Source organism: Lagenorhynchus albirostris, chromosome 7, assembly GCF_949774975.1.
Source record: "Lagenorhynchus albirostris chromosome 7, mLagAlb1.1, whole genome shotgun sequence".
In the NCBI taxonomy this organism is placed as follows: domain Eukaryota; kingdom Metazoa; phylum Chordata; class Mammalia; order Artiodactyla; family Delphinidae; genus Lagenorhynchus; species Lagenorhynchus albirostris.
Window position 1 is genome coordinate 70,773,822 of NC_083101.1, and position 72,089 is coordinate 70,845,910.

The following is a 72,089-nucleotide window of genomic DNA, read 5'->3' on the forward strand; positions in this document are numbered from 1 at the left end:
AGTGGCCCCCGCTTGCCACAACTAGAGAAAGCCCTCGCACAGAAACGAAGACCCAACACAGCAAAACTAAATAAATTAATTAATAAACTTCTACCCCCAACATCTTCTTAAAAAAAAAAATGCTCCACAGTCTATAACCATCAGGGAAATACAAATCAAATCAAAGCCGCAATGAAATATCACCTCACTCCTGTAAGGATGGTTATTATTTAAAAAAAAAAAAAAGGAAAAGACCACAAGTGTTGGTTAGGATGTGGAGAAATTGGAACCCTTGTGCACTGTTGGTGGGAAAGCAAAATAGTGTAGCCACTATGGTTAACAGTATAGAGGTTCCTCAAAAAATTAAAAACAGAACTACTGGGACTTCCCCGGTGGTCTGGTGGTTAAGAATCTGCACTTCCAATGCAGGGGGCATAGGTTTGATCCCTGGTCGAGGAACTAAGATCCCGCATGCTGTGTGGTGTAGCCAAAAAATAAAAATAAAAATAGAACTACCATATGACCAAGCAATCCCAGTTCTAGGTATTTATCCAAAAGAATTGAAACTAGGATCTCAAAGAAATCTCCCATGTTCATTACACTCCATTATAGCACCAGTCACAATAGCCAAGACGTGAAAAAGCATGAATGTCTATCAACAGATGAATAAAGTCATAGTGGTATACACATACAATGGATTATTATTTAGCCTTTAGAAAGAAGGAAACTCTGCAATATGTGACAACATGGATGAACCTTGAAGATATTATCCTAAGTAAAATAAACCAGTCACAGAAAGGCAAATATTGCATGATTTCACTTATACAAGGTACCTAAAATAGTCCAGTTCATAGAATCAAAATGTGTAATGGTGGTTTCCAGGAGCCAGAGAGAGGGGATGTGTGAATTATTAATCAATAGGCATAAAGTTTCAGTTAAGCAAGATGAATAAGTTCTAGAGATCTGCGCTACAACACTGTATCTATCCTATAGTCAACAATACTGTATTGTATACTTAAAAAACTACTAAGAGGATAAATCTCATGCTAAGTGTTCTTATTAAAATTAAACTCTGAAATGGGTTAAAATCAATGTGTTGACAGGACTGTGTTCCTTTCTGAGGCTCTGTAGGATAATTTGTTTCTTGCCTTTTCCACTCTCTAGAGGCCTTCCACATTCCTTGGCTTATTGCCCTCTTTTTTCGTCTTCATAGCCATCACCATCGGACTAAGTCTTTCTCACACTGCTAGCTCTCTGGTTCTTTGTTATGCCTCTCTCTTCAATTTATATAAATTATAATTACATTGGGACCATCTGGATAATCTAGGATAATCTCTCTACACATGGCAGAGTGAATAATGTCCTCCAAAGATATCCAAGCCTGAGTTCCTGGAACCTATGATTGCTACCATATATGGAAAAAGGGACTTTTGCATATGTAATTAAATTAAGGATTTTGAAATGGGGAGATTATCCTAGATTATCTGGGTGAACTCTAAATATACTTGCAAGTGTTCTTATAATAGGGAGATTGAGGGAGATTTCATGAAAGAGAGGTGAAGGAGATATGACAGAAGCAGAGATTAGAGAGATGTGCTTCAAAGATAAAGGGGCCCCAAACCAAGGAATACAAGTGGCCACTAGAAGATGAAAAAAACAAGAAAAGGGACTTTCCATTCAGAGACTCCAGAAAAAAATCAGCCCTGAAAACATTTTGACTTTAGCCCAGTAAAAACTGATGTTGGCTTTCTGACATCCAGAACTGTAAGAGAATAAATGTGTGTTGTTTTAAGCAACAGAACTTGTAGCAACAATAGGAAACTAATATACCATCATCTCAAGGTCTGTGGATTACCAACCTTAATTCCATCTGAAACCTTCATTCCATTTTTCCATTCCATTTTGAATTTAATATAGTCACAGTTTCCAGGAATTAGGACATGGACATCTTGGGGGTAAGGGCATTATACTGCCTACCACAACTTTAAACACAGTGAAAGTCCAGGTGAACAAAATATGTCAATGTCAAACATTAACAGAAAATGTAGGAGAATGTGTTCATAATCTTGGGTGTGTAAAAGGCCTTAAGACAACAAAGTTGTTAAGATATCTTTTTAAAAAAATGATACATTTGCTTCCATCAAAGTTTTAAAATTCTGTAAGCTAAATAATACGATATATAAAGTAATAATACAAGCGACAAGCTGGCAGAAAACATTTGTAACATATATAACCAAGCATTAATAGCCCATTTTATACTAGTAAAAAATAGAAAACGACTTAAGTTTCCATCATTAGGGGAATGATTAACTAAATTGTACATTTATCCATACAATAGGTTACCTACAGCAGTTTAAAAGAATGAGGGAGAATCTTTCTGATTCTTTGCAAAAATCTCCAAGACATATTGATATTTTAGACAGTTATAGAACAGCATGTACTGTGTGATGCTATTTTAAGGGGGGAAACAACATGCACCAAACAAAGTCATAAAGTATTTCCCCCAACTTTATGAGGATATCAGCAATTACCTCTGGGGAAAAGAGTAGCAGCAAAGGGAAACATTAATTCTGTTCTATAACATTTGAATGCAGACACATTCATGTATAAACTGCATAATATTTTTTAAAGCACAGTTTTGTCTTGCTCATCACTGTATCCAAGCAGCCTGCACAGTACTTGATATGTAATGTTTGTTTAGTGAATGAAATCCAAAGGGATGGGACTTATTGCTAATGCTAAATCCCGTGCTGGTGAGAAAATGCCCTGGTTATACCTAAATTCTTCCTGCTTCAAGCCCCGTTTGGTCTTCCTTTGGGAACTGCTTTGGGGAAACTGGAAGCCTGAGCCAGAAGTGTGTGCATGCGTGCACGTGCTAGCATGTATAATAATTTATATTCTTTATGTTTAATCCAGACAACAAGCCTGCAAAGTAGTCACCCTCATACCCATTTTACAAATGAGGAAATTAAGGCTTAGATAAGGGACTAACTGAATAACTTACCCTGGAGTTTTCTTTTTTCTCTTCCTGTAAATGCAATTTTGACAGTTGCAGAATTCTTACAAAACAGAATGTGGTCAGTTCAAGAAACAACTTCCTTCTACCAGTACTTGACTTGCTTTATTAGTTATTTGTTTTACTAGTATTAGATAGTTCATACATTTGCTTTTAAAACTGGCAGTAAACTGTATTCAGTACATCTACTTCCCTCCCTTGAGACAATAGTCAACAACTTTTTGTGTGTCTTTCCAGAAATATTCTATGTACATACAAGCACACATACAAATATTTCTAAGTTTAATTTGAAGCATTTTACATACATTATCCAGTACCTCTCTTATTTCACTCAACAGTGTATCTTGGAAATCATTACATATTTGCTAGATCTGCTACATTCTGGACCATAGCTGTACATGATTAATTTTAGAGAAACCTCATAATTTAATTAATCCCTCCTCATTTATGGCCACTGAAATTGTCTCATATCTTGTTATTACAAAGCTACAGTGGCTATTGTTATACATGGGCCATTTTGCACATGTGCAGATGTATCTGCAGAATAATTTCTAGAGGAGCAACTGCTGAATAAAATAGATGTCCCTTAAAATTTTTCATGGATATTGATAATTTTCCTCTGTAGATGTTATATAATTTCACTCTCCCCAAGTAATGTTTATTCGTACCCCACCTCCAACACTTGGTAACATTTTCTTATACAAGAGGGAAAAGACAGAAAAAAGAAAAGAAAAAATCTATTTCATTTGCATTTGACACCCAAAGGTAGTTTCTTCAACCTTGCCCAGGGGCAAGTTGCAGTTCCATCAACCCCCCATTTCCTGCAACTGTACTACTTTTCAACTGAAACTGTGAAAACTATTCCCCTCTCTTTTACTTTATACGTGATTGATCTACTTCATGTAGCACTCGGCATGGAAATTATTAATTCTGCTCTTCTATTTAAAAGATATCACTCCTTTCAAACTGATCGACCCCTCACAATCCTAGGTCACTTTCTGAGGGCACTTTCCAGAAATTTCCACCTTTGGTTCTGTGGTGTAGCTACTGCCTCCTCCTGAGAACTATTTACCTGAGGTACTTTTCCTGGCAAAAAAGAAACACACTGTCCCCATTTCTTTCTTCCCCCACCTTTCATCAATCTCAAGTGTTTTCCTTAGGAAAACACTTTATTTCATTATTATTTAGCTTTGTGCAAACTAGTTTCCCCAGTTCCCCAACTACAAAGATAGACTCCTTGATTTCTAAGGCCAAATCTATTTTTTCTTACTATTCCTATACAAAGCTCGAAAATATGGCAACTGATAAAAAAAACATTTTACATATTAAAATAGCTTTAAAATTATATAGCAACTAATAGTAACTTAGAGGTTAGCAGGTAGAGGATCCTGAGATGTACTTCCTGGTTTGCTAACTTCAAATTTCATCTGTGACAACAGTTTTCTCACCTGAGTTATTAACAACAACAACAACAACAATCATTTCATTATATGATTTATAGTAGGGAGCACTATTTCTCTCTCTCTCCTCACCTCCAATAAAGAAAAAAATACTATCACTAGCTTTTTCTGGGTAGAGTTAACATGTTGATTTGTTCTCTTATTCACTACAAAAATCTTTCTGGCAATCTTTACCAAATCAAAGCTATTTGGCTTGGTTGGAAAACAGATGTGATTTCAGTCCATTAAGAAATTTGTCTTTGTATGAGGGGAAAGATTTTCTCAGAAGGTAACTAGAACAGAACATTGGTAGATTCATGAACAGTACCAGTACTTTGTTTTGTTTTTATCTTTCCTTAGAGATGGTGAGTAGTCCTACTGCCTGGCACAGTGCCTGGCATACAAGAGGTGCTCAATAATTATCTCTTGAGTCAATTAATGAAAAAGATTACTTACAGAGAAAGAACTCCTCACATTCTTCCCCCTCAGCTCTCACATATCTTTTTCTAGTAAACTGGAGTGCAAACAGGGTCGGGAGGAGCTCCATTATCCACCTGAATGGAGACAGAGGTTAGGGAATGATTATTCTGTTTGCTCATAAATACCTTAAAGATATTAATAAACAGAGGAGATAACTTAAATAATTTCAGGTAGCAGTCCACAGGCAGAAAACGTAAATGCAGACTTGCTCCTTGGCTGCGATCCCTCAAGAGAAACAATTCTCTAAGAGCAAGCCGTCTACAGACAGAACTGGGGCAACACCCGATGATTTAGTCAGCTATTTAAAGAAAAGACTATTGAGATTTCAGAAAACAGACTAAATTACTGTAAGGCAGTTCACTCAAAGAAAAGTTCAAATAGAAAACAAATGGAATAATAATATTCACTTTAAAATATGTATGTTTGCTTATTGCGCGAACGTTATTGCTTAAATCCGGTACGTGAGTTCGGGGAGGAGGTGCTTCCTTTCCCGCCGGCCGCCCAGCCTACGCGGGCACCTGGGAGACGCGGCCGAATCCAGGGCTACTCTCTGGGGCCTCGGGCTCCCAGGTCGCTGCACCCGGCGCACTCCCCACTGAAGCTAGAAAAATGCCTCAGTCCGGCAGTACCTTTTTTTCTTTCCTCCACGGCTGATTGGCTCCGAAGTTTCGTCCGTTATTACGGGAAAGCCCCGGCCTCCGACCTCCTAGCCGAGCTGCGGTCCCGCAGCCTCCCCTCCGGCCTCAGGGCCCCAGCCGTCTAGCATAGAACCCCTCCCTCTTTCCTCTTCCTCGCTCCCTTTCTCTCACCCTCCTCGCTCTCTCTTTTCTTTCTTTCTTTGTTTTTTAAACCAGAGAAAGCCGCCGAGTTTCTCGGCCCGCTCTCCGGGGGCCCCGGCCCAGCCCCGCGCGTTTCACTTCCACGTCGCTCCGGCGGCGCAAGCGGCCGGCCGGGCCGGCGCTTTCCGTGCTCTGGAGAGGCGCACATGCACGCTCTGCTCTGCGAGCGCAGGTTCGAGCGGAGCTCTGGTTGGCCGGAGGCCCTTGGGGCTTACAAGTGAGCGTCCGTGCTGCCCCTGAGGCGCTCCAGCCTGCTGGCTCTAGCCTGATGACTGCGTGTGAGGAATCTCCAAAGGAGAAGAGCAGGGTGTGCGTGCGTGCGTGCGTGCGTGCGCGCGTGCGTCTAATAAAGTTGAGGAAAGAAGAGCCACCTCTTAACAGTGCAAAAAAGAGAAAGGGGGAGGTGGAGACAATTTGGAGGGGAGTAGCTGACTGTTAGAGGGGGCTTCAGAGAAGTAGTGGGGGACAGGTAACCCAGAAAGTGGGAAGGCGGGGCATGGAAGACTTGCGTCCCAGTCACAGAGGATGTATGGAGGAAGGAACTTGGCACATTAGAGGCATTTTGCCATTCTGCTCGAAAGCAAAACAAAACAAAGATTAGAAGGGACGTCAATGGAAATGGCAGAATAGGAAGCTGCACGGGCCCATCCCTACACAGAAACCCCAAAAAAATAAGTGTCAGAATTGACTTTGTGGGAACTCTGGGAAATAGCTGAGCGTTTGTAGCATCCAAGTGAATCCTCAATCAAGAAAAAGATGACTTAAACACAGCATAATGGGGACATTACTAGCGAATTTAAGGGAATAAAAAGGATTATGAGAGAAAACTCTGAACAGTGTACACTAACAAGTTAGGTAACCTAGATAAAATGGGCAAATTCCTAGAAACATACAGACCACCAAAACTGATTCAAGAAAAAAAAATAGGAAATCTGAACAGCCTTAAAACAAGAGATTGAATCAGTAGTTTAAAAAACAAAACAAACAAACAAAAAACCCTTCTGACAAAGAAAAGTCCAGGACCAGATAAGATGGCTTCACTAGTGAATTGCATCAAACTTTTAAGGAACAATTAACACTAATCCTTTTCAAACTCTTCTAAGAATAGAAAAGCAGTGAACACTTCTTAACTCATTTGATGGGGCCAGCATTACCTGATGCCAAAACCAGAGACATCACAAGAAAAGAAAATTTCAGACCAATATCCCCTATGAATATAGATGCAAAAAATCCTCAATAAAATCCTTGCAAACCAAATCCAGCAAAATGTTAAAAGAATTACACACCATGACTAAATGATATTTATCTCAGGAGGGATTCAACATACAAAAATCAATCAATGTAATATACAGTATTAATAGAATGAAGGAAAAACATAACCATCTCAACTGATGCAGAAGAATAATTTGACAAAATCCAACACTTTTTCAGGATAAAAACATTCAACAAACTAGGAATAAAGAGAACTTCCTCAATCTGATTAAGGGCATTTATGAAAAAAAAAAAAACTACAACTAACATCAATAGTGAAAGACTGAAAGATTTCCCCCTAAGATCAGGAACAACAACAACAAAAAGAATGCCTGCTTTTGCTTCTTCTATTCAAAATTGTATAAGCAGCATTGTCCTGAAAGTTCTAACATGAGCAATAAGGCAAGAAAAAAGAAATAAGAGGCACCCTGGTGGTCCAGTGGGTAAGACTCTGCACTCCCAATGCAGGGGGCCTGGGTTTGATCCCTGGTCAGGGAACTAGATCCCACATGCCACAACTAAGGAGCCCACGTGCCACAACTGGGACCTGGTGCAGCCTAAATACATAAATAAATAAATATTAAGAAAAAAAAGAAACAAGAGGCATCCAAACTAGAAAGAAACAAGTAAAACTACCCCTCTTTGCAGCTGACATGATCTTATATAGAAAATCATAAGGAATCCACAAAAAACTATTAGGGCTAATAAACAAATTCAGTGAAACTTCAGGATAAAAGATCAATACATGAAAATTAATTGTATTTCTAAACACTAGCAATGAACAATCCAGATAGGAATCTGAGAAAATTCAATTTTCAGTAGCATCAAAAAGAATAAAATACTTAGAAATAAATTTAACCAAATAGGTGCAATATACATGTACACTGAAAACTACAAAACATTGTTGAATTAAAGAAGACCTAAATGAATGGAAAGACATCCTGGGTTCATGAATTAGAAGACTTAATAGTGTCAAGATGGCAAAAGTACCTAAAGTAATCTACATATCCAGTGCAATCCTTATGAAAATCCCAATGGCCTTTTTTTTGGTAAATGAAAAAGCTGATCCTGAAACTTACATGGGATTGCAAGGGAACCCAGATATGAACTTGAAACAGGTCAACATTATTTTGAAAAGAAGAACAGAAATGGAATACTCACACCCCCCAATTTCAAAACATACTGCAAAGCTACAGTAATCAAAGCAGTGTGGAACAGACATTAAAAATACACATATACCTCAGTGGAATAGGATTGAGAATCCAGAAATAAACCAATACATCTATACTCAATCGATTTTTGACAAGAATCCCAACCCATTCAATTGACAAAGAACAGTCTCATTAATAAATGGTGATAGGACAACTGGAGGTCCACTTGCAAGGGAAGGTAGAACCCTACCTTACACCATATGCAAAAAAATACATCGAAATGCATCAAAGACTTAAGTGTGAGCTATAAAACTCTAAAAGTCATGGAAGAAAACATAGAGGTAAATCTTCAACAAGGACCTACTATATAGCAAAGGGAACTCTGCTCAATATTATGTAACAACCTAAACAGGAAAAGAATTTGAAAAAGAATAGATACATGTATATGTATAACTGAATCACTTTGCTGTACACCTGAAACTAACACAAAATTGTTAATCAACTCTACTCCAATATAAAATACAAAGTTAAAAATAAATAAAACATAGAGGTAAATCTTTGTGACCTTGGGTTTGGTAATGGAGTCTTGGATATGACACCAAAAGCATAAGCAACAAACAAAAAAACCAAAATTAATTAGGCTTCATCAAAACTAAAATCTTTTGTGCATAAAAGGACACTCTCGGGACTTCCCTGGTGGTGCAGTGGATAAGACTCTGCGCTCCCAATGCTGGGGGACCGGGGTTTGATCACTGGTCAGGGAACTAGATCCCACATGCATACCTCAACTAAGAGTTTGCATGACACAACTAAGGAGCCCATGTGCCGCAAGTAAGGAGCCCCCTTGCTGCAACTAAGGGGACTGCTACAACTAAGGAGCCCCCCTGCAGCAATTAAGACCTGGCACGACCAATAAATAAATATTTTTTAAATAAAAAGGACACTATCAGTAAAGTGAAATTACAGCAGATACAATGAAAGAAAAAATTATGAATCATATATTTGATAAGGATCTAATATCTATAATATACAAAGATTTCATACAACTTAACAGCAAAAAGAAAAGCAACCCAGTTTTTAAATGGACAAAGGACTTGGAGAGACATTTCTCCTAAGAAAATATACAAATTACCAATAAACACATGAAAAGATACTCAACATCTGTAGTCATTAAGGAAATGTAAATCAAACCCACAATGAGTTACCACTTCATACTCACTAGGATGGCTTCTAAAAAACAACAACAACAACAGAAAATAACAAGTGCTATTAAGGATGTGGAGATATTGCAATTCTTGTACATTGCTGGTAGGAATGTTTAATAGTGCAGCTGCTGTGGAAAACAGTTTGGCAGTTCCACAAAAAGTTTAACATATTATTATATGACCTAGCAATTCCACTCCTAGGTATATACCCCCGAAATTGAAAACAAGTATTCAAAAAAATACTGGTATACAAACATTCACAGCACTATTCACAAAAGCCAAAAGGTAGAAACAACCCAAACGTTCATTACCAGATGACAAGATAAACAATGGAATATTATTCGGCCATAAGAAGGAGTGCTACATGCTACAACATGGATAGACCTCAAAAAAAAGTATGCTAAGTGAAAGAAGACAGACACAAAAGGCAACATATTGTATGATTCCACTTACCATCAAGTGTCCAGAATAGGTAAATCCATAGAGACAATAGATTAGTGGTTGCCAGGGTCTGGGGACAGGAAGGATCTAATGAATATGCTTAATGGGTATGGGGTCGCCTTTGGGGATGATGAAAATGTTTTGGAACTAGATAAATGGCGATGGTTGCACAACATTGTGAGTGTACTAATGCCATTGAATTACACCCTTTAAAATTGTTAATCTTATGTGAATTTCACTTCAATAAGCAACGGAGACTGAGGCAGCCCCAGCTGAAGTTGGAGCTACGTTCCTGCAACATCCCTGCTCTGGCAAAGAAGCGCGGAGCTGCTTTTGTCTTGGGTGGCATTCAGAGCCACAATCTCACAGCCCGCCGCTGTCGAATTCCGGGGCGCTGGGCCGGCCTGGAGGACCAGCTCACGCAGGCCCCAGCGGGATGCAGAACTCTGCGCGTGGTTGTGGGTCACGTTCTGCAGGCTCCGCCACCTATTATTGGCTGTGACGCTTTGTGCAAAATACCCAAAACCTTACTTACGGGGCTCGGATTCTGGAGCCAGGTAAGTAAGGGAAGTCTCAATCTGAGGTCTCCCTGGAGTTTCCATTTATCACTTTTTACCCCTTTTCATGGATCTAAAGTCCCAGCTTTTGACATTTCATTATCTGAAATCCGAATGTGTCTTATCAACCTATGGTATGCACTCTTACCTGCAGCGTTTTTCTTTCTAAGAGGTATGTGAAACGATGGTGAGTCTCAGAAACAATGCTGTATCGGCGATTCAATGAAATAGGCCTTAAAATTTCTAGTTATGTGTTGTGTGCTTTTTAGTTGATGTCCCTAGCCCTGTCCAGGGACATCTGTTCCCCCCGCTCCCCCAACTATACCCCTGGTAAGGTGCCATAATAGGTGCTCAATAAATGTTGACTGAGTGAACGGAAAGAACCCTATTTGTTTTAAAATTTTTTGCGCCTTGGCTCCGCCCCTTGCGGGCAGTTTGACACAAGAAGCGTCACATAATCCATTTAAGCTTCGTTTTCCTAGTTCACAAAATGGCTGTAATATCCTCAGCGCCTGGCGGGTGCGAGGCTCGAAAGAGGAAGTGCCCGCTTAGATGTGTTCCCAGAGCCTGAGTACTGACTCCCGAAAACTCCAACACGATGAAAAGACAAGAACAGTGTCGGGTTTTGTTTTTTTTTTAATTTTATAGCAAAATTTAAGGGAAGGAAGGGGGAGGCAGTTCCAATTTTTAAAAAGCGTTATTTGATGAATTGGAACTACGCAGGGAAGACAGATACGGTGGGGGTAGTTCTTGTATTCAAACTTCGACGACTGAAGATCAAATACGTAGTCGAAGTGTCTCTAGATTTCAAGGATTCTTTAGGGCGGGACTGTCTGTAGACGGCAGAAAGAAAAAAGACATTAGAAACCAGAAGTCAAAGACGTGCGACCCCTCCCTCCTCTATCGCAGCCCCCCACTGGCTATGCAGACACAGCTTCTTAACATCCACCAACCCTCAGCCCAGCGTCTGTCTAGGGAGTCTGGACCCTCCCAGCCGCCGCCGCACTCTCGAGCCTTCCCGATCTCGCAGCGCGTCCGCTTGACCCGCCGGGCTGCTCCGGGCTCGCCAGGCCGCTCCCGCTCTCGGGACGCGCCCGACGAGGGCAGGAAGAGAGCAGCCGCGCAACTTGCGGGGTTGCGAGAACCAAGCAGGTCTATAACGAGTGTCAAGTTGTTTGCCACACATAATGCCAGGCGACTGGAGGTGAAGGGGTCGCTTTGCCCTTCGAACGTCCCCAGGTATCTCTTGCACCTGACGCACAGCGATTCGGCGAACTCGCATAACCAGAGAGAACCTCAGTCTCAGGGGCGCTCCGCAGTGTGAGAACCTTTCGTTCCAGTCGTATCTTCTTTCCCAGACCCTATCTCCCAAACCTGCTAATGGCTTCCTAACGTTTCTAGAACAAAATCCATGTTTTGACCTAACATCCTTTTTTTTTTTTTGACTTACAGGGCCACTACTACGTTATCTGGCCTCTGCCCTCCTCTTTGATCTCGTGTACTCGCTCCAGCTGGCCTTTGGGTCCTCTTAAACTGTCACGCTCTTTTTCATGTAAGTTTTTGCACTCGAGTTTCTCTGCCTCCCGTGGCTAATCTCTTCTCATGACTCAGGTTCTCTGACCACTCTTAAGATAGTCTCCCCACCTATTCACACTTCACTCTTATCCACCACATCGGTTTTACAAACTCACTCTTCGAAATACAGTTATATTGCTTAAAAATCTACTTCCCAGAATGTAAGCTCTATGAGGGCAGGATTCCCATTTTGTCCTATTCACTTTTGTGTCTGATCTAGAACGGGGCTGATCACGCAAGTAGGAACTTAAAAAATAGGAAGGAAGGAAGGGAGGGAGGAAGGGAAGGAGGGAGGGATGGTGTGTACCTGGGTTAAATATCTTAGGTTTGATTATTCATTTGCCTGTGGCCCAACTCGATCATCTAACTCCTTCTCTTCAGCTCTTCCCAGTTCTTGCTCCGCCCAACAGCCCTGTGATTGGCCCCTAGTCCTATGCCGCATTCCATACGGAAGCTTCAGCTGGAGGAGAGAGAGGGTGGCAGGCTAAAGGAGATATGGGTGCCTCTCACACCCAAGGCCTAGCACTCAAGACATCTCCCAAAGGTCCAGAGCAAGCCTTTCTACTCTGTCCTCCTAGGCTCGCCTAAGGCACAGGGAGCCTAGTGCCCCAGTTCTGAGCCAAAATACGATAGATTTCAGTCTCTTCGAAGTCAGGGTTTACCTTAAATTTTCGCGTAATTTCGTATATTGCTATAAATAGATAGGTAGGTAGGTAGGTAGGTAGATAGATAGATAGGTAGATAAAATGATTCTCCCTTCAGAAAAAAGTCAGAGTAAAGTTGGTACTTTAAGCAGGTAGGAGTGAGGTGGGGGAAATGGGCCAAGGGAAAAGAAGTCCTCGTGGTCGTAGGAAAAGGGAAGGAGGTCCACATATCCATCATAACAGAATGCTTAAGAGAGGGAAAAGCTTAAGAGAGTCTCTGTTTCTCAGAGAGTACAGCGAATCCCAGTGTGCAGACTGCGAGAGTTGGCGAGGTCTCCATCCCAGTCGCCCTCAGAACCCACTGGGGGAGCTCTGAAAAACTCCACCGCATAGAGCGGAAGGTCGGATTTAGCAGAGTTTTGCAATAGAGCCGGGAATGATAGATCTCTGCCAGATGATGCCACGCGCAGTTGGCTTTGGAAATTCCAGGGTTGGTTCAGCGACCTTGTTAAACTAGTGGGGAAACTGGGGGCCGTTGAAAGGATGCTGCTAGCCAGCTAATTTGCAGGAAGAGGGGCCACTAGACCTCTAGCCTCCGGAGTGCTCAATTTTCCACCGTCTGGTTCTCAAGTGTTTAGGGGATGGGAGGCACGGTTTATGGGATGGGCTTTAACGTGCGACAGTCCATCTTGGGCTATTTCCCGTCTGCAGTCCTAACGAGGCAGCGCGATCGGGAGACTGGAGTTGTCCCACGGGTTGGCAGGGTGAGCTGAGGTAGGACCAAATACCCTAGTCTCCTGGGCCCAACTTTCTCTTCCGAAAAGTGAGTGCGCTGGGCTGCGGAAGCTGAGTTCAAACTCGTGGATCAGCCACCTCACCTGCGGGACCTTCCGCGGAGTCTGCGCGGGCGTGGCTCCCGCCTTCGGTGCCCCCTGCAGCCGCGCGCAGGTAGCGGGCGACGTCGCGGTGGCCCCGCTCCTCAGCCAGGTCCACGGGCAGGCGGCCCCAGGCGTCGCGCACGTCCAGCCGCGCCCCGGCTCGGTGCAGCGCCACCAACGTGTCCAGGAAGCCCTCCCGGGCGGCGTCGTGCACGGGTCGGGTGAGGGTGGCGGGGTCTGCGCAGTTGGGGTCCGCACCGTGGAGCAGCAGCAGCTCGGCCACGCGGGCGCTGCCCATCATCATGACCTGCCGGAGAGAGCAGAGCGGTCAGGACCGGGGTGGGGACAAGGGCAGGATTAAAGAAACTATTTGCGGAGCCCCCAGCCCGTGCAGACGCCCTTACAAGCCACAGGTGTCTAGTTACTACTTTCTTTCAGTTACCAGCTCGCTTAGCCAGTTCTCCTACCTATTCCATTTTCCTGTACACATTCTGTTATATTCTCCAACGTTCTGCAGGGTTCCAGCCACGCACAGAAAACTGCCAAGAGTCACAGACAACAGCAAAAGGGTGAGGAACAAGCTGGCTTTTACTACAGCCTAACCTCCTCTATTTTCCTCCTCATTTTGATATGAAATTATGTAAGGCTCAGAGATTTTCTATGGCTCACTGCTGTATATCCAAGCCCAGAACGTGGTAGTTGTTTAAAAGCAAAAATGAAAAAAAATGACAAAAACTTAATTCTTGCAAAACTTTAAGCTACCCTTGGTTTCCCTGAACGTTAAACTTCAATTTCTTTAAGAATAAAATGAGAAAGTTTGACTAACCAGCCCTAAAATTCCTTCTTCTGGTAAACTAAATAATGCCCCCCAAAGATGTCCACTTCCTAACACTCAAAAGCTGTGAATATATTACCTTATATGGCAAAGGGGACTTTGCAGATGTGGTTAAATTAAGGATTTTGAGGGAGATTAACTTGTATTATCAGGGTGGGCTCAACTTAATTACATGTTTCCTTATAAAAAGGACACAGTCAGAGAGAAGATATAAGAATGGAAGCAGAGGTCAGAGAGAAGATGCAGGGGCCAAGAGCCAAGGAAAGTTGACTGTCACTAGACGTTAGAAAAGACAAGGAAATGGATTCTTCCTTAGAACTCCCAACAGGAGTGCAACCCCGTGGATCCATTTTAGACTTCTGACTTCCAGAACATAAAATAGTAAATTTATGTTGATACTAAATTTGTGGTAATTTGTTATAGCAGAAATAGGAAACTCAGACACCTTCCAAGATTACACTCTGAGAGTTCACTAAGTAGGGGGGTGCTCACCTCATTTGGCTCCTAAATAATCTTTGATACAAAGCCATTACTAAAGAGGAATTTTGAAATGGTGTTCACAATCACGGCAACCTTACAGTTTGAGTGTTACATGGTGCGTGGTGGTGGTAGACTATTCTTTTTTTAGGGTAACCATTATTTGGTTATATTAGCTAGACCATAGTGACTGTATAAAGAGGAATTACTTATTTTTAGTTACATTCTGTATTAAACACAAATTAATCTGTCCAAACCAATCGTAACAGAATCATACCAAGTTACAGTATGTTTGTTGATTCCTGTCCTGGAGAAAGTGAAACTGATTTAATTTTCAAAAAGACAGAGAGAAAATATAAGTGAACCAACTTACAGCTACAAAAAGAAAGAAAAACTAATGCAATGCATTAGAAGAAAGAATTGTTTTAAAAGAAAAACTGGTGAAACTGTCACAATATTATTAACTACTTATTTACACTATTAGATTTCTAATAGATTATGGGTTAATTTCCAAAACAAAGGGGCCACACCCAAGGATGATGTCATAATGTTTTGGAAGCTCTACTGCAAGTGCCAGAGCTAGTACATGTCTGTACACTTCCATTCCTGTATATAATGCAAGTGAAAATATATTAGTTGGGTTGGATAAATAAAGTCCTTCATCTTAGTCATAAAATTGGTTTTAAATGTTTTATTATATGCCACAGTAACATAACATTTAAATATTTAAACAATAGCAATCCAAAGCAAAAAGAAACTTAATCAAACAAACTAATATTTATAGGGTGCCTAAGTTAACTTGATGACCTAAATTTAATTTAGTAATTAAAATTTTTCTATAAACTAAGTATTTTTCTATTAAACACAAATTTGGTTAGGGTTCAAAACTAAAATCATACCCCCTTTGTTTATGCTTTTATCCTATTTTAAAAATGATTTAAAATTAATTATCCAACTTTCTTTTTGTATTTAAACAATAAGGTCTCATCTAACACCTTCTAGAACTCGAAGGCTGAACGCCCAGTCTGCAAGGTGCTGGCAAAATTTTAGAGATATCTAATTATGACTCAGGCATGCATTTTTCAAAAAGGACTCAATGCTTCTCTTCTACAACCATTCAACCTTTCTCTCCCCAAATCTCTCCACATTTCAAATCCCAAATAATCTCAAATTTGAAGGCATTTTAGTTTTATTTTTATATCTGTATCTAAAAGTGTGTAAAATTTATCCTGTGTAGCATAGTTTCAGGAAAGGAAGATTCACTTGTGAAATCTGTTAAGTTCCAAGTGGAGTTACTTTTCCTTTGTCTTGTTAGGCTGGAGTTTTTGCAATGTGCATTTGCTTCATATAAATTTTGTTTTTCAGAATCAGAAATCATTGTCAAAACTGGGCGTAAAACAAGGGCAGTGACTGCCAAGAAGAATGTGTCTTTAGCCTCAGATTTAGGAAGTTAGTGAAGGCGAAAAACAACAGAAAAACGAACTCAACGCACCCTCACACACACAAAACTAGAGTGGGGAGGGGAGAAATAAACTCTGAGGAATTGAAAACTCTCAAATAAATTAACCTATATCAAGTAAGTTTTAAATACCCAAAATGATAGGAGATACTCCCCAAGTGGTTAACTAAATTGACAGCATTATTTCAGGCAAGGTTACATTAACGTTTTTCTTCAGATATGTCTATTTCCTAACAAGCATATATTTTCCTTACTCGGTTAAAAAAAATAAACACGATGTGTAGTTACTTCTGAAAAATTTCAATCGACCTTTATTCCAACATACACAGCAGATTTCCACTGAAATCCCTCCCCCCACTCCCAACAAAGAAGACGGTCAGCTTCATTCCCCATTCAGTGAGTTCGGGGTTAAGTGGTCCAGCAAATCTTCCATTTCTTTAAACTCTTACCCCAAATGTTCGTCAATTTCGCATCTGATGAAGAACATACCTCGGTTTATATGAACACAAATAGGCTCTCCCCTCTAGATCTTCATACCAGTCTAGAGATCTGAACCCCATGTGCCTTTCAGTCCTCCGGTGGCTTCCTGAGCCCCCTGGGCGTCGCCGAGAGGAGGTCTCCGACTCCGACCTCCGTCTGAAAACTTCCCAGGAAGTCTCCCCTTTACCAAGAAACGCTTACCTGGTTCCGATCCACTGGCCAACCTCGTCCTTCTAAGTCGCCCGCCATCCCCCCGCCCCGCTCCGCTTCCACCTTCCCGCGGCAGGCCTGCCGACCTACCTGAATCGGGCTCCGACCGTAACGGTTCGGCGCGTGGGCCGGCGCCCCCGCCTCGAGCAGCGCTCGCACCTCGTCAGCCCGGCCCCGGGCGGCGGCGGTGGCCAGCCAGTCAGCCGAGGTCTCCATGCTGCTCCCCAACGCTCGCCCCTCGCTTCCTCACTCTCCCTCTCCCGCCTCCTTGGAGTGCAGGCGGCCCGCCCCGGCCGCCCAGGAGCAGCCCGCCCCTCCTTTTCCCTCCTCCAGGGCCCGCGGAAGCGGCCCCCAGACTCCGCTCCTCGACTCCTCCCGCGGACTCTTTCCACTCCGGAGAGCGCCCTCCACGCGTTCTTCCAGGAGACGCCTTTTGCTCCCAACGCGCTGCAAATGAGACACCGCTGAATGGGCCCCACTTCATGCCTCCGCAGTCACGAGTCCTCCGCCCGCCCGCCTGGGGGCACCGGCCGGAAGCGGTCCGCCCCTGGAGCGCGGCGGAGCCCCGGCTGGAGGGCACCCAGGGCCCTCCCACCTGCCCCCCTCCCCGCGTCCCCCGCGCCCTCCTCCCAGCGCTGCGCCCCCACCCCCAGCAGAGGCGCACGCGCAGCTCTGAGCGAGTTCGTTCCACCAAAGCGAAATTCCTTGCGTGTACACCCTGCCTGGCATTAGAGAGCTGCACGGGATTCCTAACTGCCAAGTTCGAACCAATGTGTTTGGTGTCCTAGGCAAAGTATTGCTTCCTCTTTTAATCAGAAGAAACGGCCAGCCTGTCCTCGCGGTAAGAGCCGAGGATCGGTATCACCCATGCCACCATGAGCCTTCCCTTCTTTCAGACGACACACTCCCCCTCCAATACTCAGCACTTGGATATCGCGCGCTGGCTCTGCTATGCCAGAAATTCTAGCTCAAACGTTCATTTTGGAGAGTGGGCTCACCCGCCAGCCTGTGCCTCCCTCCCTCCACACACATGAAAACGGATGTCGGGAGAGAGCGTTTCCGAGGCTTACACAATGCCTGGTACTAGTGCCTAGTATACGGGCTGGCTCCGAGAAGATGAGGTCTATTTAACAGGGATGGTGGAGATTTCTGCCTATAAGCAGATAGGAAAGTGACAAGGGAGTTACTGGGCTGATAGGCTCCGTTCTTAATAAATAATTCCTCCTAGACCAGAAAAAGTGCTCAGCGCTCTAGGGGCAGAGTTGCATTCAGAGTTGATTCAGAGACCAGGCTCACACACTGTCCTGGCGCCGCTTCTGTCCCGCCCCCTACACCTCTCCTTCCTACTGGAAAAACCTTAAAATTTTCTTAGTTATAAAATGCGGGGTGGGGGGGATAAGAGTCGTCCCTACTTCATAGGACTGTTCTGAGTTTTAAATGAATTGATATACCCATAAGTATTTATAACAGTGTCACACATCCTAAGCTAATGCCTGTTAGCTCTTAAATTATCCATTTTGAGGATTCTTTTGCAATCCTGTTATGAGACACAAAGAAGAAAATGCTTTGGGTAGAATTATCCATATTATATAAAAGGGAAGGCAAGAAGACCTTAATCACCGAAACAATGATAGACATCCTCCAAAAGCCGACATATTTAATGAAAAGTTTAACAGAATGAAAAGGAGCAAAAGAAAATCCAAGTTTCTAATTTATCCTGTGGTTATTACACACACACACACACATATATATACATATATATATACACACACACCACACACACACATATATATACTTTTTTAAAAGACTGGGTTGCTCAGGCTTTGCAGATGCCTTAATCACATGCTTCATCTGTCTACTACATAACCCAGCTCTATTTTAAAAGTTATGTTTCAGTACCTGCTTGACTCCTCTTTTTTTTTTAACATCTTTATTGGAGTATAATTGCTTTACAATGGTGTGTTAGTTTCTACTTTATAACAAAGTGTATCAGCTATACATATATCCCCATATCTCCTCCCTCTTGCTTCTCCCTCCCACCCTCCCTATCCCGCCCCTCTAGGTGGTCACAAAGCACCGAGCTGATCTCCCTGTGCTATGCGGCTGCTTCCCACTAGCTATCTATTTTACATTTGGTAGTGTATATATGTCCATGCCACTCTCTCACTTTGTCCCAGCTTACCCTTCCCCCTCCCCGTGTCCTCAAGTCCATTCTCTACGTCTGTGTCTTTATTCCTTTCCTGCCCCTAGGTTCTTCAGAACCTTTTTTTAAGATCCCATATATATGCTTTAGCATACGGTATTCGGTTTTTCTCTTTCTGACTTACTTCACTCCGTATGAGACTTGACTCCTCCTGAAGACCCAGAATACCTGACTGTACTTTCAGTTGCTGTTAGATTAGGCAACACATGAAGTTTTAAGTGATGCCAATTAAAACACTTATGGGGTATCAAATCCATTATAAAAATCCATCACTGTGCCATTTATATTTTCCTCCTGGCACCTCTCAATCATTAGGGCAACAATGGTGTGGAAAATTCAAACTGTGGTAGAGAACATAAAATTCTTTTAATGTAGCTTAAGGTATTGTATCATGGGGGAGGGGAAAATAGCCGTTGTGGTGATGGGATGGAAGGAACAGATTTCCCTTGTAATATGTCCGGCTTTTTGGACTAATATCAAAATTAGTTCTCATCACTAAAATGATGTTTCCTAATCTTAGGGCAGGGAGAGTAGGCCCTTTGGAGAACCTGTTGAAAGCTATATATCCTCTCCTCAAAAAATAAAGTATGCAATTTTATTTAAAAAGTGTGTTCACTGGCACATATAACTTTTAGGGAATTCAGAAATTCTAAAACTCAACTATAGATTCCTACATCAGGAACTCTTTAAACTCTCATACAATATATTGGACGGTTACTGGAGGAAATGGGTGATAAAACCATATAAAAACATCCCTTGAATGCGTTATATACAGACATGGAGATTGACTTTCTTCAAGAGCAGGTTTTAGACATGTATGCATTAGCTCTAGCACTTACAGTTGAGTTCCCCAAAGATTATGGTATCCTTGAGTATGGCCCCTTTGTTCTGGAAGTTGATCCCATACTCCACTGGAAATCTTGTGTAAATAAGTAGTTAATAATAGTATGAAAGCTTTCCTAGTTTTTCTTTTAAAGAACTACCAAACTCCCAATTTACTCATGTATATCAGCTCAGACCTGAGGGGAAAATCCTCAGAAGAAATAAAATATAAAGCCCAGGATCCTGTTGCTGGTTATCCCAGTCTCAGATTCCCCACGTGTAAAATGGAGTCATAATATATTTCATGGAATGATAAAATAAAGCGATGTATGTCAAAAAGCTTCCAAAATTCTAAAGTTTGTTGGTTATTTCCATTACCCTCCTCAAACTTTCTTTCTTCTCTTCTTCCTGGAGGATGTCATGGCCTTATTTAGGTTTGTGCTGTGTTGGCAGTTTTGAAAATCTATACTATGAAATAAAAACCTGTCTCAATTCTGATCAGTTTTTTAAGATTATTCATTTAAAAAAATGAATGTTCATTCAACAAGCTCACAGGTTAAAGGTAGAGTGCAGGGGGTGGGTAGAAGATGTTAAACATATGGGCTTGAGTTGGAATGCCTGGGTTCAGATCTAGACTTTTCACTTAATTGCTCTATAACAAAGTAACTTAATGTACCTGGACCTCAGTTTTTTCATTTGTATAACTGGGATAATAGTACTCGCCTCAAAGAGTTGTTGTAGGGATTAAATAATGTGTGTAATGTGTACACACAAATGTGTAATGTGTGTAGAAGAGCAAAGGGAAACAGAAGATGACACAAGAAAATGCAAATGGAACCAAACTCATTCTGGTGGCTTAGGCAAAGTCTTCATGGATGCTGGAAGCTCACCTTAGTCTTGAAAAGTGTAGGAGTATAAAGATGGAAAAGAAGAAGAAAGATGTTCCAGGCAGAAATGAGAGCAAAGAAGTTTGGGAAAACTGAAAGTAATTTACTGGAATGCATGGTGAGAAACCGGAAAAATAAACTTCTGGAAGAAAAGCCTGCAAAGGCGTCTGCTAAGTGCTGCTCAGAGTGTCAGGAGGAAAACCAGGAGTGAATGGGATGCCGAGGAAGTGGGGACGCTCTGTGCAGGCTACTCTTTCACAGGTTAACTGTGATAGCTCAAGGCAGTGAGTGGTGAGGGGAGGCAGAGGGAAGGTGCAAGAGGCCTGAGCACACACGTACCCTAAAGGAAAAGTGCCAGGTGACAGGAAGAACAGTTAGGAGAGAGAAAAAAAGAGAAACTGAGGACATAGGCAAGATAGGGTATTTCTGAGGACCTGAGCCATCTAAAAAGTAAGGAAGCAAAGGAATATAAGGCACAGGGAGTCATCACAAATTTGGATGCAGGAGATTCAGCTAGATTTGAGAAGGGAGAAAAGGTCAGGGCAGGGAGGAAGTTGAAACACTTCCTTCCATGAACAAAGAGCTGGCTTGTTTTCAGTGATGATAAGATGGTGGGCTAGGAAGTGAGAGTGCTGAAGGTTTAGGATATGTTATGAGGAAAGAGGGATGGGCTAAGTCGGATTTAGAAGGCTTTTCATCAGCCTGGAGAACCCAGCTGAGGGTCGGTGACACTAGAGGGGCACCTGACTCTTTAAATTAAAGGAAGCCTTGCAATGATGGTGCTCCTGTGACCCTACAAATCCAAGAATAGTATTCTAGATGTGAACATTAATTCAACACATCACCAGAAAGAGAAAGAAAGACATTTGAGAAGGTAGTATTCTGAAATTAGGTTCTGGTTCTTACAAGGCACTGCAGGATTGGCAAGGTATGATATGCATAATATACAAATACATCATATGTAAACTAACATCATTTTATGAGGAAAATAAAGGGTATTGGATAAACAGCTCTGAACTGGGACCAAGTGACAGTCCTGATTTGACTATCAACATGCTTTTTGATTGTGAAATCCTTTGAGGCTATTCTTAGCTTCAATGTCCATATCCTTAAAATGGACTCTATCTTGCTCTACCTTTATATCTCATGAGGTTATTATATCAAGTGAGGCAATACACACAAAAGCATACATCTGTTTACCATATTTAATATTAGTATTGTTATAAAAGAATTGTTCAAAATATAGTTTGAGGTTAAAAATAAAATATATATAGAATACCTCTGGACAGATATAGAAAAGTCTGTTAACTGTGGGGAGAAGAAATGGGGAACTGGGATGGGCGTGTGATTTTCTTGTCACACTCTACAACTTGTATTGTTTGGATTTTGTACTGTATGCATATATTAGCCATATAATTAATTAAGTAAACATAATACATTTTATTAGACAAATAAGCATTGAGCATTGCTTTTCTGAAAACCATCATTCATAACCTTATTTGACAAAGAGTAACTGAGTTCATACTATATGTCAGGCACTTGGCTTTAAGTTGTGTATACAAAAAAAGAAGGGTCCTTAGTCAAGAGGGTAAATTGGTAGCAACCATCGACATGTTTGATTCTCTGGAGGAGGAAGTTGGTCCGGAATTGGAATGCACGCTTTAGGGGAGCCTACATTAACAGTATAGGAGAAGGAGGATGCACTCTGACAACTGACAATTCAGACCTGTGTTACCAGGAAAAAGATGTTGCATTTCAGGGTCTGGAGAGGATCCAATAATTAACAAGACCTCCTTAGGAAATAGCTTATCAGAGCAGGTATGCTCTGTTAATGGAGCTTCTGGACATAGCTGGGTTAAGCCTGAATAGATGGGCTCTAGGGTGGAATGCTGGGTGCGGTAGAGGATTATTTGAAGACTAAAGCAACGGAAGAATAATTTCATGTACCCCTTTTAATATAGAAAGAGTTGCCAAAGTAAAGACCACAGGCCTAGCTCCACCACCGACTTTATTACCTTGAGAAAGTAATACTTTATTTTGGCTTTGATATCTGCATCTACAAAGTGGGCATAATAACAACTGTACCTCAAGAGATAGTTGTTCAGCTAAGAAAAGTGCCCCTCAAAGTGCCCCTGGGTAAGAATTCTAAGGGCTCAGTGTCCGATCTGGGTATTTTAAATGGGAAGGAAGGACTTTCTTGGGTGAAAAATGGCAACAAATGCAAGGTTTTCCTTTAATTATTTATTTTTCCACAAGGATAAAAGGTAACTTTAACAAAAAGGGAGACCTCTGAGAAAAAGAGCAGACCTCTGTCACAGGTTAGTTAAGACACAGGAATGTGCCCCAGGGATTAGATCTTTGGAAAATTCAAGATGGAGGATATTTTCTTTACCTTTTTACTATTCTCTAACTAAATTTAATACAGCACAATTATTGAGTATCTGCTACGAATAAGGCACTCTTTTAGGGACTCTATGATAGCTCTTTTCACTTTCACTCAGTTATTGTAAAATTTATCTTCCTGCTCAAACAGGATTTGGGCAAAGAGCACAAAACTCAAAATCCCTTTAACTTATTATAAACCTGATACATAATTATAGGTAAGTCCTAATTTTTCTGTCTTATTTTCCAAAGTATTAACTGGGTATAGAATCTGTAGTATCTATCATCATCTTCCCAAGATCATTTTGAGGATAACTTGTTATATAGCAGATGTCTTTTCTAAATTGTGTGCAAAACAAATGTAATTTTAAATCTATGTAAGGAGTTTACTCTTAAAAATATCTCTAGAGTGGAGTCTTGTGAAATGAGGAACCTTTGAAGCTCATGAAAACAATCACTCCCTAACTCAATTGTTTTGTAAATGTCTGTTTTTGTTTGTTGAGAAGTTTCTTTTGTTGAATTACTTATGCCTATTTGTGGCTACTTGGCCAGTTGAAAAAAACTAAAAGACTAGCACTGTGTGTGTGTGTGTGTATGTGTCTCTCTCTCTCTCTCTTTATGTATATATGGTATGTATATATATATATATATATATATCAATAGATACCGTATGTATTTGTGTGCATACGTGCATAATTTGTTTACATGCACAGATATGGAGAATTAGAATTAGCCTCATCCTGAGGGAAAAAATAATTAAAGCATATAATTACAGGAGAGAGACAGACAGACAGAAACAGAAACAATAGAAAACGCATTCAAAGTTGCCAGCAAAATCATAATGGCTACCATTTATTGAACCCCAACTATGTGATAAGCATTAAGCAGCTTTACATATGTCATTTCCCATGACTGTCCTGTGGAATACAGAGTAGTATCCTTTCTTCATTAATTAGAAAAGAAGCCCAGAGTGCTTAAGTCATAAGGTACAAGGAGATGGAGTCCAAGCTCAAGGTTCCCAGTTCTGTCTGAGAGGTGCACACTCTCCCCACTATGTTTCCCTGCTGATTGATTTGTACAGGACATGGTGGACAACTCAGCAATGCTTTCTTTTCTTTGAGAACTGTGCCATCAGGCAGGTTGTAAATTCTGGACCCAAGGTGACAGGATTTCCACCTTCGGGAATTACTGTGCTTCTGTGTGATTATTCTTGGATAATCATACACATAGTGATAGAAATTTGGATCTTGAAGTCCCTCAAAGTGACTTAATCCAGTCCTCTCATTTTTGAATGATTTTTTCCTGATTATAGTTCACATATGTAAAAAAATGAGCTTCATAAAGAAAATGAAAAATTATACTACACGGAAACAATAACATTTTGAAATATTTCCTTCCTGTCTTTTATCCTTGCTCAGTGCTTGTGGATATAATACAATTTTGAAATGAGTTTTTCCTTTCACTCATCATTAGAGCATTTTCCCAAATTCTCCAAAATTGCTTTATAAACACTACTTTTAATAGCTACAACATACTCCACTGGGGAAAAAAAGCTCCAGTTTACCTACTGATGCTCCTGTTGTCATATATTTAAGGTGTTTCTAATTGCTACAACAAATAGTACTGCAGGTTTTCAAAGAATCTAAGTCTTGTGACACATATTGAAAAATTGTTTTTCATAAAGCTACCCCTATGATTTATAGATAAGGAAATGGAGGGGTGTGCATTGCCATGGTTACCGAGCAAATAAGTGTTTCCTGCAGGTCTTAAACCCAGTCCTCTCTTCATGTTCTTTCTATGGCCACAGCTACTTACACTGACTGCGACAAATGTGGTTGGTGAGGATGCCAACCACAGCCTTAAATAATAATCTTGGAGAAGACACAAATGCAGCATAGGTAATGGGACAATCTCAGTCTGCATACTCAGGTAGCCCTCATCCCTCATTTACCAGTTCTGCCGACTTGAATAAATTACATAAACTTTCTGATCCTCCATTTCCTCACCTCTCAAAGTGGGGAATAAAACATAGTTCATAGGGTTATTATAAGGAATAAAGAATGTCAGATATAGAAAAATCTAGGCACACAGTGGGCTCTCAATAAATGGAACTTACTTTTTTTTTTAAGGATATGACATTTACTATCTTCTTATTCATTTAGGCCATCAAAGTCAATTTCCTCTTGGGTATTTTTTTCTCATTACTATACATTCTTGCAGGTATCTGTGGTTTGAACAAGCAAACTCCCTTCCAGAAAGTGTGATTAACTCTGTCTTCTTTGATTCTAACCCCATGAAAACAGAGCTTCTTTGTAATAAAGTTGGCTGTGTTATAATAAAAGTACTTCCACAAAAACTTTCATGAAATCATGGGAAGTGATGATGGAGTGTGTCACTGTGTTCAATGTTTCCTCTGCGTTCATTGCTACCCACAGCCAGTCCTTGGAGTGCAGTTCAAGTAGAAAGTACAATGGGGAAGCTATAGGCAAAATTAGAGGAGAAATTATAAAGTTTACCTTCTCTAAACCTCTATTCCCAACCTCCCTCGTTTTCCTCCCTGATTGCACAGATTTTCTCCTTTCAAACACGTGTTGCTCTCTTCATTGTTAACCTTGAACACATACAGTATTCCATTTCTGCCTATCCTGCTGATGCTTGTATGTGCTATTATTGCCTTGAGAAAGTGAAACTCACAGAGCAGTAATATTGTGTTCAGTTTTCACTCTTGGTGGAAGTTGAGTGTTCATGGTTGATTGACTGGGTTTAACGATGATTTAGGATACTCTGATTTCGGGGAAACATCTATATTGAAGCTTTCCTCTTCAAAGGGAGACCTAGTTACCACCCTCCCCACAACTATCCCTTAAGAGTAGCTTGCCTTCTTGGAGCTCTAGAGTCTAACTGTTATCTTTTTTTTTTTTTTTTTTTTGCCTTTCCTGGACTTCTGAAAATTCTGAAGCCAAACTATCCTCTGATATTGTAAAAGATCATAAGAAAATTTTCTGTGTTGGATCACTCTTCCTGGAGTCACATTCTTCACCCAATATGGGATTAAACTCCTCTGGAAGGAATCAACTTCATGATGATATACATCAATCCTGAATAAATCAGAAAATGCTTCCTATTCATGTTTTAGCACCTTTCACTTACAGATTTAACATTCCCACTGATGTTTTCCTTTGAGTCTCAGGGTTGAGGGTATAGTTTTATATTTCTCTTTCTTATGGTTAAGATGATAACTCCCAGACTTCATTTTTTAAAGGCAATGATAACAGAGCATACTTTATGTTTCTCTGCACTAATTTTATATACCTAAGTCAATTTTGCCGAAGGAAGTATATTTAACATATTTTGTCTCTTTGATATCCTACTAAATGTGAATAATAGCTGCAGGCCACCTTCCAAAGCAGACATTTTGGAGGTTTTGAGGATGACTTTAATGCTTCTTCCCCTCTTTCCTTCCACCACACACACACACACACACACACACGCACGCATGCACACTCTTCACACTAAAGAGTTTTTAGAAAATTCTGTGCCGAAGCTATTGATTCAGATATTCAGACTGCAGCAACTGTTCTGAAGGAATTGAGAGCCCATTACCTCAGTGTTCCCTCCAGAAATTATTATTTGGGGTTATTGAATTTTTTGATAAATTGAAGGCAAGTTAATAACTTTTTTCAGTTTTCTAAAACTAATTTAATTTCTTATCTTAGAAAACAAGTTCATGACTATCGTTTAATAGCTATTTAGTAATTACGAACACTAGAAAAGTTTAGAATCACACTGTAAAGGCCACCATATTGGGCTTCTGTACAAGTTTACAATGATTTTTTGTACAAATTTACCTGACACCTTGGAATATGCCAGGGATTTGAATAAATATATTTTTATTATGATATGCATGTTCTTTAAAATGGAGTTGAGGAATTTCTAGCTACTCTAAATAATTAAATTATAGTTAAGAAGGCATTTACTGTAAAAGTAAACTAATGTACTTTTAAGGATTAGTTTAATTAGGCACTTTAACAATAATTGACAAATGTATGTGATACATACATTTGTATGTATGTATCATACATATCAAATGTATGTGATAGTATATGCAAACATCTCTTTGCATATACTATTTTATCTAGTTCTTAATGGATGAGTACTATAGGGTACCACCTTAGGTTTACAGATAAGAAAGTGGAAGCATTGAGAGCTTTAAGTACTTAGTCCTAATACCACACAGCTAGTAAGTAAAGGAAATGGAATCTAATCACAGATCATATATTCCAAGAAAGTGACATTTCTACTTCGTGCTTCAAGTGATTCCTATGCTGGTGCATAGGTTTCCTATTTACTGCTCTTAAATTGAAGTGTGAGTAATTTATACTTAATTTATAAGGGAGTTTTGAATTAGTTTTATTCTGGGCAAGAAATGAATTTCTGAAAGAAGTTAATTTTCTTGTTTTATTATGAGATTCAATGACTTTTAGGACTTCAGTTATTAAACTGCCCTATTTTTCAGAACTTTTCATTCACCTCATTAAATATATATTTGCTAGAACATATGTGGCTGATGCTGAGTAAAACAGAGATCCAAGGGAGTTAAGCAATTTACAAAACAACAACTAACTATAAGAGATGGAACTGAAACCATATACATATATACACACATATAGGTATATATATGTGCATGTATATATATATATATATATATATATAACATGTATTCACTCAAGAGGCAGTTATAAAGGGCTAAGTTAGGGCATTTGGGGCAAGAAGCACGCCTAGTTCAAATTGGCACGAGTTACTAGTCAATGACTTTTGACAGACCATGCAACCTATCAGAGCCTCAGTCTCCAGTCCATGAAATGAGACAATAAAATCCCTAAAACATAAGGATAATGTGACAATTAAATAAGATAATGTAAGTTGACGTGCTCTATTACTGTTAAGCTCCTCATAATTATTTTGAGGGAAAAGAGAAAACAAACTTGACCATATGCTTTTAGAAGAAAGTTTCAATAAGCTTCTTTCAAAAATTGTGTTACATAAAATATATTCAGTTTCAATTATTCAGCATGTAAATTGAATGGAGTAAAATTCAAAGTGTCCCATGTTGTATGTATATTTAACAATTATTTCAGAATTAAAATATACTGCTAGTTCTACAGGTTGGGAAAGATTTGCAACTGGGGGGATTCATTGTGTTTGGATAGCTGCTGTTTCTTTAAATTGGGTGAAAGAGTTGTACAATTGCTGAGTCAGATGGTCTGGCAGCCTGAGAGATTCAGAGCAAGAAAATGGTGGCACTCAAAAAAAGAAAGTAAAACGTAAGCTTTCCCCCCGATACATCAGCAAAGTAACAGGTGTAACATTAAAAAAATGTAGTTGAAAAGCAGAAAAATTATGATTATAAGTTGGAAGGCATAATATTTTAGTTTTACTTATAATGGCAAATTATTCTTTAGCTTACATTATTCTACATATTTCTCCCTCATCAATGTGCTTTTATAGACACAAAGACTGCTCATTTTATCTATAAGTGCTTTATTCTGTTATGGCTACGTTCTACTGCAATTTTGCCTTGCTCATAAATAAATATAATTTAAATCTGTGGAATACTTTTATGTTTTCTTTTTCTTCTCTTACATAATTTTATGTTGTTATGTTTACTGCCTGGTTTCTGGTTTGGAAGATAAAGTAAAATAAAAGAAATCCCTTATTACTTATTACTCTATCTATCTATCTATCGAGGACCATCCATCCTATGTAAACAACAGTAAGTGTATGTAGTGTTTCAAAAAGGTGATGTCTTTTGTGGAAATTTTCTGGCTGGTGCTACAAGCTTTAATGCACAAGTGTATTCTGTTACATTCTTCGCCCCAAGATGTGTTCTGATTGTAGAGATCTGGCATCTAAGAGATATTTTTTTCCAATTCAAATGAAGGATCACATAATAATAATAAAGGGTATCCTTCATTTGGTAAAATAGCTCCTCCAATGATTTATTCAGATTCTCAGTGTCCTTCCTGGCACCCAAAGTGTGATTCTAAAATTTTAAATCTTATCTAAAAGGCTGAACCTCGATTCAAAAATAAATGAGCAAAAATAAGGTTTAAAAAAGCAATGTTGGCCATATTTGTCCCAAGGAGCCACCTCCTAACAGAATCCCCCTTAAATGCTTTAAAATGCAGATTCTTGGGACACATAGCAAATCTGCTGAATCACATATTCTGAGGATGAGCTCCAGAAATATGTATTTTAAACAGCAGCCCAGGTAAGGATGCTGCTGATAACCTTTGCCTTACTTCTTTGACGTCACATTATTCTCAAGCTTAAATTAAGAAAGTAAGGGCATATATATTAACACCACTCTGATTGCACAATTTTATTAGTTGCAATTTGTTTAAGAGATTATATGTCTTTGTTCATATAGTTCTGAACCTCTACAATCTACAAAACTTTTTTTCCCTGAGGAAAAACTCCTACTGGCTTCGCAACCATGTAAATAAATTCTGAGATTTTCTTTTTGAAGGTAAAAGGGAAAATTGAGAGCTAGTTGAAGAAGAATTAAAAAGTCATTTGTGATAGAAAATAAAAATCAACTTATTCTTTTTCAAAGGACCTCTGAGGCACTGTAATTTTAAATCTTGTAGTTGACATTTTAATTTTTTCTCCTTTATTACTTCTTTCTGATTATGTAGTTCTACCCAACTGCAACAATCATTCCAGGGTTTATGAAATAGAAAACTGCACTGACAGGCAGAGATTTTCTTCAATCCTTCTTTCTTTAAAAAACAAATGTTATTGACATTTAGTAAATTCAACAATTGTCAATACACATGGGATTGCTGAACACACAGTGAAATACCATGAATTAGGATATGGTGACTCTGCGGAGACCCCAGATTGGTGGGCATTTTCTAAGATGGAGCAGTCTTTAAAAGGACCTTCCTTCTCCTATGAACAAAGCCTTTATTTATTCCTAAGGTTTTCTCCATCGGTTGGCTTACTGACATAGAAGTTGACCTTATTTTAATACTGACTCATGTTTTTTCATTCTAATAAATGATTTTATTTGAATGTCTTGACTAAAGGAGAAAGTTTACAAACATGAGGAAAGCTTCAGTATAAGAAGAAAACTATTGAGAGACATCATCACTAGAAAAATATGACGGGCCATTCTTTATACCACCTTGCACCCCAGACAGAGAAACAAAGAAAACGAGGCCTTTCAATACTCTGGTCACCACCTAGCCTGGAAGGTAATGGAATAGCCGCCTAGTCTTGGAAGTGCACCTCACCATCTCTCGTTCCGTTCCGTGCCTCGGAGTGAACCTGTCCCATCCCGCTCCCTCCCTTCCAGAAAAAAAGGCCTAGTCAGTTTCACGCTGGGGGAGGTGACACAGAGATGTCCCCTGTCATACCTTGCACCCCTCTGGAAGCCACGAAGCCCACTCAGACTCCGCCTGTCCCCACCCCTTCCTCACCCAGGGCAGCCCCCATCCTGCTCTGCGTTTAACTCCTGCTCTGCTCTGTTACTCTAATGAAATATTACCTGCGGAAATAGTTGGGGTGAGGGGCGAGGCCCAGAGGAGGCTAAAAATAGAAGGGCTGGGTGCGTTCGCGGAGTTAGGTGATAAGTGAGCCTGTGTCCTACCCCAGCGGCCAATAAAATCTCCGGCATCCGAAGCATCTCTAAGAATTGAGAGGGTGAGGGATGAGTCAAGGAGGGTGGTTGGAGTTGAGAGGTGAAGGAGGCGAGGTCCGAGCAACTTCGAGTCTCACTTCCTACTCTGGGGTCCTGGGGACACCCGCTGCGACCCCAGCCCAGCTCTGGGAAGTGGAGAGCCCCACCCTGAAGTCGTCCAGGGAGGACTTGGGAGAAGGGGATCCCGAGGAGGGGCAAGTGCTGGGACCAGAGAGGCCTAACACCCAGGCGCCTTGGAAACAGGTATAGCCACGCATTTATCATTTATTTAAAAACGAACTACGTTGTGAATAGGCACAGCGTGCCCTAAAGTCTGAAGTCAGAACCCTCTCAGGCTTTCTCCAGACCTTAAAGCCACCTTCTTATATAGGATACGCGTACAACTTATTTTCCTCACTCTTTCTCACTCCTTCCCCAACTAACGCTAAGTAAGCTCTTAGTTCATCTGTACTGTATGAAAATAACTTTTTTTTTAAACTGGTGATGGTCATAGCACTTTGGAAGACACAAAAGTGTAATGAAGAAATAAAGATCACCAACCATCCTGAGGAAGCCACTATAGATATTCTGATACATTGCTGTGTGTGTGTGCATATGTATGTGTATGTGTAGAGAAAGAACGAGAGAAACAGAGAGAGACGGAGAGGAAAAGCAAGAATAAGAATTGTTTATTGCTTTAAATCTTACTTTTTTTTTTAAAAAAAGGAAATCACCTACCTTTATAATGTAATAATTTTACATTCTATTAAATATTCTCCAAAAACATGATGATTGTCTGTTACATTCCAGCTGAAATATTTCAGACCATAATTCCTGAGTATAGGTATAATTGAACATAATTTAACAATGTGATTGCTAGAATTTTAGGCAATTTTCAATTTCCTGCTACTATTTATCTGTTTGTATTGCTCTTTGTCAGAATCTTTCTTTCCTTAAAATAATGCCTACATATAGAAAAACTGAATAAAAGTATATGGATATTTTACAAGTTCTTGATACATAATGTAAAAATGTTCTTGCCAGTGAGGTGTTTAGGAAAGTGCATTAATCTTCAGTCAATAAACAGACACAATATTAGTCATCAGGTATGTGAAAATCAGAATTTAGAAAACTGTAGTTTTTTTTAAAGCTATTCAATATTATAATTTTATGTTTAGAAAATGAAACTATACCCATTGTTTACATTATTTAAACTGTAGAAATAAAGCACCATAAAAGCTCTTTATGAGGTTGGATTTTGTAGCAGAGAGAAGGATTCTCTGGCCTAGGGTGTTTTAGGATGGACTGGGGCAAGTGAGATTGTCATGCTTCTCAAAAAGTACTAAAGGTTTTAAAAGAGCAAAAACACTGGGCCAAATGTTCAGCCTTCCTTTAAGAAGGTATTTTTGAGATGATGTAGATCACTTTACTATCAGGTGTCATTCACATGTTGGGAAAATGGTTTAGCTTAACCCTACCGTGTTAGTTACTTGTGATGAACTAACATGTAATTAGCAGACCTGTAAAATACTGTTGGATATAGACAGCAATAGGCTGTGTTGTTGTTACCTTAGGATGAGAATGGACTTTTTAAAATTCAAGAGTCCCCAAAGAAGTAAGTGAATATTAAATCTTGATGTCTGAAAGAATTATTGTTCATTTAGAACATAATACAAGCTAGGGATCATGTACACATTGGGAATAATGGTTTATGCTAACCGTATAGTGCTTACCTTGAGAGGACACTATGCTGTTAAAGGAGGGGAAAAACCCTAAGAGTTCCCACATAACAGTAAACAAATAAATATTTAATTTCAGAAAAATATGACTAGTTTGTAAACACACCAAGGTAGAAGTAACGAGTCAATTAGCGTAATTCATCAGGCACGTGTGGATAAGAAACTAGTAACGTGGAATTTTATTATATACAGTTTCCAGTTATATAAGAAAAGTCATAATGAACATGTTTGCAAAACTCTAAAAATATGTTAAAATAATAACACCTTACAGGTCTGCATTAGTATTAAATAATTCATACAAGTTAGTTTTTAGCACTATTGCTCTCAAGGAATTGCATGAGTCCCAACATAATTACCACCCATATATATTCTTAAATCAGTATAACCATAGACATAATATATATTAATGTGAAATATATAATTACATGTCACTTATAATTAATACTTCGAGATGTTTGTATATGTGTAAAATTTTATATATGAAGTTGGAGAATTGCACATATTTTCAAAACATATTCTATTCTATCTACGTCATGTGTTCTGTCTTCAGATATTTGCTGAAAATTGGGCTTTTCATATAGTCAATGCATTTAAAAATAACTTTCATTCCTGAAAATTGATTTATACCTAAATAACAAGAAATGAATAGCTATTCTCAATGAATCTATCATTTTTATATTTTTAACACTTATACAATAAATATATTATAAAATGAATATTTCTCTAACTTAAAATAATCACAATATTATATTATGTATTCCTAAAATAGAAAACACATAATCACAGTATTTACATAGATTAAATTTTTCTACTTTGTTACTATAGAGTTTTGGATGCAACTTAATAATTTAAATAAAATAACTTTATATAGAGAATAATATTAAAAAACTAAGATATTCAAAAACACATCATAGTGGCTAAATGCTTGCTGGTACGGATAAAGCACCGTTTTAAAAAATAGGATCCTGTTAATGTTTTAAAATGAACTGAAATCAAGACCAGCAACATGCCTTGAAATTCTTTACAAGCTCCTTCTACTAATTCCAAAAAACCCCCTGAACTTTAATAATAATATGAAAAAGAAAATGTGTATTTTTCCTATAAATTGTTTGTAGATTTTTGCCAATAGAAATTGAGGCACCTGATTAAACACTGTTAGTGTTAACAGTTTTACATTTACATGTCAAAAAGTCTATTAACGTTACAATAAAAAATAATTCCCCCTCTGCTGACCTTTGCTTTTTCAAAACACATATTCATGGGGAAATAATGCCACAAGGAAGGTCACAAAAATGAAGCCCCATTAAATTGTTTTTGGATTCATTACCCAAGTTCTAATTAGGACTCTATATATTGTAGCTATATATATATATTTCAACTATCCTCGTCATAGGAAATTACATCGACTATGTAAAGATTTATCTTATGTGAGGACAAAACTACCTAGAATTCTGTCTTTCAAGAAGTAGGCCTCATTTGGGGCCTGTTAATTGGGGCCTGAGATGACTAAAATATGATCGGTGCGATCCTTAGACTCCCCACTGTAGTTCTGCCTTCTGCTAAACATACGGGCATTGTCCCAAGTACTTAGATATACCAGGCCGCTAAAGAAGAAACCTCCATCTCACTGCGAAAGTTTGACTCTCCACTGACTGCACAAGCAAGTGATTGCTCCTCTTAGCAGTTACTGATCCTTCGATCAAGATCAATGTTACTATTTCGGAAAGTTAAACTCTGTGCGAGCCCGCACCCTCAAACGTCCTCCACTACTGGAAGGAGGGAGGGTTGACGAGTCAGGAAGACTGGGGAGGAAAAAGGCGGCCTCCAGAAAACTAAGACCGTTAGTGATACTTTCCTCCAGGGCGCAATAAAGTGCCTTAGAAATACACCTTGTGTGTGTGTGTGTGTGTGTGTGTGTGTGTGTTTACTGATTCCCACTCAGGAAATTCAGGAGTGACTGACTTCTAAAGTGGGTTTAGAATCTCCCGGTTTCCCCCAGAGTTTCAAGGGATTAAGGAGGTGTGTGAAGGCGGCTCCGGGCTTCACATACTGGGAGAACAGCACCTCTAAGTAACTGTAACCCGTATGGAGAGAAAGTGCAAGGAGCCTCCACCCACGCCGAAACAACCTCCTCCAACCTCGTCTGGAGATGATTTATCTGTGTATTAGCTTACATCAAACAAAATCACCCAAGGGCCGACTGCGCCCGGGATTTTCGAGGCCTTTCCTACCTGGTCTAGGATGCGGTTGCTGCGCTCTGCGCTGGCTCCTCACTAGCATCAGCACGAGGTCCGCAGCGGCCCGCACGACCGGCGCTGCCCACTCACGCGCTGGCCGCGCGATCTGCACGACGAAAGCCCTGACTCGCGGCGGGCCGTACGCGCGCCGAATCCGCACTGTGATCAAGAGTCGGCGCACCATGTTCTTGCCGCCGCCGAGCTCGGCGGCCGCTGCGCCGCCTTTTGACTTCAGAGGTAGGCAGCTCGGCGCCCGCCCCCCGATAGCAAACTGAGACCCACGCGCCGCCCCCAGCCCATCCCCGCCCCGCACGCGCGCACCCGCCTTCCCTGCGCGCGCCCGCTCGCCCCCCACCTCCTCAGAGCGCAGAACCGTTCTGCGCCCAGCGCGCGCGGGAAAGGCGGGCTGAGGCGCCTGGAGGCGCGCGCGCGGGCAGCTAGCGTCCTAGGTTCCTCTCCCTCCCGCCCACCTCCTCTTTCCCGCCCTGTCCGCGCCCCCCCCCCGCCCGCGCCGCCACCTTCCCACCCTCCGCGCGGGCGCCCCACGCGGTGACAGCTCAAGGTCCTGACGCCACAACGCATCTCCAGGCAGCCCGCCCCCTCGCAACATCCGTCACCTGACCCTGCCATATCAGGAACCGCCGCGGTCCAGCTCGCGTCCCTGCTTCCCTGTCCCCCTTCCTTTATTCCTCGCTCCCCACGCTGGGGATTCTTCCTTTCTCCAAACCGGATTATTTAAAAGAGAAAAAGAAAAAAAAAAGCAAATTTATCTCATGGGTCTATCCGCCATTCAGGAGGCTGGATGTCAGTTTTTAAAGAAATGGCGCTATGCTCCACTTCTCGATTTGGGAAACGAGCGAAATTAAAGGAAACTGCTGCGACATCTGGACACTGCGTGGCGCTGGCGCCGCTGGAGCGGCGGGCCCCGCGCCGGACCAGGTAGGCGGAGCCGAACCCCAACCCCTGCTGGATCGGCGCGCCCCTTCCCCTGCTGCTCCCGCGTTGCGGAGGGCTCTGGGCTAGGCCGGCAGTCCATTCACCAGGCAATTTTTATTTTCGGTTTTAACATCCCGCTCAGAGAAGCATCTGAACGCTTCTTCCTCTTTCCTCCTGCCGCGGTGCTCCCCTCCCCCACTGCTGCTCCCCGCTCTCCCGTTGTCCCCGCGTCCACTGGTCGTTCCTCCCGCAGCCTCCTCCTCCTCCTTCCGCCCGGCGCTCCGACACCCTTCCCTCTCGCTGCCTGACTCTTCAGCGTGGTCCCTTTCCTCTCTCCTCCCCTCCTCCCTCTTACCCCTCTTTTCTTCCACATCACTGACCCTTTCTTTCTGGATACCCCCCGCCCCCCCCGCGCTGCTGGGGTCCACTCGGCACAGGAAAAGCGAGGGAAGGAAAGGGAAGAGCCGCATAAAGGAGGGGTGAGTCGAGGACACCGAGGCGGCCTGAGGACACGCAGGAGCCGGGTTCCAGAGCGCAGACTGACGGGTTCCGGCTGTCGGGCTGGATGGAGCTTTGGCGCTGGTTCGCCGGCTCCCCCGAAGGCGAGTGGTCGAGCCCAGGACGCCTCTTTCAGGCGGGCGGTCCTGACCCGATGCCCCAACTTCCCGGGCCTGAAGTCAGTCTCGATGGGCCGAGAGCCTCGCGGGCTGGAGGCGCGGCCTGGCCGGCCCGGCGTGTAAGAGAGGATGTGGGACTAGGCCCAGCCTTCGGAGCCTGAAAGGTGGCCCGCCTCGAAGTGGCTTCTTTTACTTGTGGCCGAGCCAACTGGCCGAGCTGCAGGAGTGGATCCGTAGCGAGACAGACGCCAAGCCTCTCACTATCTGGAGGAGGCAAGTGAGGCTTGGATGGTGCAAGCCACCGTACTGTAACTGAGAGACCTGGTCCAGCGGCACGCAGGCTGCTTCCACTTCCCGTCCCTCACCTCAGCACAGGATGTAGCCTCCTGACCCGCCGGCTGAAGTGAGACTTAGGGACCAGGCTTAAATAGCCACTCTAAATAACTTTTACAAATGCACTCTCCCCTCTCCTGTAGGACTCCCTCAGAATTTACGGAACACCCAGGCTCCATGCTGAGGCTGCTTGCTGCTCCACTGTGACAGAATGAATGCGCTTTCTGGCTCTTCACAAGGCTAGCTCCTACTCCTTCAGGGCGCTTCTCAGGTATATCCGCCACCCCGCCCCCCTCAGAGACTCTTCCTCCAGGCACCGTATTTTTTTTCCCCTAAAGCACTTACCATACAGAAGTTATCATTAGTAATTGTTTACTTGTTTGTCTGTCAGTAGTTAGTATGTAAACTCCGTGGAAGGCCGGTCTTGCTCTGTCTTGCACCACACCTATGATTCCCCTCCTCCACCACCACCCCCAAAATAAACCTCATAGGAGAGAGATGGACTAGTAAAAACATACAGTTATAGTGAGGGGATTTCATTTTATGGCAAACAGAAGAGGGGTACTTTAGGAGGTGGGGGATCAGAGAAAGCATCCTGGAGGGGAAATGCTGCCCAGTTTCAGCACAGTATCATTTAAGGACTCTGGAGAAGTGCAAGAGAGAAGGGTTTCCTGGACCCAGGCAGAGTTACTAGCTGTGGCAGTAACCATGGTTACTAGCTGTGGCAGTAAACCATGGTGCGGGAGGGTGAGAAAACCTGTATTACACATTTCTTGAAATTATTAGTCAGGGTTCTCTAGAGACAAAACCAATTGTGTGTGTGTGTGTGTGTGTGTGTGTGCACGCGCGCACGCGCTTGTATGATTTATTTTAAGGAATTGGCTTACCCAGTGTGGGGCTGGCAAGTCTGAAGTCTGCAAGACAAGTAGGCAGGCTGGAGACCCATGGAGGAGTTGATGTTGCAGTTTTGAGTCAGAAGGCAGCCTGGAGACAGAATTCTTTCTTCCTTGGGCAACCTCTTTTCACTTAAGGCCTTCAACTAATTGGATGAGGCCCACACAGATTATGAAGATAATCTGCTTTATTTAAAATCTATGGATTTAAATGTTAATTATATCTAAAAAATACCTTTATAGCAATAACTTGACTGGTATTTGACCAAACAATTGGGTACCACAGCCTAGCCAAGTTGACACATAAAATTAAACCTCACATTATCCTATTATGCCTGAAAGGTCTGCTGAGCCTCAGTTTCCCAACCAAGTTTACATTCTGTGATCTTTCTGTATTGATTGGGCCTGTATAGCTTAACCTATAACCATTTCCTGTCCGCCCAAACTTGTTCTGGGGATAAGGGTAGTTACCCACTTCAGAGGAATGCCATTTGAGTAAGAGCACTGAGTAAGATGACTATACAGTAAGCTCTGTGTTCAAAGAATATAAAATTTAAAACTCAAACTTAAATTCCATCTTGGTTTTCCCCTGCTACCCAACACCTGTGTTTTGTTAGTTGTGGTATGCAGGGGAATTCTATCTAATTTTAATATTAGACTAAGCAAAATACAATTATGAAGATGAATCTTTAGCAACACAACTAATTTGTGGCATTCCAAACACGTTTGGAATTCCAGATGACTTTGGCTTTGTGTTCTTCAAGAAGAGTATGATCAAGAGCTGATCAGTGTTATTTGTGCACACTTTCACTTGTATTACTTATCCTCACAGCGGCTCTTTGAATTTGGGATTACTACCCTACTTTACAGGTGAGAAGACTGAGGCCTAGAGGCACTCAAATCTTAGATACTTTATAGCCAGCAAGTGCCAGGGCTGGAATCATTAAGAAGGTCTTTGGACTGAAAGCCTTGTGCCCTTTCTGTTGTGCTAAACAGAGTCAATAGGAAGTGAAATATTGATGGGTCATTTTTGCAGAAAGAGAATCATTGAATGTCGGAGCTTTTATTTGCTCTCTTCCTTTGGCCTAAAAACTGACTTGGCAGCTGAGTTTTTGAATGGAGGAAAATTATTTTCTATTTTTTAAAATGATTTTCTATTTTGGATCAGCAAATTCATCCCACAGGCAGAGATAGGAGAGGGCATTTTACTAATACCTTGTCTGTGCCATGCCACCCAACTACCCTCTAGCTGTGATGTCCTAGGACACTAGCTTTTTCCCTCAGGTATCTCTTGATTATCAAAATTCTGTGAGAAACTTCCCTAGTATTGCACATGCTCAAACTAAAAACCCCAAAGGTATAAGACACAAAACACTAGAAGATTTTAAAACTATTATTTGAACACATATAAAATATTAACTTCTAGAATATATAAATACATAAATGAGTAAAAAACCCAGTAGAAAAGTTAGCAAATAATATAATGGGCAGTTTAGAGTAGAGGATATTCAAATAGTCAAATGGTTAAAAAATTATGAAAATATATTCAATTTTACTGGTTAGTAAAGGAATGTAACAAAAACACTGACATATACCTACAGGTGTGGCAAAAATAAAAAGAGTGATAACATTGGCAAAGTTGTCAGAAAACAATCTTCTTACATACTATTGTAACTTGGTACATTCATTTTGGAAGGCAACTTTACAGTATTTATTAAAACTGTATGGGCATATACATACCCTTTGACTCAGCAATTCCACTGAGTTTATGTATGCAAATATACACATACATAAATAGATGTATGGAAATATGTATACTTTTATGTAGTGTGTATATATGTATGGAAAAAAATACATATTACATATGCATGTATATATGTATTACCCTTTGACTCAGCAGTTCCACTCCTATAACTCATCTAAGTATGAAGAGTATATATGCACATATACGTGTATATATATTATTGAAGATATACACATACACACATATATATACACACATAAGTATGGAAAGATTTTACACACACATATGTGCAGACATATACGGTATGTGTGTGTTTGTGTGAGAGAAAAAGAGACAGATGTACCTTTAGCCTCAGCAATATCACTTCTATAAATTGATACAGATTGCTCATACAAGGATGAAAAGAAGTTTCTTTATAGCAGCATATGTAGTAGCAAAAAAAAAGGAAATAATTTTTATGTTTGTTAATAAGAGACTGGTTTTAAAAAATTTGGGTTTATCCATAAAATACAAAACTATGCAGCTATACAAAAAATGAAGTGCATCTTTATTTCCTCATGCAAGTTGTCAAAGATCTACTATCAAAAAAAAAAACAAGTTGCAGAATGGTTTCCTAAATGTGTGTATTGGGGCAGGGCTGTTTACAATTATGTGTACCTATATTTCTGGGAAGTTGATTAAAAGTTTTCAAAAATAGTGGTTACTCCTAGATAGTGAGAATGGTGGATAGGGAGTTTTCAGGAGATATTAATTCTGTTTACTTTCTGTACTGTTTGAAAGTTTACCATGAAAAAGAATTTTAGAGTAACAACTATGGAAATTTTTGGCTCCAAAACTAGAGATTCTAATTTTGTAGTCCTGAAGTTGGTCAGTGAATTCAAAATTTAGAACATGAATGATTGAGAGCCAGGGTTGAGAACAACTTCCCTATATGTTGGTCTCAAATGACTGATGGGGACAGCACCATCATTGTACAGACATAATAAATACCTGAGGGTGAATGTAAAATGAAATGTCACGTAATTTTTCCCTAGAAAGGGGATGACATTAAATTCTTCTGTTCAAGGTGGGATTTAAACAGATCAAAAGGCTCCTGCAGCTCTGGAATGGATCCATATATGATATCTCTAACTGTCCAAGGCAGTCTAGACATTAGAGAGTAGTAGAGGATGACAAAATATTTTAGGCAAGTTTATAGCTTATAACTCTAAGGTGGCATATTGGGAGCAGATATAGGAGACTGTACAGGGTACTGCTGTGCCCTAGGAAAGGTGATAGAGCTTAGTACTCATAACCCACAGAATGAGAAGCCATTGGATATAAATATTTCCAACATTCACCCTTCAGAAGAAAACTCTGTGTGTTGTCATAATCTGTTGACTTATCTGTGGCTTTGTGAACAGAAAAAATGTTTACTGTTTTATGTTTATATGTTATCTCTTATAAACATATTATAAAATACATAATGACATACACTGAAATTATTTACAACTTAATTTGATAAGGAAAACAAAATGCAATTATTTATACTATGAGATGAGTGAAAACTGAAGAACAATGAATAACCTTTACCTATCTGGTTTAGGACTATACTGAAAGCCACCCAAACAGCAGACACTCATGACTGGTTCTGACTCCCACTCTTATCCACAGCTCAGTAACTATTATCTGGTCAGAAGAAAGTGGAATTCTCAGGGAGACCCAGTTTTCAGCTAAGGCAACGAGATGAAGAAATTTGTAAAGTGAGAAGAAGGTAGAGTGGCGTTTGGTTAAAATGCAATGGAGACCCTGAGGTCACACAAGAAAGGGTTCAAAGGAAGTAGCACCAATCCTTTCGTAATATAGAGTATTCCAAAGAGAAGATAGACAAATAGATTATGCATTTTGGGAGAAGGCCAAATTTGAAAGGGAAATGAGCCATGGTTTAATTACTGTAATTGGTCTTAAAGTTTTCACTTTAACTCTGTTGTAAAACATTTTATGTGCCGGCACTGACTCTATAGATTTACTGGAGGTCTAATGTCAGGGGCTTCTGAATGAGAAGGGCATTAACAGGTGTTTGGGGTTCCTTTGTAAATTTCCAATAAAACGTAGATGTCTGTGAGACAGTCTGTGTATCATCTTCATAGTTTTTTTTCCCCAGAAAAATCTTTGGTTTATATTGATTTCAAACTTCAAATTATAATACAAGTCAGCCATTTCAGGAGGGCAGAGAATGAGATGAAAAGAAAGTAACAAAAGGAATAGAAGGAGGAGAGGCATGGTGGTGTTTTATGGAAGATGGATCAGTAGTTTAACAGAATTAATCAAATAAAACCAAAACAAACTGCTTATGGTCTACACGCTGGTGGGGCTTGTGAAATATTCCCAGGCCTGAAATAATGGGAAACTGCTCATTCCCTACTGTCTTGATTTTCTATAAAACTTTTCTCAGGATCAGCTTTTACAAATGGTAGGAGTCCTTTTTGGCCTCTTGAATTCCTTACTCAGACTTTAATAGCATTCCTTGCATAAAGGAAACAAATACTTTATAGAAATGGTAACTTGTATATATCACCCCTTTGTTAATTATGTAATACTGGAAATTCTGCTTTGAAGCCAGTGCTACTAATGAAATAATATGTAACTGGCATGGATTACATATTAATCACAGTAATATAAATCAACATGTATTGATATTGAGGTGATACAGAGCTCTTCCCTGACCAGCTGGTTCCTACTATCATCCAGGCAACATTTAGGGACCTAAAACTTCATGGAATCCAATGGAAACAAACCAGAAAGAACGGACCTTTAGAAATGGGTCTGTAAACTCCACAGCAGCTATTTACAGAGAGTTATTCATCTTCTAATGACTTTTCTACATATTTTAGCATTTCGTGCCTTTGCACTTTCTATTCCTTCCAATGCCACCAACATTTTTTCTTGGTTCCAACTCCTATACCAACCCCATTTAGGTCAGTATCACTTGTTATATGTTTACTTAATAAACACTGTTTCTTTCAGAGCATTTACATTAGTTTGTAAACACCTACTTCAGCATTATTTTAGCAAATTTATTGGGTCTACCTGCTTATCTCACTTAAAGACGTGAATTCTTTTGGTGGCTATGAGTCACATGAGAGAAATGCAAAATGCAACAGAAAAAAACCCCAGAGGTAAGACAAAGTAAGAAAGAGCTTAAAATTAAACTACATATTTATTTTGCAAAGCATCTTTTCTGTGCTGGTTTCCACAAACTTGTTGGTAACTTCTCAACTAACTGGTGGAGGTGGTGTTTATGGAGATCCCCCACCCCACAAGGCTCCAGAATTTAAAAATGCATCTCTTCTCTCTATTCCTTTATATAGCTTTTCTTGGCTCAGACAAGCAAAGTGGCAAAATCATTACTAATAAAATATAAGACCCCATTACAGTCATGTATGCAACAAACTTATAAAGCGATAAAACTTTAGTGATGGTAGGGAGCTTAAAAGTAATCTAGTCCAACTCCCATCTTTTATAGATGAGGAAATTGGGGCTAATCATGTCACATGATTTAGTAGGTCATATATTGAATTAGTTGAAGAACTAATACGAGAACCCAGGTTTTCTACCTTCCAATCAAGTCCTGGTTTATCTCTGCTTCATTCCCTCTTTCTTCCCTGGGATTATAAATAGAACAGGAGAAGATACTGAAAGTATTGTGATTCAACTCTTGTTGCTCCTTCAAGTAATTTTTAAAATTAAAATGTTCTTATTTTCTTACTTATTTCTCCCCGTTTCCATCTTTTTAAGCTTGGTAATTGAACACTGTGAAATTATGCCAACCTAAAATTTATTTTTCAAGTTTTCACAAGATAATGAAATAGTTTGTTGATAGTGAAAACTTAGTAGTCATGTCAGATTTTGGTTATGATTAGCTGCTGACATAAATACCAAAGCAGACTTCTTAGTCTGCTAAGAAGATGACTGTAGATGACACCAGCTTTTGCATTTGTTTCAGAAGGCAGTCCACAAGAGTGCTTCCAAGATTATTTCTATCATTTTTGAAGATGACTACTTCTACTTGCTCTTTTTTCTTTTCTTTTGGTAGAGTGGCAACGTCTTGAATGTTGGAAAAATTACACCCTATCATAAAAATAATCAGCCTCTGATAAAGCATAAAAGGAAAATAAGCATTTCTTTTGTTTTTTTAAAAAATAATTGATACTTGCAGAGGTGGTAAAAAAAATCCCTATTCACTACTACATATTAACACACAAGTAGTTTGTTTTTAACATTTCCCATAAAAGGAAGGACAATATAGAATCTCAGTGTGGTTGGTCTAAGTTAAATTAGTTTTATTTATTTGCTGAAGGTCAGTTACCTAGCTTCATAAAATGAACTAATTTGGTCTTGGACACCATATTCATATCGCTTTTGTCATAATATAGAAATAAAATATAATAAAGCATTCCTATGAACACACTTTCCCAAAGCCATTTGGAACTGTATGGATCTTGAGCTCTCTGTTTGAATCTATTTTTCATTCCTTATATCTGAAATTACTAATTTTAGCCATTAGAACACAGGAAATTTTAAATAGATTTTGCTTTCATAGTAAATCATCCTTGTTTTCTCATCCATTCACTCGGCTGAAAAAGGAAATATAAAAATGAGGCCAAATGAATACATTATTGAATTCTGAATTTATTTCACTTCCAGATCTTGCAATGAAGGTCAGGTAGTAAGATGTGTACAAACCTTGGTAATATTTTAGATTTAGATACAGAAATTAACACGTATATTTTTCTGTAATTGTAAAATAGAGCCAGAAGCAGGGCTCATGTATATAGAGCTATATTTGCTTGCATGTATCCTTCAAAGTGAAATCTTAAACAGATTTAACAGTATATACTTCTTGTGCTGCTGATAAAACACATTGACCAAATCTGCCTACCAGGTGGATTTGAAATCTGAATTTACTTTTACATGTATTCATAAATTACTATTTCAGTGCAACCAGGTGGTACTTGATTTTCCAATAATGTATGATGTTTTGGTTTTGCCAAATATATAGATATATATATTTGCCGAATATATATATATTTGCCAAATATATATAATATATATATAATATATATATGGCTGTGGATCTCAGAGAACCCTATAGTACCCAACCACATTTTCTTGATTTAGTTTCCCTTAATATCAGGTTGTCATCAGATTCCACAATTTCTTTAAATTAGGAATGGAATCATGTTTTAAGCCAAAATCTTGGAGTCCAATCTCAATTTTTTTTACATTAAAACAGTGAAATATCAGTTATTCCAATGCTGTAATGTATCAAGCAACACTGGAAATTAAATCCCCAAACAGTACACCTTTAGTTTGTTCAGCAGATATTAAGACATTCCGCGAGCCATCATCATATATTTTCAACAGTTTTATATTCAGTCTACTCTTAGCAACGCTTTGGGAAATATCCTGAGATAATTTACTGGGTAAGTGCATGGATCTTCTAAAATACATTTGTAATATTTCATTGTTTGACCCCCTGAGACTGTAGTAAAGGAAACAGAAAATTTAACAGAGAAATAAATAGGTTAAGGATCAAAGCAATCTGGGCGTTGCTACTGTGCCATAGCTTCGTGTAAAAGCTGTAGTTCTTCCTCACCTCTTTCCCAAGGGCCACGAGTTACTTTGTTATTTAAAGTCTCCGTAAGTAAGACTGCTATTGAAGAACCACCCAGAAGTACAAAATATCACGAAATCTTTTCAAGTGGCAATTTACAGGGGGCTCTCTGTATCCTACCGTTCATAGATTAAACAAATCGTTACAGTTAACTGCCTACCTACAGTTGCTCTCGCTACAATCCCCGACTTCAGTCTGTGCGCGGACTGCTGGAACGCCGCAAGAATCTCGCCTTTATTTAACAACAGCAAACGAGCGCCCCTTTCGGAGAGCTGTTCAGAACCACCTTGCCCTGGGGACTTTAGAATAAGCAGGCAAGTTCGAGGTGGCTTCCGGGTCCTCTCTTCTCCGTCACTATCCGGTGTAGCTGGGCGCGAGTCCCCAAGGCTTCCAGTATGGAGCGTTTTGCACGTGACCTGCTCTGCTCCGTGCAGCTTGTAAAGAAAGAGCCCACGACGACCGTCATCATCGCTTGGTCCTCCGTCTTCAGCTTTGCCCTCATATCCCCAGGGCCTAACGCCTGACGTAGGGGCTTAAAGGGGGGGGGTCTTTCAAGGTCAATGGGGCGAACGTTATCACCTGCCTCCCACCCGAATGCCAGTCACCGCCGCCTCCCACTCCGCCCCAGCATCTTTTGTGTGAAGATTCGCAGCGCTTGGGTTCCTTCGCGGATTTCTTCATGTGCCACTTTTCGCCAGAAAACCCTGAAAAATAAACCTGGGAATTCCACATTCGGCTCCTAAATCTCGCTGGAAATCCATTTGCCCCACCTCTCTGCGTTTCACTTCACGGTGAATGTCGAGGGCTGCATCCAGAGAAAAAAAGAGAAAAAAAATTTCTTCCCGGTCTGCCCCTCCTTCCCTGCGGGGAATCAGGTCGCCCAGGAAGACTTCCGCCGCTCCACGTTTGCAGACCTCATTGAACTAAGTTGGGGTGAGGAACTGGAGAGAAAAGAAAAATCGTTTGGGGCGGCTGTGTGCAAGCGCCATCAGTCTCCCTCGGCCGCGCGCAGGTAGCGGGCGACGTCGCGGTGGCCCCGCTCCTCAGCCAGGTCCACGGGCAGGCGGCCCCAAGCGTCGCGCACGTCCAACCGCGCCCCGGCTCGGTGCAGCGCCACCAACGTGTCCAGGAAGCCCTCCCGGGCGGCGTCGTGCACGGGTCGGGTGAGGGTGGCGGGGTCTGCGCAGTTGGGGTCCGCACCGTGGAGCAGCAGCAGCTCGGCCACGCGGGCGCTGCCCATCATCATGACCTGCCGGAGAGAGCAGAGCGGTCAGGACCGGGGTGGGGGCAGGTAGAGTCTTCTCAAAGAAATACCTATTCATGATCCAGAGACTCTTACAAGCCTCAGGAGTCTAGTTAAGCTTCATTTGCTGACGCAATACCATCCCCCCCCACCCCCGGCCCCAGCCCCAATTATACTCTACTCAGCCCTAATTAGTTACATTTTATTCTCCAAACGTGGGAAGACAAGAAAGAGCTGATGATAAACTGCTTATCGCCGTTGTGGGAGATTTCTTTAAAATTTCCATTGAAACAGGGGAGTCTATTTTGTTAAATGATTTATGGGTGGAGTTAAGACTTTTAAAGTCTTAATTATTTTCCTTTTTCTTTCCTCTACCCCAGCCATAATCCCAGTCTAAAAAATTTACTAGGCAGTTAGCTGATATATTTATTTTAGAAGTTAGAGCAGTGCTTTAGGAGAGAAAATAAGAAACAACTAAGTCTAAAACAAGGTTTACTTTGTTTAGTTTTTGCAGTAAATCCCCTGTGGAAGCCATTTGCTTTTCACTGTTATATATGTCTCTGCTCATAAAGGGAATACAGTCCCACAATTGGAGCCAAAATTGGAGATGAAAGGGAAAAAGTAAAGTCATGCATAGTTTTATAAGATGATGAAAACAAATTGTTTTTAATGAATGGTTCACCACTTTTAATATTTAACATTATAGATAAAGGCTAACATTTAGAGGATAATATATTTGAGGTAATGTAAAATAAACACTATATTTACATTGTACAGAATTTTATAATGTTGAATAGTAAACATTTCGCTATCTAAAAAAGAGCTTGGATCTTAGCAGTCACATCAGAGCAATGCATAATTTAGAAAAAGGATGTTTTGGAGCAGTAATCCTATAGTATCCATTTGTGTACATGTACATTATGCAAGTATTTACCTTCTCATTTTAACAATAAAACAAATTTCTTAATGTTTATCCATTCAAGTTTCCGATTTCCATTATTTTATTTTTTTCAACATCTTTATTGGAGTATAATTGCTTTACAATGGTGTGTTAGTTTCTGCTTTATAACAAAGTGAGTCAGCTATATATATACATATATCCCCATATCTCCTCCTTCTTTCGTCTCCCTCTCACCCTCCCTATCCCACCCCACTAGGTGGTCACAAAGCACCAAAGCAACGAGCTGATCTCCCTGTGCTATGTGGCTGCTTCCCACTAGCTATCTATTTTACATTTGGTAGTGTATATATGTCCATGCCACTCTTTCACTTCGTCCCAGCTTCCCCTTCCTCCTCCCCGTGTCCTCAAGTTCATTCTCTGCATCTGCGTCTTTATTCCTGTCCTGCCCCTACGTTCTTCAGAACCATTTTTTTTAGATTCCATATATAATAAAATAATTTTTGATAATTAAATATACAAAATGTTGTTATATGTTCTTGTGAGTTTATGTTTTAAAATGTGCCACGGAATCAAAAGATAGTATGCAAAAATTTTTTGTTTGTTTCATGGTATTAAAAACATCTATTTCCTCCCTTAGAAACCATGATATGATTTCTATTAGTGAAGTAAAGGGCATTTCATACATAGAGAAGAGGCGGAAAAGTGGTTCTTAATATCTCAGAATATGGTGAATTAAAAACGACAAACCTCTTTCTACAATTAATATAATTTGAAGTCTTTAAGAGCTACTTTACATATTGTTGCTGCTTTAAACAATCCGTCATTTCTTCCAATATTTTCTATGAATTCAAAATGAATGAATACATATTTTCTTTAAAATCTACACAATTAACAAGATTCCTTAATAACGGCTTGGTTCTGGAAGGTGATTGTGAGGTGAATACTAAATATGACCATAATAGTCAACAATAAAACACAAAACATTACCTTATATTTTAAAGAAATTAAAAAATATATTTAGCACTAATTAAAGTGGGATTAATAGTTAAACATATTGAATAAATGAATTTTAACAATGAAGAGACTATTTATGAAGGCCCTTTGCCATTTAACAAAGCTGCAGCAATGCTTATGTAATCCAAGCATTCAGTATAACTAAATAAAAATATATAGAAGCACATTTTTTTCTTATGTAACACTCAAGAGACACTGCTTACATAAAAGGAATTAAGTATTGTGATTGAGAAATCCTGTCTTTTTTCTTTGTATTCAATTCGTCTGTATGAGGAAAGAATATAAAATTTCACATCACAGCTTAAAGATTCAGGGTGATTTTTTTTCATGTGCCGTGATTTTGTATGATTCCTTAAATTCAGTCCAAATTGTGTACCTTGTAATTTAATTATCTCTATCGTTGAAAGTTGATCGCTGTTTGTTGAAAGACAAACAGATAAGACAAAACAGTTCTCCTCCCCAAATAACCTCTCCTCTTCCCCTTTCCTCTCCAGTTGAACCTATCCCTTGCATCTCTTATGAAATGGGAGAGGGGATATTGGTCTTTTTCCCCCCATTAAAAAGAAAACCAAACAAGTAGTGGGGTTTCCAATACCTTTCTTTAAAATTTTTTTGTGGGTGAAAACCTGCTTTACACCTGAGCTGAATACTAGAGCAAGAGAGACAGAGGTCTAAGTCGGTGGAGATCTCAGTCCCCAGCCGCTTCCCACGGAGGCCGCGGTGCCGTGTTTGTGCGCCCCCTGACGGCGAGGCCCGGGGCCCCCAGCTACCTGGATCGGGCGCCTCCCGAAGCGGTTGAGTCTGTTGGGATCAGCACCGGCTTCCAGGAGCTGCCGCACGGCCTCCACTTGCCCCCGCGCCGCGGCGTTGGAAAGGGCCGCATCACCGCCGCCACCACTGAGCATGCCCTTGTCCTCCTCGCTCACTTCGCAGCCCCCAGGCGCAAAGTGTCCCGGATAATCCACCGCTGGCCGTGAGCTTCGCAACACGCCCCACCCCTCCTTCCCACCTCGCCCTAGCGGGCTCTCCCCACTCGGAAAGAGCTCAGTTTAGCTTCAGTCCCCTTTCGCCGTCCTTCTGCGGCTTGGGGGGTCCGTCCAATGGCCGAAAGGCCTGTAGTTAAGCCGGGCTTTTCCCGGATGGCTCCCAGGAAAAGGCCCCTCGCGCAGCCGCAACGTCGCGCGATCCACTCTGGCCGCAGAGTGCGGGCGCGTTGCAGCGTCCTCACCGCCGAGCTACACTCTGCCGGAGTGGAGAGCCGGCAGGGACTGAGTTCTTTTCCAGCTGGGCAGTCGGGCTGGGTGCTTCCCACCTCCTTAGGCTCCGCCCCCTGTCCGTTCGGGCATGTCCCACTGTGCTGGCTGAGAGGCCTGGCAGGCAGCTGACGTTACAGCCGCGAGGGTAGGGGCCAGGAAGAGCAGCCCAGAAGGTGCCCGGCCGCACGCGCCAGACACCGCAGAGCGGATCCCGCTGCGCAACTCGCTGCGGGGTGTCCAGCAATCCTAGGCTAAGTTTTTTGGAAAGGTCGAATCAGTGCACTCAGCTCTTAATCACCTCCCTCCAGCAGGCGGAGCAGAGGATTTCTATTCCTTCCGTCCGGGGCCAGCTGGTTTCACTAGAAGTTAGTCGCTCCCTGTGTAATCAAAAGGGTGAGAGAAAGGCATTTAAAATAACCTCGTCTCTCTTAAGATGTCTTAAAGTGACAGCTCTGCACCTGTCATACTGGTGAAATTCATCCCCAGGCGGTACTTGAACTTCACTAGCTTCACGTCTTGCATCAACCTTAGCAATTTGCGCGGGGGGGGGGATATCTTCCTACTTGAATGAGCCAAAAATCAGTCTAAGTGAAAAATCCTGAGAATGCTGCTTTGAATGTACTTTTTATTCTTTTCATCTTTGAATTATGGATACAATCCTCAAACAAAACAAAACAAGAAAAACGAAAAAACAACTCTCACACACAGCTAGTTTGAGATTGAGAGTTATAGCTTGGTACCTCACTTAAAAATATATATATTTTAAGAATCTGAGATCCCAGTTTCATGATATTTGAACAACCTATTTTTCTTTGCACTCTTACCTATTTAAACCCACCTCAGCAAGTATTTGATTTCCATTTATCATAGGTAATAAAGGAAATTATGCCGTAATAATGAAACATAATAAAACAGGGATGTGGTTCTGGACCTGTCATTAAACAGGCTGTCATTAAACTGTCATTAAACCCACTTCTGAAGATTTAAAGGCCAAGTGCTTTGCTTTTCTTCCTAATCTTTTTAAGTGAGTTTGCATTAACATATGCGTTGCTTTTTTTTTTTTTTTTTTTTTTGCGGGTGTGGGCCTCTCACTGTTGCGGCCTCTCCCTTGAGGAGCACAGTCTCCGGACACGCAGGCTCAGCAGCCATGGCTCACGGGCCCAGCCGCTCCGCGGCATGTGGGATCCTCCCGGACCGGGGCACGAACCCGTGTCCCCTGCATCGGCAGGCGGACTCTCAACCACTGCGCCACCAGGGAAGCCCATGCGTTGCTTTTAAGGTTAAAAAAAATTACAGGTGATGCTCTACTGAAATAGGAAGAGAACCACAAGTTATGTATCTGTTGACTGAAAACTTTGGTGAGCAGTTCTCATGCTCCTAACATTTAACAGCTCTTATCTATAACATCATTTTTGGTTTAGAGTACTGAGAAACACAATTTTAAAGTGAGGGCAATTGCTTGGTTACTCACAAATGAGAGACTCCACGTGTTTCTTCTAGCATATCTTAGCTTGGATTCCCCTCCTCCCAATCCACTGTAGAATAAAGAAGAGCTCTTTACAGACAGGGTAGGGGGTGGCATGGAAGTGGTGATTATGGCTAAAGATTTGCTGACTGAGCCTCAACAGAGTTGAAATTAACCTGGATGGGGAAGGGAAGGGGGTAGCATTAATAACAATTTTTCTCTCTCTTACCACACCACATTTCTTAGTTTTCAGGTTCTTAATTCCTCTACCTTTCACTCTTTTTTTTTAACATCTTTATTGGAGTATAACTGCTTTACAATGGTGTGTTAGTTTCTGCTTTATAACAAAGTGAATCAGTTATACATATACATATGTCCCCATATCTCTTCCCTCTACCTTTCACTCTTATTTGAACCTCCACTCTTATCTAGCAAAAAACTGTCTTTTTATTTGTTGATGGTGATTCTATTATGGTCTGGCCAGAAGAATAGAAATCTACTGCTGGGTGAAAAGCATGGATGAGCTGTTTTCGTCTAGTCTTAGAGGCCAGTTCCCATGCACAGTGTATTGGGGATTATAGGTGTGCCAGTTGAACGGGAGAAGGAAGAGAAAAGATGGACGGTAGGAAGCCAGGGTCTTTGAAATAAATGGCATTGCTTCTTTGCCAGTTACCTGGAGGGGCTGAGTCACTATACTGATATTGGTGGGTGTGGTGGCAAATGGGCTCAGTCAAGAATATCTTCATCAGAACAGCCTGATTACTCTGAAATTTAGTGCACAGCCAAATGCAACAAGGCAGGTTGCCTTTTAAAGGAGTATTGTTGGATCTGCCCTCTAATGGATTCAGTAATTAAATTTAGTTCAACAAAACTTAGTTCAGCATATCCTATAACACAGTTCACAGTTGGATAAGATATGGGTCCTAGATTTTAAGAAACTCTCCCTAGTGGCATTTAAACCAACAAATAGAGTTTCAGAATCAATGCAATTCCTATCAAAATTCCAATGGCATTTTTCAAAGAAATAGAACAAATGGTACTAAAATTTCTATGGAACCACAAAAATCCCCAAATAGCCAAAGCAATCTTGAGAAAGAAAAACAAAGCTGGAGGCATCATACTTTCTGATTTCAAACTACATTACAAAACTACAGTTATTAAAACAGTATGGTATTGGCATAAAGACAGATACATAGATCAATGGAAGAACTGGAAGCCCAGAAATAAACCCACACTATGTGGTCAATTAATTTATGACCAAGGAGCCAAGAATATACAATGGGGAAAGGAGAGCCTCTTCAATAAATGGTATTGGGAAAACTGGACAGCCACATGCATAATAATGAAACTTGACAGCTATCTTACACCATATACAAAAATTAACTCAAGATGAATTAAATACATGAATGTAAGACCTTAAACCATAAAACTCCTAGAAGAAAACATAGGCGGTAAGCTCCTCGACATAGGACTTGGCAATGACTTTTTGACTCTGACAACAAAAGCAAAAATAAGTAAGTGGGACTACATCATACTAAAAAGCTTCTTCACAGAAAAGGAAACCATCAACAAAATGAAAGGCAACCTATGAATGGGAGAAAATATTTCCAAACCATATATCTGATAAAAGACTAATATCAAAACATATAAAGAACTCATACAACTCAGTAGCAAAAAACCAAGCAATCCAATTAGAAAATGGGCAGAAGGTCTGAATAGACATTTTTACAAAGAACATACAGATGGCCAACAGGTACATGAAAAGATGCTTAACGTCACTAATCACCATGGATATGCAAATCAAAACCACAGTAAGATATCTCACACCTGTTAAAATAACTATTATCAAAAAGACAAGAAATAACAAGTGTTGGTGAGGATGTGGAGAAAAGGCAACCCCTGTGTACTGTTCATGGGATGTAAATTGATGTAGCCACTGTGGAAAACAGTTGGAGTTTCCTCAAAAAATTAAAAATAGAACTACTGTATGATCCAGCAATTCCATTTCTGAAGCAAATGAAAATACTAACTCAGAAAGACATATAAATTATTTACAATAGCCAAGATATGGAAACAACCTGTGTGTCCACTGATGGATGAATGGATAAAGAACTTGATATATATATATCTGCTGCAAAAGACTGAAATCTTCCCATTCATGACAATGTGAATGGACCTTGAGGGCATTATGCTAAGTGAAATAAGTCAGACAGAGAAAGACAAATACCATATGATCTCTTTTATATGTGGAATCTAAACAAAAACAATCCTCCACCCCCCAAGAAACAAAAGAAAAATAATCAAGCTCATTAATACAGAAAACAGATTGGTGGTACCAGAGGCAGGGGGTGGGAGTGTGTGAAAAATGTTTGAACTTTCTCTCTTTTTTAGTTTAAATAAATATAAAAAACGCATTTCCCACTTTTATTGTAATAACAGTCTCCTCTTTCTCAGCTCTATAATTTCTCCTTTGGTATATTCTAATTTGAAGTCTAGTTCACCCCTACAGCAAGTCAGAATACTTGTGAAGGTTAGGAAGACAACTACAGCCCTTGCTACTGCAGCTGGTTACAAAGCCACTACTAATAATCCTTGTCTCCCTCTTCAACTCCCTTTCTAGATTCCCTCACTCTTAGCACATCTAGTTATCTAGGTGTCTAACTTAGTAGGTTAAGTAGACCCCCATTCCTGAGAGTTGTGAGCTAGTAACCATGCCCTTTTCACACCATGGCTGGTATACTTGTCCATTTACTATCACAATTGGACAGATAAATATCGAGATATTCCAGTGGATTACCTGGATATCAAATGCTTTTTTACTGAATGCTTCTAGATTCAGAAGACCTATCTTTTCCTGATAAACATGATCAATTATCCTCTTTAGGAGAGATGACTCCTATACTTCCTAACTGGTCTCTTAGCATGAAGAGCCTGAAGTGATTGGGCAGCATCTAGAGCTTAAATGGGACTCTTCCAACATCTCATGGTAAAATTGTTCTCTCTATATGAACCAAGATTTCCAGGCCACAGATATTAGAATTGTAAGGATGGAAAATATAAATTCCTCGTGTGGGTTACAAAATATGATAAATAGAGCCACTCCTGGCAATGGTCAGAGAGGTAGCGATGTCTGGGTTCCAGAGGAGGGCCATCCAGGATGAAATAGAATCCTAGCTCATGATCAGAACAACAGAGGAAACCTAGGTAAAGTTTCAGGTTTCCCAACCAAAATGAGTTCAGGATAGAATTTACTCTTATGAGAGTTCTGTCCTATGACAAGACAGCATTAGGATGGAGCATTAGGATTGAGGAACTGAAGGAAAGCCTACTAGCGATGGATAATCAACGTACTCAAGAACTCAGAAGTAAAACAACAGATTACATGCAGATTTGCTTTTTGAAAAGGTAGACGTAGGGATAGATGAAAATAGTGCTTGAATATACTACTACTACTATGACTATTACTACTACTATATAAGTATACAACTCTAAAATGAATACTTGTATGACTGCATAAAAATATGCCTGCATGAATTACAAATCCAGGTGAGCATGAAAGCTAAGATCATAAATTTTCCTTAAACTGAAATGAATTTTCCTGGCCTAGTCTGCATGCTTCATCAGCATACGTAGATATGACATGGTGGAGAAGAGAGGAAGAGTGGAGTGGGTACAAGCTGGCCAGTGCTTAAAAAAAAAAAGGCTCCTAGATTTTAAGAAACTCTTTCTAGTGACACTCGAAACTAACAAAACTAACAACAAGAGTTTCAATTTAATGTGATAACTTTACTGAGAGATACATCTACAGGGTACCTTGGAAGTAAGAAAGAGGGGAACTTAAAAAGTGCAGGGAATTTCCTTAGAGGTGTTGCAGCTGAAGAGTCTTTAAAGAATGCATTGAAAATCAACTGTTTCCTATGTTCTTGCTTTGAGCCTTGGATTTCCTTAAAACTTAACAAAAAGGTTAGTAAAATATAGCCTGAGCCAATATTTGAGCCACCTTCTTAAGTGGTGGGTATGGGCAAAGTGTCTAAGAAATAAAAACTATTTGAATTTGATAAGATGGAAGAGAATGGTTGTTGTTGTTGAAGGAGACATAGATAAAGAATGTTAAGATAGGAAGAAACCCAAAAAGCGGAAATATTGATAAGCTTCCCAGAGGCAGATATGTGAGCTGCACTAGAAAAATTGACTGGAAAAGAACTTTGGGCAGGGAAAAACTTTGCCAGGGGTATGCGTGGTTACTAGCACCACGGACAGCGCTTCTCTATTAAGCAAAATCTGGGTGGTCCTAACCCACTCCAAACTGAGAATTCCTGAGGAAGCTTCAAACTTGATTTTCCAAGGCCTTTTTCTCCCCTGAAATTTAAAGGAAACCACATGGAAGCTCAGTGGACTTCTTTACAAAACCAACCTGCTCAACCTGGTTTCCAAATATTATTGGATTTTCTAATATTCTCTATGTAAAGAATATTAAATATCCTCTATGCTTAAAAGATGAGAGGAGAAATTACACTTGTCTACTCTGTTCCAAATGTTTTAAAGTATTATTTTATTTAATCCTCATAAAACTCTTATGCAACATGCACTCGTATCTCACTTTTACAGGCAAGACAAAAGAGAAGTTAAGTCACTGGCATACTAGCTAATCATTGCTGGAGGTGTAGTCTAAACTGTGTGGCTTCAGATCCTCTACCATTTGCACTACATAGGGTTTTCAGCAGCTGTCATTGTAGGCTTAACTGGAAAGAAAACACAATAAACTAGTTTATAATTATTTTTCAGTCTACAGTGTGTTTTCCAGATGGCTCACCCTCACAACATATCCTTAATAGACTTCAAAGGTGACTTTTCACACATAATACAATAGCACATTTGTCTTGGACAATAGAGTGAGATAATGAAACGTTTTACCTCTTCCTGAAACCCAGCTGTCTCTAGGGTGAAACACAACCTGTTGTTAATGCTTTAAACACATTTAAGAGATGAAATGGATGAGAACATAGTGGGCAACTGAAATTTGGAATAGTCACAGCTCTGCCTTTTAATAGGGTGGATTATTTACAAGTGAGAAGGGAGAGAAAGTAAACAGTAAATTGGCATAGAATTTAGGAGGTTAATAGAAGGGAAGGGATAGAATCAGTTTCAATATTATAAATAGTTCAGATCCCTAGTGAAAATGTTTATATTCTAGTTGGTGAAACTATATATGAACTCACTATAAAAGTATGAATAAAATCAGCTGAGTGACCAAGAGAAGTAGTTCCATAATCATGTCCTCACTTGTGTGTCTGTGTGTGTGTGTGTGTGTGTGTGTGTGTGTGTGTGTGTGTGTGTGTGTGTGTTTTGGTTGGATCTAAGACAGTGATTCTAAGTTGGGGGAGAAAGAAATTCAGAATCATTTTCGTGGCTTTTTCAAGCTATATATGACCCCCATCTCACCAGGAGGCTTGATTCTCTCCAGTTCATCAGTTGAGATTTATTGCTCCAGGATCCCCATAAATGGTTCTAAGTCTAATTGAATGATGGACATATACATCATTTTAGCATCTGTATTAGTTTTCTAGGGCTGCCATAACAAAATTCCACAGACTGGGTGGCTTTAACAACAGAATTTTATTTTTTCAGTTTTGGTTTTCTCTCCTTGGCTTGCAGATGGTCTCTCTCCTGCTGCCGCTTTACATAGTCGCCCTGTGAGCATGCAAGCTGCTGCTATCTCTTTTGTGTGTCCAAATTTCCTCTCCTTATAAAGACACTAGTCAGATTGGATTAGGGCCGCCCCCCAGCCTCATTTTAACGTAATCACCTTAATGCCTTATCTACAAATACAGTCATTCTGAGGTACTGGGTGTTAGAGATTTAACATATGAATCTTGGGGGACACAATTCAGTCCATATGGAGTCTCTTCCAATTTTTACACATATTACTTTTCACTGCTTTTTAAAAACTGTTGTTAATAATTTATTTATATGAATAAGGATGAAAATAAAATCAACACATTGAAGTTGATTGAAATTTTTACCAGTCTCTTGTGTCTCTTCTAATCTATCAGTTCCCCTCTTTCTTTCTTTCTTCTCCTTCTCCTTCTCCTCCTCCTCCTCCTTCTCCTTCTCCTTCTCCTTCTCCTCCTCCTCCTCATCCTTCTTCTTCTTCTCCCTTTCAATTGATTTGTTGCAGGAATTGAGTTGTTAATTCTGTGGTTTTCTGAAGTCCGGACTTTACAGAATGCTTCTTCATGATGATATTTAACATTTTCCTCTGTCACTTGTATTTCTTATCATGTGGTATTTAGATCTAGAGTTTGGATGTAACTCAGGTTTGATATTTTGGCAAAAATACTTCATAAGTAGAATTGTAAACTTCCACCAAGAGGCACATAATCGATTATCTCTTTTTCTATGACTTCAGCAGCCACTGATAATTATTTATTAGATCTAATATTTCCTTAGGGGTTGCAAAATGGTGATATTTTAATCCTATCAACACTTCTTCAACCACTAGCTGGAATACTTCTATAAAGAGAAAATTTTCTTTATTATCTGCTTAGTTGCCCTCAGGTATATATAAGAGACAGAATGAATACTTTATTTTCAAGTTTTCAAAATGGTGAGTTGAGTCCCTAGCCTCTTCCAAAGGTGATTACTGATTTTTAAATTATTGTAAACATATGCATTTAAACATAATTGGTGTGTTTCAATTTACTATAATTATCATTCCTATTGATGCTCAAGCCCTATCTTTGGCCACTGGGAGCTCCTGCAAGTTGGCTCTTGAGTCTTTTTAACATGACTTCAGTAGTCTTTGACAGAATCCTTGATTTCTGGTATGACAACATATTCCACTCTTATCCGGTACATTTCCTGCACTACGCATGGTATCAACCATTTCTCAGAGGAGTACTGATTATTTTTCAGTGGGAAATGGTATTTAAAAAGCACAACCTGAGTGCTGGGGACCTTATTGCTACCCAGTTGGTCATAGTATTGCTAAGCCTTTGTGTTTATAAATAAAACATAATTAGTTTCTTAGATCAGAATATTTACATACATTTTCACCTACATGAATGAGGACTTACATACATTTTCACCTACATGAAGAGGACTTACTGCTCAACTTAGACATGTTGAATAATACAGCAATATAGGAGTCAGTAATTACTTGTGACATGAAGTTCTCTGTCTTTCTCTTATATTGGATGTCTAGTTTTAATGTGAGGATCTGGTGAATTTCACAACTCTTACTATTGTAAGATGGAATATCAGGAGGGGGAATGAGAGGTTGAGTTACCTGAAAAACATTTTCTCAAAGTAGAGATAGTTACTTAATTTCTTGAAATATGCTAAAAAAAGATCAGTGAATTGAGAATTTTATTTTATCTTAGTTTTCTTTTGAAGATTGTTATTTGGCATAAATTACATATTTAATTTGTGTTTTTTTCCCCTCAGAGATATGTTATTTCTGAGCTATGTTTAGTACTAATCTTTCATTAGGTATAATGCATACATTTCTTTTTCATTTTTATAAATTTATTTTTGGCTGCATTGGGTCTTCATTGCTGCGCACGGGCGAGCAGGGGCTCCTCTTCATTGTAGTGTGTGGGCTTCTCATTTCGGTGGCTTCTCTTTTTCCAGAGCACGGGCTCCAGGCGGGCAGGCTTCAGTAGTTGTGGCTCACGGGCTCTAGAGTACAGGCTCAGTAGTTGTGGCGCATGGGCTTAGCTGCTCCACGGCATGTGGGATCTTCCCGGACCAAGGCTCGAACCTGTGTCCCCTGCATTGGCAGGCGGATTCTTAACCACTGCGCCACCAGGGAAATCCATGATTCATACATATCTGTTAAAGTATTTACCCCCCAGGGCTCTTGGCATAAAACCCTCTCTATAAAATGTAGTAATTTTTTAGAACGTTTTTAAAAATTTTACCAGGCTTCTTTGTTTAAAAAAATGCATGTGCCTGTACAAGCACATGTACAAATATCTCAGCAGGATGAATTGGCTTGAAGATTTGATTAATATGATATGCTGTGGAGCCAGCCCTACATTCAAGCCTCCATCTTCATGAGTTACTGTGAAATGAAAATTGGATTTTTTTTCTCATCTGAAATTGTTGCTCTTGTAGATCTAATCACACAGCACAGACACAATTAAATAATTACCTTATGCATTGCTAAAGAAGCTACATATTCAGAATTTAAGCTCCTTGGAAGAGGAATGTTATCTCTATTTCCATTCACTCCTCCATCTTTTGTAATCTGGCTTTCATTCAGAATCTAGGTAACCACTTGGCAAGTGGTTACCAATGATTTTCTTGTTGCTAGATACAATAATCTCAGTCTTCATCTGACTGTAGTTTCTTTCTGCAGCTTTGTATCCTAATGGACTCTTTTTTTCTTGCTGCTTTTAACTTTCTTGCCTCTCATGAAGCCGTCCTCTCATATATTACCAATATGTCATGTGTGTGATGTAAATAATACCAACATGTTCATATCTTCCTAAAAATATATTCTTAATCCACATTTAATTCAACCATATTTTCAGTAACAATGCTAAAATAAAATCTTGAACTATTAGCTATCTGTAAAATATTTTACTTATCCATTAAGAAATTTGATATTGAGTCCATACTAAATATCAGATACTATGTGCTAGGTGTAAGTGATGAGGAAATCATAGAGTATTAGCTATAAAACATGGTAACTGCCATTAGGTAAATGTCCTGGATGCTCTGTGAATGCATAATGAGGGAACTGACTTAGTCTGGTAGTCAAGGAAATTAAGGGATATTTGAGGTGAGATCTGCAAGACTATGTTGGTATTAACTAATCAAGGGAATGGGGCAGTAGTTGCATTCCAGGCTGAAAGAACTGCATCTGGCAAGCTGTGAGGTGGGAGAAAGCATGGACGTATTGAAGAAGTTAAGGTTAAGCATAGGGATGGAGGAGGAGAGTATGGCTACTGTGGTTGGAAAAAGAAGCACAGCAAGATCTTGTAGGGCAGTATAGGCCATGGTAAGAATTTTTATCTTTATCTTAAGAAAAGGAGAAGCCATTGAAGTGATGTGATCAGATTTTCAGTTACATAAAAAAAGAAAAAAAATCACTTTAGATGCACGTTGGAGAATGGTTTGGAGAAGAAGCGAAAGCGAATACTAGCAGGCTGGGAGTTCAGAGGAGAGATTTTGGTAGTTTCAACTAAAGTGTCTGTATGCAAGATGGAGAGAAGTAGAATGCTTTAAGATATATTTAATAATTAAGGAATAACTTCAACAGTGTTTAGCAATAAACTTGAGATAGAAGATAAAGGAGAGGAAGATGTTATGCAGGTTTGTATAGCTGAAGAGGTTGGTGATCATGGTTACCAAAACAGGGAACACTGGATGAGGATGCAGTTTGAGGTAAAGATCACAAGTTTGAGTTCAGAGAGCCTGAACCTGAGACATGGTGATATATCCAGGGTGGAGATGTTCAATATTAGAAAGAGCTGAAAGATGTTCAATATTAGTCTAGAGCTCAGAGAGGAGTGCAAATTTTAAATGTAGACTAATTTATACTGACAAGTGTAGAAATGAAATTTTATGTCACAATTTTAGCATGGAAGATTCATTTATTTTTCAGAAAAAAATAGTAGATGTTATAGTAATTCTGAAACTTGTCCAGCAAAAAAATTTGATAAAATATGTTGATACCACCTCTTCCATCCCTAAATTTGCTTAATCACTCTGAAGATTCTTTTACACTTCTTTACACTGTTAATTCTTTTTTATTTAAAAAATTGTAGTCTTAACATTTTCTTTGATTATTTGTATATAAGGACATGTTCCCAAGATATAAATATACAGGCAGACTTTGGAGATATTGTAGGTTCAGTTCCAGACCACTGCAATAAAGCAAATATCGCAATAAAGCAAGTTGCACAAATTTTTTGGTTTCCTAGTGTGTATAAAAATTATGTTTACACTACACTGTAGTCTATTAAGTGCTAAATTGCATTATGTCTAAAAAAACAAAGTGCATACCTTAATTAAAAATACTTTATTACTAAAGGGACTTCCCTGGTGGCACAGTGGTTAAGAATCTGCCTGCCAATGCAGGGGACACGGGTTCGAGCCCTGGTCCGGGAAGATCCCACATGCCATGGAGCAGCTAAGCTCATGCGCCACAACTACTGAGCCTGCACTCTAGAGCCCGCGAGCCACAACTACTGAAGCCCGCGCGCCTAGAGCCCGTGCTCTGCAACAAGAGAAACCACCGTAATGAGAAGCCCGTGTACCACAACGAAGAGTATCCTCCGCTCACCGCAACTAGAGAAAGCCCGTGTGCAGCAACAAAGACCCAATGCAGCCAAAAATAAATAAATTTATTAAAAAAATACTTTATTACTAAAAAATGCTAACCATCATCTGAGTCTTCAGCAAGTCATGATCTTTTTGCTGGTGGAGGGTCTTACCTCCATGTTGATGGCTGCTCACTGATCAGGGTGGTGGTTCCTGAAGTTGGAGTGGATGTGGCAATTCCTTAAAATAAGACGACAATGAAGTTTGCTGTGCCCATTGACTCTTCCTTTCACGAAAGATTTCTCTGTAGATGCAATGGAGTTTGCTAGCATTTTTACCCACAGTGGAATTCCTTTCAAGACTGGAGTCAGTCTTCTCAAACCTTGATGCTGCTTTATCAACTAAGTTTATGTAATATTATAAATTCTTTGCTGTCATTTCAACACTCTTCACAGCATCTTCACCAGGAATAGATTCCATCTCAAGAAACCACTTTCGTCTTCTCTGGTGGCACAGTGGTTGGGAGTCCGCCTGCCAGTGCAGGGGACATGGGTTCGAGCCCTGGTCCGGGAAGATCCCACATGCCATGGAGCAGCTAAGCTCATGCGCCACAACTACTGAGCCTGCACTCTAGAGCCCGCGAGCCACAACTACTGAAGCCCGCGCGCCTAGAGCCCGTGCTCTGCAACAAGAGAAACCACCGTAATGAGAAGCCCGTGTACCACAACGAAGAGTATCCTCCGCTCACCGCAACTAGAGAAAGCCCGTGTGCAGCAACAAAGACCCAATGCAGCCAAAAATAAATAAATTTATTAAAAAAATACTTTATTACTAAAAAATGCTAACCATCATCTGAGTCTTCAGCAAGTCATGATCTTTTTGCTGGTGGAGGGTCTTACCTCCATGTTGATGGCTGCTCACTGATCAGGGTGGTGGTTCCTGAAGTTGGAGTGGATGTGGCAATTCCTTAAAATAAGACGACAATGAAGTTTGCTGTGCCCATTGACTCTTCCTTTCACGAAAGATTTCTCTGTAGATGCAATGGAGTTTGCTAGCATTTTTACCCACAGTGGAATTCCTTTCAAGACTGGAGTCAGTCTTCTCAAACCTTGATGCTGCTTTATCAACTAAGTTTATGTAATATTATAAATTCTTTGCTGTCATTTCAACACTCTTCACAGCATCTTCACCAGGAATAGATTCCATCTCAAGAAACCACTTTCGTCTTCTCTGGTGGCACAGTGGTTGGGAGTCCGCCTGCCAGTGCAGGGGACATGGGTTCGAGCCCTGGTCCGGGAAGATCCCACATGCCGCGGAGCGGCCAAGCCCGTGCGCCAGAACTGCTCAGCCTGCGCTCTAGAGCCCGCTAGCCACAACGGCTGAAGCCTGGAGCCCGTGCTCCGCAACAAGAGAAGCCCCCGCTCGCCACAGGTAGAGGAAGCCCGCGCGCAGCAACAAAGACCCAACGCAGCCAAAAATGAACAAATAAATAAATTAAAAAAAAAAAAGAAACCACTTTCTTTGCTCATCCATAAAAAGCAACTCCTCCTCTGTTAAAGTTATATCTATCATGAGATTGCTGCAATTCAGTTACATCTTCAGGCTCCACTTCTAATTCTAGTTCTCTTGCTATTTCCACCAAAATCTGTAGTTACTTCCTCCACTGAAGTCTTGAACCCCTCAAAGTCATCTATGAAGGTTGGAATCAATTTCTTCCAAACTCTTATTAATGTTGATATTTGGGCCTCTTCTCATAAACCATGAATGTTTTTTTTTTTTTTTTTGGTACGCGGGCCTCTCACCGCTGTGGCCTCTCCCGCTGCGGAGCACAGGCTCCGGACGCGCAGGCCCAGCGGCCATGGCTCACGGGCCCAGCCGCTCCGCGGCATGTGGGATCCTCCCGGACCGGGGCACGAACCCGTGTCCCCCGCATCGGCAGGCGGACTCCCAACCACTGCGCCACCAGGGAAGCCCCATGAATGTTCTTAATGGAATCTAGAATGGTGAATTGTTTCCAGAAGGTTTTCAATTTACTTTACCCAAATCCATCAGAAGAATGACTGTCTATGGTAGCTGTAGCCTCATTAAATGTATTTCTTAAGTAATAAGACTTTAAAGTCAAAATTACTCCTTGATGCATGGGCTACAGAATAAATGCTGTGTTAGAAGGCATGAAAACAACCTTAATCTCATTGTATGTCTCTATCAGAGCTGTTGGGTGACCAGGTGCATTGTCAATGAGCAGTAATATTTTGAAAAGAATCTTCTGAGCAGTAGGTCTCGGTAGCAGGCTTAAAATATTTATTTAGTAAACCACGTGTAAACAGATGTGCTGTCATACAGATTTTGTTGTTCCATTTATAGAGCATAGGCAGAGTAGATTTAGCATAATTCTTAATGGTCCTAGGATTTTTTTTTTTTTTGCGGTACACGGGCCTCTCATTGTTGTGGCCTCTCCCGTTTGCGGAGCACAGGCTCCGGACGCGCAGGCTCAGCGGCCATGGCTCACGGGCCCAGCCGCTCCGCGGCACGTGGGATCCTCCCAGACCAGGGCACGAACCCGAGTCCCCTGCATCGGCAGGCGGACTCTCAACCACTGCGCCACCAGGGAAGCCCTGGAGTAGCACTTTTAATTTCCTTCAAGAACTTTTCCTTTTCATTCACAAATTAATGAACTGTTTGGTGCAGAGGCCTAGCTTTTGGCCTGTCTAGGCTTTTGACCTGCATTCCTAAGTTTAATCATTTCTAGCTTTTGATTTAAAGTGAGAGAACTGCAACTCTTCCTTCCACTTGAATACTATTGTAGGGTGATTAATAGGCCTAATTTTAATATTGTCATGTCTCAGTGAATAGGGAGGCTTGAGGAGAGGGAGAGAGACAGGGAAGTTCAGGTTAGTGGAACAGAAAACACACATTTATCCATTAAGTTTGCCTTCTTTCTGTGGGTACAGTTCATGGTGGCCTCAAACAATTACAACAGTAATATCAGAGAAACTGATCACAGATCACTGTAACAAATATAATAATAATAAAAAAGCTTGAAATATTGTGAGAATTACCACAATATGACACACAGACACGAAGTGAACATAATGCTGTTGGAAAACTGGTGCCAATAGATTTGCTTGATGCAGGGTTGCCAAAAATCTTCAATCTATAAAAAACACAACATCTGTGAAGCACAATAAAGTGAAGCGCAATAAAATGAGGCCTGTTATTCATATTAGAATAATCTATTGAATTCAAACTTGGAATAATCTATTGAGAAAATTCAGAGAACTACATAAAAAACACTCAGAAACAATGTCAGGAGAAGGCATTTACCACATAATATACCTGATAAGAGTTTCTTCTAAAGTTTCTCCTTATATATGCACTCTTACTAAGTGAAAAAAATAGTGAGCAAGGCAATATTATTAGAAAATTATCTAAAAATTATGCCCTTTCTGAATGAGGAATGCTTTTCTTCATGGTTGCTCATTTCTGTGTGCAAGTTTGTTTTGATTGTTCAATTCATCTTATAGTCACTCAACAAATATTTATTGAGTGTTATGTGCCAGGCACTCTTCTAGGCTCTTAAGATACATCACTGACAAAACAGTAAAAGATCCCCATCTTCATGGCTCTTATATTCTAGCAGGAGTAGCAATTTTTGTTGTAAAGTTAATCAAATTATAGAAATAACACTTAAAAGAGGTTATTTTAAAATTGAATATACTTCATATTTTATACTCCACCCCCAAACATACAAGGTCTGGCTTATGAGAAATCAATACTCACATCATATAAAGACTTTAAAAATAATTTTTGTTATATGAGTGAATCAATAATAAAACCATTTCCACAAAAATCATAAACAGAAGGCAAAATTATTATTCATCTTAGAGAAACCTTGGTAGAGTTAAAATAAAAGCTTCAAGAAACAGACCTAGGTACCAGAATAAGGCATGTTGGGTTTGGGTTTCTAACTTTGCTATTCCCATATTAAATGAGTACTCATAATTCAGTGTTGAAGAACTAGATACAGCTATAAACCAAGGCATAGTTGAAATGAAAGTTTTAAAAAAAATTCTCATAAGCCAAAATTCAGTATCACTATGATGGCAGTTTTTGGATTTTAATTTTGACACTCTAGTCTCAAATTGTGTTTGTTGTGGTTATAATCAAGGCAGTGTTGAAATGAAAGTTTCAAAACAAATTCACGTAAAGAGATAGCAGAAACATAAGCAATATAAAGGCAATTTTAGGATTTTAAATTTGGCACCCTAATCTCAAATTAGCACTTGAAATTTAACAGTGAAGTATTAGATAATGTTTATAAAACAATGTTACTGATTTTGATGTATACTTTGTTAGTACAGTTTGAGGTTCATCTACGTGGTGTTTTTGATGGAACGTTTGATGTGAATCTAATCACAGAGGAGACAGTCTAACCAATCCAGATTGTTGGATGTTCTGCAGGAATACTGGCCAGGACTCTTTAAAGGATTCAGAGAAGAGAGAATGTTGGTGGCCATGCTGTGATGGCACCTCCCATCTGGTGTATACCCCAACCCACAGGACTGTGGTAGTCAGTATGGTATGTGCCACTGAGGCACACACCTATTGCTAGTGGTGGTCATCTTCCAGGGCTATGAGGGCAGAGAAGAGCAATGCGAAGACATCTCTTCTAAATTTAATCTGTATATTATTAGAGACTATTTCAATGGCCTGTTTTCAAATATTTACTTAGAATTTTCCATTTTCATGTATTTACTTCTGACTTTGTCTTTTTACAAGTACATTTTACCTTGTATGTGATCACTAAGGTCTGAATATTGTGGTATTAATACCCCATGATTCAAATAAGCAAAAACTTGCTTCCTATTGCAAAATGGATAGTGGATAATCTGAGTATAGAAAGTAATATTTCCCATCTAGGACCTTCCACTCTATGTAGTCTCCTGAATTCTAATTGCCACTGGTTCATGAGCTGTAACTTTAGTAATCAGTTTTCTCAAAGTAGATTTTCAAGTCTATTTTTCTTGATCTAAAGACATAAAGCTCAAAGCTCTTCTTGAAAAGAGAATTAAACACATTTTAGTTACCCTTATTACCTGGAAAATCTGGTTTTAGTCAGAACTTACATGTCATACTGAAAAAGCAAAAGGCAGATGCTGTCTTTTCTTGAGGAAAGACTTCTTTGCAGTTAAATAGCTCACTAGGTGTTTGGAGCCCATGGGTAATGTGCTTCTTCTTTGCTTGTAGACTTGTCCTTGGTTGAAAGGACATACAGAGGAAGTGGTGAGTACCAACATCCCTGCCTGGTAGGAGCCCTAGGAAGTGCCTGAACTTTATTTTTCTGTTTGCTCCTCTACCCTTTGGAGTGAGTTGGGTGAAAGAGTTTGGGCCAGGAAGCAACTGCTTCTTTTATTCTGTTTAATGTGTATGTCCTGTCTGGGTATTTGGCAAAAACAAAAAAAACAAAACGCGTTCTTTGACCTTGTTTTGAATGCCCTGGTGTTGATATATTTTCCCACATTCCAGAGGAAAAAAAAATTGGAATGCTGAAATGTAAAAGTGTAAGAAGTCAAAAAAACATGAGGTGTGGACATAGTGAGTAGAAGTTCAATCCTTTAAGACATTACTGGCAGAGTAGAATTAAAACAGGCTTTGGAGCTAGGTAGACCTGAGTTTAAATTCTAGCTTTGCTATTTTCTTCCTGAGTTATTTTGGCCAAGTTGTTTAATCTCTTTAAGCTTCAGTTTCCTCATTCAAAAGACATGATAATACAATCTTCCTCATAGGATATGTATTAACTGAAATTTTTTACACACGTTTTAGCATACAGTAAGCTCCTAATAAATGGAAGTTATTATTAATACATTGCTAGGAAAAGAAAATGCACAGGGAACAAATGTTTTATTAATAAAAAAGGTGATGGATTATTTGTAGTCAAAAAATTTAGAATTGGATTTTCAAGCAGTTGTCTCTTTTACCAGGTGTAATTAGGTTTGCTCCATTAGTAACAAAGAATATATCTAGTTACCTTCTTAAACCAGAATCATGGGGCATAAGTTAATGAATAAGATTTGATGCATTTATTGAGCATGTTAAAATTTATGCAATCATTTGTATACCACTTTCACAATGTTTGCCCTATTCTTAGACTATCTATTACATTATTTTCTTAATATTTTTCTTCAAGTTGACTCACCTTTTCCCCAACTTCATTTAAGTCTTATTTAAGCAACATTAGCTGTAAAATCATGGGTTTGCTGTGCAAGTTATGTTTTTTCTAATGTACTCTAAAAACAAATACTTGAATTTCCTCCTATAGTCCAGGTACCACCTATAATCATCTCAAGCACCTCCAGTGCTATGTTACTGTACTTTGGAAAACATTGACACATGTGATCTTCCTTGGTCCTCATAACAGTTATATGCGGCAAACAGAGAAGGTATAATTATTCCCATTTCAAAGATGAGAAAATCAGGTTCATGGATAAAATTTTACAGCCAGAACTGGGCCTAGGCCTGTACTCATGCTTTCTCTATATCAACCTAATGCTTCTAATGTACTACTACCTCTTCTAAGGAACACAAACTTAGAACCAAAGGCAAAGTTTTGTTTATTTAGCCATGACTAGTTTGGAATTTTTGTGGTAATTTGAAGAGCGATCAGACAAAAAAAAAATTAGCAAACAAAAATACTGAGAGTAGATTGCCAAGTTGTGGTCGGCATTTTCTCAGATAGCTCTTGATTAGCTCAATTTCCTAGGATTCATGCCTGTGTAATCCCCTCCACTTGAGTAACTTAGTACTTCTAGCCAATAGAATGTGGCAACTTAGAGGAGGTATCACTTCCCTGATTAGTTTACAAAAGATTATCACTTCTATCTTGCTAGAAGACTCTCTCTCTTGCTGATTCTGATGAAGCAAAGCTGCCATAGGAGAGAGGAGCTGGGCGTAGTCTCCAGCCAAAGTTGGCAGGGAACTGAAGCCCTTAGTTCAACATCCCTCAAGGAAATGAATCCTGCCAACAATCATGTGTGTTAACTTGGAAGCAGCTCCTTCCCTAGGTGAGCCTCCAGATGAGACCCCAACCCTGATGGACACTTTCACTGCAGCCTGGTGAGAGACTGTGAAGCAGAGGACCCGGTTACACCATCCTCAGAATCCTGACCCACAGGCATTGTAAGCCATTCAGTTTTAGGAGGGAGGTGATTTAATTTGTTATTCAGCAACATATAACATAAGTCCACAGTGGTCATTTTAAGAAGTGATTTAGTGAGGTGGGATCAAGTGATCATGGCTGTGCATGGGCCCCAAGTGCTTGCAGTTCTAATGGACTGTGATATCTAACATTGGACACTTTTTCTTTCTCATTCTCCCATTCTTTCCTCCTTTCCCTCTTTCTCTTCATTTCTTCTACTCCTTCCTATGCTTTTAATTAATAGAGCAGTTAGAAACTTAAAGACAATAACAACACAAAAGAGAACTCCTCCATCTGCAAAACATTATCATGTATACTTTTCCACAATGTCCTGCCCTGGTCTTCATATATAAGCTTCATGTGCATATGTAGGAGGTACTTAACAAAGGTTTGGCTGTTGGTATTATTTAGTCATCATGGAGTTGCTTCATTGCTGTCCATTCTATTTTGTTTTCATTTTTCTATTTGTGAGGGTGTCTTTATTCCTTGTGGGCTTTGTATAATTATGTTTTCTCTTTTCCTCTGTAGGCAGTTTATAGCACTTATCTATCAGTACCACTTGCTGACTTCGATGGGAAGATGGTTTTTTCTGCAGGTACTCTTTCTACAAAATTCACAACACTGAGCAGGAAGAAATAACATGCATGCTTTACATCATCTTACTGAAAAGATTTTCAATTTTAAGCAGTGTTTGCTACTATCTCACATGTACAAGTAGCTAAAGAGAATCAGGCAAGGACCATTCCGAGTGAGCCTATCTGTATACGACCTTGAAAATAATCTGAACCTAGCCCTTGATAAATGGGGGAGGGGTGCAGTATGTGAAGGGATAGAGTGGGTTGTAGGGGAGGTGTATATATGGATGAATTTGAATAACAGATTGCTCACTATATGCCAGCAAAATTTAATAATAGCACTCCTAAACACACACACAAGTAAATGAATAACGTAAAAACTTCCAACAAGTGCTGGCAAGTCAGATGGCAGACTCACCCCAAAACCTGTCTCTCCAATAAAAACCTTGTAATTAAAAACAAGGTTGTCTATAAATTATACATATAATAACAATTATATGCAACTGGTACAAGTCTTGATTAGAAACGTAAAAGTTAGCTTTCTCAGGTGAATTCTTTACCTCTACCAGCTAGCAGGTTATCATCTATACTTGAACAGTGAGATGCTACCTGGTCCAAATGCTAATACCTACTGACCTTGGTCCAAAAGGAGACTGAGGTGATGCAGTTTTACTCATCTTGTAAGAACGATACTAGTGTTTTCCATATATTGAGAAAATTCCTACTATATGCCAGATACATTGTTAGGCATTAAATGTGCTATCTCAGTTTATCTTCTCTAAAGTTAGGGAACAATAAACTATGTTTTACTTATATAAAACTAAGGCTTAAAGTGGTTTACTGATTTTCCTAAATTTACACAAGTAGTAAGCGACAAAGTCAGGGCTTGGACACAAGTCTGCCTGATTCCCCAAAGGTGCTCTTTCCATCGAAGTTGTGGCCTTGATAAAGGACGTGAAATTAGTGAATATATGGACACTGGTGAATAGGATTCGATAGATCCTATCGAATGTGTGGTAGAATGGATAAGAGAGGCCTTTTCTCTGTTGATATGTTTTTAATCTTGGACAAGTTACCCAGCTTTGCTGGGTTTTTGTTTTTCAAGTTGATAAACTCTATGATCTCAGTTGGTTATTAGCTAATGTGCCTTCCATATTAAAATTCTATTTTCCTAGTCTATAAATTCATCCACCCAGGTGCACCAATCTGACAAGCCTAAGCTAAGTAAACCCTGCAATTTGGCATGCTGTTCCTTCGGAGTCCCCCTGTGGCAGGCAGTCAGGGTCTCAGAATGGAATGGAAGTTCCCTGAAACTATAGCACTATATTTTCATTGTGTTACTTCCTCTCTTTCTCTCTTAGGTGCCTAGTTTGATGAGATGTCCTGTGAGAACTTAAAGTGAGAAGGAGCTGGAAGCTGGACTGGGATTACCTGATAAAATTCAGATTCTAACATTTGAAACAAATATTCTTTCCCCAGTGGAGTTTTTAAGGAGTGGAAGAAAGATCTATGCACAGGCAGAATGCCCTAACAACGAAATTGCTTGCAGTGTACTCCCCTTTCTTAGAATTTCATAATTCTCTGAAAGTATTTATTGTACTCAACCTTTTAAAATATCTTAATGGCATAATGCATTGCAGAAGGTGGCAAACTTTTTCTCTAAAGGGCCAGATAGTAAACTCTTTACCCTTTGTGGGCCATATGGTTTCTGTCACTCAATTCTGCTGTTACAGCACCAAAGCAACCATAGATAATACATAAATGAATGAGAATGTCTGCATTCCAGTACAACTTTATTTACAAAAACAGGCAGCAGGACAGATTGGACACAAGGGTCATAGTTTGCTGACCCCTGGTATAAGTGGAAACAGTTCAGGTGGAGTTTGAGTATGGCTCTTTAACTCTAGCTAGTATTCTTGGGAAAGATATCTAATTTACATTTGATGTAGCTGCCTTATCTGTAAAATGGGAACAATAAAACCTACTTCACAGACTGTTATGAAGATTAAGCTGCGTAGCTAAATACAGCAAACTGGTGCCTAATAAGTGCTTAATAAATAGTAACTACAATTATTATTATCATCATCACAGTATTATTATTTTAATTTTTTAGTTTTTTCAGTTGTTTCAGCATTCTAACTAATGTATTTACAGCAAACCAATAAGTGCTACTGAGGGCAGTTGGAACTGTGTTTTGCTGGCTCATCATTGAAAATTCTTCTACTGGAATTGGAAAGTTGCTTTAGAGAGGGTTGGTGCTTATTTCATACTTACTGAGCTAATACCATTCTCTCTTAGTTCTAATTTCTCTACCTCAAGTCCTTTGAAAAGAATTTAATAGAAACGGGTACAGGTGTTGCTTTTCTTCATTTTCCTTGCTGGGTAACCATGCATACGTTGATTGGCATCAAACACAGCTCTCACCTTTCCCCATGCTATAAGCTTCTATTGACTGAATTCAGACCAGCCCTGGTGGCCCTGTGAGTGGGAGAGTCTGGGTGTGTCTGGCTTGGGCTCTGGCACCAGGAGAGGGTGGATGTACCTGTTCCACTTGTGTAACATGGGCATCAATGTAGTGGCTGCTTCTCTGTGTATTTGCCTTTTTCTTCTTTGTGAAACCTCACTGGCTGATTTGAGCTGCTAGGCTGAGTCCCACATACTGTGCATGCCGTACTGGCCTTCTCTTTGTGGCATGTAGCCTCATTTCTAGAGGTGAATTTGGTTCATGAAAGTGAGACTCTAGTTCTATATCTTTATGAACTTCCCTAGAAGGAAAGAAGGCTATGATCACATCTGAAGGTCTTGAGTCATTGTAGACATGAACTTACTCAAAGAGAATGTTTTGTTAGAGGAGAGAATTGTACAGTAAGGCAGAAGCCACATAACGGGGCCTGGGATGTTGACTTATCATAAACGTAGGGGCTACATTTAACAGATGACTTTCACTTCCCACTATCGAAAAGATGGTCAGTTCATTTCTCTTTTTTCTTGAGCTTTTTTCCCTCCTCTCCTTTTCTTTTGCCTTTCTTATAATGAAGACTAAAGACAAATGATAACAAATGTGCTTTGGGCTGGTATGAAGGCAAGATATCCATTTAATAATAGAAATTGGGTCAAAG

General features: G+C 40.0%; 2 protein-coding genes across 3 annotated transcripts; both read right to left on the bottom strand.

The window, feature by feature from the left end:
- Positions 1-10,983: 10,983 nt before the first annotated feature.
- CDKN2A (cyclin dependent kinase inhibitor 2A) lies at positions 10,984-35,003 on the bottom strand. 2 transcript variants are annotated; one of them, XM_060153497.1, is made up of 3 exons: positions 34,865-35,003; positions 13,456-13,762; positions 10,984-11,191 (listed from the first exon to the last, which is right to left on the bottom strand). In XM_060153497.1, the coding sequence occupies exons 2-3, from the start codon at positions 13,757-13,759 to the stop codon at positions 11,166-11,168; spliced, it is 330 nt and encodes a 109-aa protein (XP_060009480.1). In that variant the 5' UTR covers positions 13,760-13,762; positions 34,865-35,003; the 3' UTR covers positions 10,984-11,165. The 2 variants fall into 2 exon arrangements, with proteins under 2 accessions (XP_060009480.1, XP_060009479.1); XM_060153496.1 differs by lacking the exon at positions 34,865-35,003 and adding an exon at positions 17,007-17,393.
- Positions 35,004-44,064: 9,061 nt separating this feature from the next.
- Positions 44,065-49,534, bottom strand: CDKN2B (cyclin dependent kinase inhibitor 2B). Its single transcript, XM_060155175.1, has 2 exons — positions 48,978-49,534; positions 44,065-46,298 (listed from the first exon to the last, which is right to left on the bottom strand). The coding sequence occupies exons 1-2, from the start codon at positions 49,110-49,112 to the stop codon at positions 46,038-46,040; spliced, it is 396 nt and encodes a 131-aa protein (XP_060011158.1). The 5' UTR covers positions 49,113-49,534; the 3' UTR covers positions 44,065-46,037.
- Between the last annotated feature and the right edge of the window lie 22,555 nt (positions 49,535-72,089).

What these genes read in the sequence shown, in the direction of transcription:
- CDKN2A (XM_060153496.1), bottom strand. Translation starts at nt 17,132, where the DNA reads ATGGAGACCTCGGCTGACTGGCTGGCCACCGCCGCCGCCCGGGGCCGG. An exon ending in ACGGTCGGAGCCCGATTCAG is followed by an intron (nt 13,763 to 17,006) that starts GTAGGTCGGCAG and finishes TCTCTCCGGCAG; the next exon opens with GTCATGATGATGGGCAGCGC. An exon ending in CTCCGCGGAAGGTCCCGCAG is followed by an intron (nt 11,192 to 13,455) that starts GTGAGGTGGCTG and finishes TGCCGTCTACAG; the next exon opens with ACAGTCCCGCCCTAAAGAAT.
- CDKN2B (XM_060155175.1), bottom strand. Translation starts at nt 49,112, where the DNA reads ATGCTCAGTGGTGGCGGCGGTGATGCGGCCCTTTCCAACGCCGCGGCG. An exon ending in TCGGGAGGCGCCCGATCCAG is followed by an intron (nt 46,299 to 48,977) that starts GTAGCTGGGGGC and finishes TCTCTCCGGCAG; the next exon opens with GTCATGATGATGGGCAGCGC.